We start from the raw sequence: 72,089 nt of genomic DNA, 5'->3' as shown, positions 1-72,089 counted from the left end.
TTGCGGGTTCGCAGTTGGCATTCGGGCACAGGCTTTCAGCACGTTTCTGCATACTGTGCGCTCGTATCTGTTTGTCGTGCGTTCTTAGCAGGTTGTGCTGGATTTGGGGGTGCTTTATGTTGGAGTGTGTACTTGACTGACCAGCCGGCCGGTTTGAAGCCATGATGGAGCAGCAGCGTCGATTCTCGCGAATTGGTGCTGGTTATGGGATTGCTTATGGCCATGTCCAGCGAACCAGTTGTTTGGCCAGGAACAGTGGGAGGAGGCGTTTCTGGGCCAAGAATTGGTTGCGCCAGCGTGACCAGTTTTCTCATATGCCTCTGCTTAGGGAACTCCAGGAGAATAATCCTAATGACTTTAGGAATTTTCTTCGCATGACGGACCCCGTATTCAACCGTCTGCTGGAACTTCTGTCCCCCTATATCACGAGGCAGGACACTGCCATCACGGCCGAGCAGAGGCTTATTGCCACGTTGCGGTACCTGGCGACTGGGAGGAGCCTGCAGGACCTCAAGTTCTCGACAGGCATCTCTCCCCAGTCGCTTGGGGTCATCATACCGGAGACGTGTACTGCCATCATCAGAGTTCTGCAGGAGGAGTATCTTAAGGTAAGTTTCCTCATGTTAACATCACAATGTTTTTTTTTAAAAATGTGTGAGAAAGTCTAATATTTTTTTATTTCCTAATAACCATGAGATTGTAATCTGCTGTGTGTTGGATGTTCCCTTTTCTCCCCATGCATGTTGTTATCCTTTATACATGTTTGTTTTGGGCCTACCTGCATATTTTGTCCTTACCCACCATAAACCTGTCCAGCATGCTATCCTAGGCCCAAACACACCTAGCCAATTTTTGGGTGATTTTTTGGCTAATCCATTGTAGTTCTGCCCCCCCAAAACTTGTTTATTGCTCTATCATCAGAGGGATGTGGAGTCTGATAATTAAGTGGGCCTATATTTTTTAAAATAAATACTCACTTCACAATGCTTGTAGGAAATGTGAATCATGTTGTTGATGTTGCACAATGATGGTTTTTGTATTTTGTTTGCAATGTTTATCTGACAAAGTACTAAATCTCTTTATTTGTTTGTCCCCACAGCTACCCTCCTCACCACAGGAATGGCAGTCTGTGGCTTCCCAATTTGCCCAGCGTTGTGATTTTCCGAACTGCGGTGGAGCAATAGATGGGAAACACGTCCGCATAGTGCCCCCACCCCACTCGGGGTCCTACTATTTTAACTACAAGGGTTATCATAGTATGTGTTGATGGCGGTGGTGTCGGCACAGTATGAGTTTCTATATGTGGACGTGGGAAAGAATGTCCGGCTGTCAGATGGGGGAGTGTTCTCACGGACTGAATTCTACGATCGTCTACAAACTGGTGGTCTGGCATTGCCACCAGATGAAGATAATGTGGAAGGACTTCCGTTTGTGTTCCTAGCGGACAAAGCTTTCGGGCTTGGACCTCACCTAATGCGGCCTTTTCCCCAGAGGACCCTCACCTCAGAGAGGAGGGTGTTCAATTATCGGTTGGCCAGAGCTCGGAGGGTAGTCGAGAATGCCTTTGGGATTCTCTCCAACCGGTTCCGCCTTTTCCTGACAGCGATACACTTGGCGGAATATAAATTGAACACCATTGTATTTGCCTGCTGCATTTTGCACAACTTTTTACGCAGGCACTCCCAGACGTACCTACCCGACAGCGTTTCTGAGGCAAGACTACTCTCAGATCCTCTCCCTGGGCTGGACACTGGTCGCGCTGGCTTTGCCACCCAATCAGCTCGTGAGGTACGCGACAAATATGTTGAGTACTTCATGGGTCGGGGGGCCATTGCTATGCCAGATCATATTTCTTTCTAATTCGACCCCCAAAAGAAAGAAATATTCACAGAACTAATAAATAATTAGACCATTAGACTTTATACAGTTGTTTGTCATTACTGCTTTTTCTCTTTTTATCTGTCTTCCTGGTTCTCACCAAAAATTGTGCACTTCTAGTGCCAAATGTAGGGTTCAGGTTTTAGTAAATAAACACAATTGCACATTATTCACTCATCTCCAAACTGGGTATTCAGCATATAAAAGAATAAAGCCACTCATTTTTAGGATTTTGGAAAAGCTTTTTTTTTTTTCAGCTTTTTCATTTTCCTTGATTTTTCTAAAGATTTTTAGTAACAAACATGCCAACATTTTTAGTTTGCAAGGCTTTTAATTTTTGGTTTTGTGTCTTTTTTCATAATTTTTTTTTTCCAAACAATGTTTTTTTTATTTTTTGGTGTTGACAAACAATGTAGTACAACAATTGTACCATTTTTCACACAAATATTCTATTTCCCAACTGTAAACTTAACCAAATGTTTATTTTGTCTTATTTTGTAATATTTTTCTTTCCCAAAATATGTTTGAGATTTTTTTTCTCTTTATTTTTTCTTAATTTTTGGGGGGGAATTATTAGGAAAAATATTGCTAACATTTTTTGAATATATTTGTTAACCAAATTTTTTTTTTTTTTATATTTTTTTCGTAAAATGTTTGGGAAATTTTTAATAATTATTTTCTAATTTTTTTTTTTTTAATTTAAAAAAAAAAGATTGGTAACATTTTTTGGATAGATTTGTTACCCAATTTTTTTTTTTTTTAAATATTTTTTTCTAATTTTTTTTTTTGGATTTTTCAGGCTTGTTGATTGTAAGCCATTTTTTTTGTTGAAAAAATATAAAATGTAAAAAAAAATTAAAAGACAAATGTGTCACTTTTACATTCACAATAACAGTCATGGTGTGAGTTCACACCTGAACACGCCAACATTTGAAGATGCACACATTCAGTGTAATTCGCCAAATGTCAGTTCTTCAACATAGAAACACAGACAAAGGGCGACATGTGCTATCTGCCATCATGGGTGATCAATGTCTGTGTTTTGTGGGAGCAAACCCTTCCTCGAAAACTACTTGAGAATCGAGGAGGGGGTTGTACCCACAAAGCACAGATATTCGATATTCTGTGATGGCAGATAGCACATGTTGACACACTGTGTGTGCATCTTCAAATTTTGGCGTGTTGCTGAGTCAAAAATTAAAACAGGTTGGTGGATGGGCGGGGGGGGGGGGGGGTGTTCAGTCTTTGACACGGCCCATCATGTCAATGATGTTTTTATAGTTTTGTTCTATAATCAGCATTCTTTGCCGCATAGTGTCCAGCTCGGTGCAGCACTCCACAATTACATTTCGCACATTATGTTCCATGAGAACCATCCGTTGCCGCATATTCTCCATTTCACTGCTGCACTCCATCACTTGCTGGATAATTATTCCCGCACTTGCGCGAGAAAAATGCAGAACAGCATCTTCATCCCCTACAAAATGAATCAAAAAAAAAAAATTAACAATTTTACCGGCCTATCTACATCTAGGGTTGCCACCTCATCCCTTTAAACCAGAACACATATTAATTACACAGGTTCTGTGGCTGATTAAAAGGTGGTAATTTAACTCACCTGGTGCCATATCTGCATTACATTAGCCACAGAACATGTGTAATCCATATGTGTTCGGGATTAAAGGGATGAGGTGGCAACCCTATCTACATCTGTTTTGCCCTATAAAGCTGGGGTGACACTGACCTGATGGTGTGTGAATTTCCTCCTCCTCCACCACTTCTCCATCTTCAATAACTCCTCCTTCTTGAACCACTTCCCCCTCATCCTCCACGACTCCTCCTTCTTCTTCCATCAATCCACCATCTTCTAATTCAACAAAATCATCTTCTTCAAATTCATCTTCATCCTCCACAACTACCAAATTTAAAATGACTCCATCCTCCTCTCTTCCTTCATCCTCTCTTCCTTCCACCTCCTCCTCCACATCCTCATCTCTTCCTTCCTCCTCCTCCTCCACATCCTCCTCTCTTCCTTCCTCCTCCTCCTCCGCATCCTCCGCCTCCTCCACATGGCCAGATGGCAGATTCCGGGCGTGTCTGGCCCTCTCTGCCTCCTCGAAATGTTGGCGTCTTCTTTCCCCTATAAATAACACAAAAACAATATGTTTACTCATCAGCACACAGATATTGTAGAGCAGAAATCGCACACATTGCATAGAAGTTTAGAGGCTTTAATTGATTATTTTTTTGTGTCTTATCACCCCAAACCTACATTTTTGGATGACTTCTAGGCCAAGCTCTGATTCAGTCCCTTTTTAGCGAAGTGACACACATGGATGTCCCCCCCTTAAAATTTGGAGCTGAGACCATACAAATTTTAGTGTAATATTTTGGGGGAGACACAGGTGCTCTGGATTACAGATCTGAAAACACCTGCTTAGTAGCACTGTTTGCATTTCCCATTCTAGGATTCAAATTTTAGAAAAATATATTTTTACACAATGTTTACAAACAATGTTTTTGGCCAGAGAGGCATGTCCAGGTGTGTTGTTCCTGGGCCAACATCGTATTTGTGAGAAGCAATCTGATGTGAATGAGGTTTCCTATTAACACTCGTTGGCCAAGCAAATGATATTTTTAAAAAAAAATCTATTTCAACATGTGTTCAGAAGTACAACCAGGCCAAGGATACAGATGTAGAAATGTACCTGACCAAACATTAAACTAATAAAATTGTCCCCCCCCCCCACAAACAAAAAAAGAACTTACTTTTTTGAGGATTTTTTTATTTTCTTCAATTGATGTGGCTCACGGAGTTTCAAGTCGGACCACCGCTTCCGTAGCTGCTCCTTGGACCTGGTGATGTGATCCCGAACATCCTCTGCATTCTCCTTGCCACCTTCTCCATAATTTTCCCCTTCCTGCGGTTTGGGGTCTTGTATGGCCCATATTGCCCATCATAGTCCTTCCTCCGCATTATTTCGACCAGCTCCACCATTTCGGCAAAAGACATATTAGTGGCCTTATAACGTTTTGGCCGGGATCGCGACGTTCCTGCCTCTGTCACTTCACTTGCGGCCTGAGAGCTCCGTGCACGCTTGTGTGACATCGCCATCTTTCCTTCCCACAGAGATTAGGGGCGTGGAAAAGAGGAAATGTCCCGTCATGGGCGGGGACGAGGGCGGCGGTTCATGCATACGCGGAGTGTAGAGAATGAATAAGACGTGATTACGTAGGTTACACAGAGATTATTCGCTCGTTTCACAGAAGTAACATAGTTCACGCCATATTTTTTGAGTTAACATTGATTAGGGGGCATGGCAAAGGTGACGAAGGCGGTGTGTCACGCACACGCGGAGTGTATTAAAGGGAACCTACGTGATTACGTAGGTTACGCGGAGATTATTAGAACATTTGACAGAAGTTACACAGTTAACGCCATATTTTTTGAGTTAACATTGATTAGGGGGCATGGCAAAGGTGACGAAGGCGGTGTGTCACGCACACGCGGAGTGTATAAAAGGGAACCTACGTGATTACGTAGGTAACGCGGAGATTATTTCATCGTGCTTCACGAGGAGCTAGAGATAATAAGGTAAGAAATTACAACATGGGATCAGGAGAGGCCTAGAAACTTGAGAGCCATGGGATTGGGGTTTTGTCTGTTGTTTGCACCCTTTTAACGCTACTTATGTTTCTTGTGTCCCCAAAACGGTATTTATTTCTCACAATGCTTTCACACATCACTTAAAACTAGATGTGAAGAATGCTTTACCTATTTGTACTTTTTGCCAGGTGTATTGTGATCATGCAAGTATTGTTCTGTGTTGGTTGGCCAGAGGTTATTAGGAAGTGTATTTATATGTCAGGAATGATGAGGGGCATGCTAGGTACACATGAAATAGTGCCTTGAGGAATGGTCAAAATAGTAAAAATTGTGGATGGTTCTAGATTACACGTATTTAGCAAACTTATTTCAAAAAGGGTCTGCATGTGAACTCATTTTTGGTCACAACAATGGGGCAGAGCTGGCCAGCATTTTAGCTGCAGGAGACACTGTGTTTGCATAGTACTTGATAAATCTGGGGCCACATATTATTACAATGTGAATGCTGTGCATTTTTTAATGCTTATTTATTTTTGTTTTAACAGTGTTAAGCTTGAAAATTGCCAAAGCAAATTAGAGTAAACCATGGACCAGATCGTGGGTAAAGAAATTATTAGGCGCCTAATTGAAAGGTTTAGGGAAATGCCCCTACTTTGGGATACAAAACACCCACACTATTCGAAGCGGGACCGACGAACGGCAGCACTTGATGAGATTGCTACATACATGCAGACATGGGTTCCCGGCTGCACAGGCAACATAGTCAAGAAGAAAATGAACAACCTGAGGGCCGCATACCGAACCAAAAGAAGAGAACTACGTGAACAAAGATCAGGAGCAGCAGCAAGCGAGTCCACGGAGCCCAGTCTGTGGTACTACCAAGAGCTGGAGTTTTTGGGGGATCAAATGGAGGGCCGGCAATCAATGTCAAGCCTTCCTTCCAGCCGGCATCGCAGCAGACCTTCCACGGATCACCACAGCCAGGAGGAGTACAGTGAGGGGCTGGCTGGCATGCATCAAAATCTGCGACTCTCCACTTCTTCTGAGGTAGAGTATTTTTCTAAATTTTTTTGGGCTGCTAATTCTTGTTTGTTTATTGAGTTGATATTGTAATCCCAAAACAAAAAATGGCCTAGAAAAGTCATGGGCATAAAAATAGGGGTCATGGATGCCAAGTTCAGGGATCAGAAGGAGAGTCTATTCAAGTTTAAAGTAAGATAAAACAAACCAGTCTAGAGCATGAAAATGTGTGTGATTTGCTTGTGCCAAATTGTAAAACATGTCCCTTTTTTTGCCACAGGAAGAAGTGAGTAGCCAGGATTTTTCGGCTACTGATGCGGAGATGCATGCCAGCCAGGAGGAAGGGGTCAGTGGCAGCCAGGAGGAGGAGGCCGGGCCCAGCACCAGTCAGGAGGGCCCCAGGCCCAGGGTCAGCACCACCAGGCAAGTCCCTCCCCACGGGTCAGGCAAGCAGGCCTAATGAGGCGCAGGGGGCAAGTGGAGGACGCAAGCCTCGATATGATAAGGGAGGCTAGCGCCTTAATGAGGGCCCCCCTCAACCCCACTGAGGCCTACAGTGCCTATGTGGCACACGAAATGTCACAAGCGGGGGAGGCCGATCAGAGGCTTGCCAGGAACCTGGTGAACCAGGTGATTTTATGGATGCACAAGGGCTGGCTGACCAATGAGACCGAGCTCAGTGACCCGGCCCATCCTGCCCAACACCTGTTACCTTCTCCTGCTGCCACATCATCCCCACCTGCAAGGGGCCGTGGACGGGTCCGTGGAAGATCTGCTGCAATGCAGGCTGCAAGGAGGGTTACAAGGAACAGGAGAAGATGATTCCCGGCCTTCCATTTGATCCCCCAAAAACTTTGGTCTTTTTGGACTACCACAGCCTGAGCTCCATTGGCTCACTTGCTGCTGCTCCTGGTTTTTGTTTTTGTGGTTGTTCTTTTTAGTTCTCGGTATGTGGTCCTCAAGGTTTGCCATTTTGTCCTTGACTATGTTGCCTGTGCAGTCTGGAACACAAGTCTGCATGTATGTTGCTATCTCATCAAGTGTTGCCGTTCTAGGTAATTTATTTTTGATTATGGCCAAAATAAATGGTTATTTGATTTACTGAAATACCTTGTCTATTGTGTTTTAATACTGTGGTGATTAGGCATGAAACATTTTAGCAAATAATATGTGTCATTTAGAAAGGACACCAACTCCTTGGGGGGGGGGGGGTACATTTGGCGTACCAACTTGGTAAAACAAAAAAGGAAAAACACACGCCAAAAGAAAATGGTGACATAACTTGACAAAAAAAAAAAAAATGTGCAAGAAAAAACAATGGTGAAATAAATTGCGCAAAAAACAAAAACAAAAAAAAAAAAATGCAAGAAAAAACAATGGTGATATAACTTGACCAAAAAAAAGAGGAAAAAAAAATGTGCAAGAAAAAACAATGGTGACATAAATTGCACAAAAAAAATATATTAAAAAAATGTGCAAGAAAAAACAATGGTGACATAAATTGCACAAAAAAAAAATAATTAAAAAAATGTGCAAGAAAAAACAATGGTGACATAAATTGCACAAAAAAAAAAAACAAACAAACAAAAGAAACAACATTAAATTAAAAAAAATAAACAGAAACATAGACATGTGGAGGACAAAAAGAAAGTTACAACATCTGGATAGATAGCATCAGCAAGAGAGCGGGTTTATTCTAGCAAGAGAACGCCGAAAAACAAGAGGCAATAAACGACACACTAGATATTTAAAAGGACGAATGTGCCATATCACAAACAAACGAGAGTTTTACCTGAACGAGTGCTCCCATCCCCTTATTTTGTCTGAGCATGTGCGGGGTTTTTATCCGCGGATATTGTGTACTAACCAACGGATCTGTCCGTCGGATAGATTCGCAGCGGATAGATTTGTTTAGCATGTCAGCAAATATTTGATCTGCTGAAAAGCGATTCAACGGATAAATATCCACGGAAAAGTATCCGCTGGAACGTACACACCATAGAATCTATCCGCTGAAACCCATTCGCTGGGATTTTTCAGCGGATGGATTCTATCGTGTGTATGGGGCCTTAGACTGGTAGGGAATATTGGCATCGATAAACACAGTACAGAAATGGGAAATCTTCAAAAAGACTGTTTGGGACCTCACTGCAAAGTATTAGCCGGGGGGGCGTGGCCTGGACATGGCTGAGTAAGGCAGCACTCTCTTTGAGCTCCCGGCCCGAATCCCCTAAAAACTGGCAAAACTGATGATAAATCGGTATGCACTCATCTAGACGGTACAGCACCAGGGCAACTAACCGCAGGACGTCTACTGGAGCAAAACCGGGTGAAATACACAAATATTTCTGCAGCTTGCTGGACGAATCCCCGGGCACCAGGGCAGCCACGCCACGTGGGTCCCCGAGGAAGACCTTTTCCCAGGCTGCCAGAGTCGGCTCACCTGCGAGGAGTACTCCAGCTGGGGTCTGCCCCAGGCCGCCCTGCTGCCCCCCCGACCCTGAATCGCGAGAGCTCCAGCTCCCCGACGCCGAGATGCAGGATCAGGAAATTAAGGCCCTGCTCCTCGCCCTCCCGACACGGGCGGACATCGAGGCCCTCCCGACCCGCTCTGATATAGAGACCCTTATCCTCCGGCTGGAGGAAACACACAACCGTGACATCCAGGAGGTCCGTGGAGAGGTCTCCACACTGACGGAGCGGGTGGTGACGGGGGAGGCTTCGTTGTCCTCCCTGGAAGCTAGAGTGGCGTCCCTGGAGCATGCCAGAGACCAGCACCGGGACACAGCAGTGGAGCTTCAGCTCAACCTTGAGGAGATCGAAGACCGCAGCCGCCGTAATAATTTGCGGCTGCGGGGATTACCGGAGGGCGTGGAGGGGGAGAGCCTCGCGGACGTAGTCGTGGGACTATTCCGGGCAGTTTTAGAGGACCCGGAGGCATCAATACCCATAGATCGCGCACACAGGACACTAGGCCCGCGACCAACGGACCCGGAGAGGCCGCGTGATGTGCTATGCCGGCTACACCGGTATACACAGAAGGAGGACATCTTCCGGCGGGCCTGGGACCTCGGCGACGTGGAGGTAGCGGGTGCCAGGGTCAAGATACTGCCAGACCTGTCCAGGGCGACGCTGCGCCGAAGGGCCCTGCTACGACCGCTACTAGACCTGGCCAAGCAGAAGGACCTAACGTACCGCTGGGGATACCCCCTATCGGTGACTTTCCGGGGAAACGCTGGATCCTTTACACTGCTGACGGCAGCGGACCTCCCGGCACTATTTGCCTTCTTCCACGCGGACCCCATACAAGTGCCCGACTGGCTGCAACTCCTCCCGAGGCCGCCTGGACGCTCTGGACCCTCGGCTAGACGTGGCCCCCTGCCACCACGACAACATCGCGGAAGACGAAGAGATCGATCGCCATCGCGGGGGGGGGGGCCACGTGAGTAGGTCTTGGGCCAAATACCTGCATTTCTGTGTCCCCTTTACCCCCCCTGTTGACCGTTTCTGCCTGCTTGCCCCCCCCCCATTGATGTTTCCCGCTGCCACCTTGCCACAGGCACCCACTGGGTCTAACCTTCAGAGGGGCTACACAGGCCGCAACACACTCCGGGGGACCTTCGTTGGTTGGGCGGTCCTCCCCCCCCACCAGATGTGCCGTTCCACCTGACACCAGGGAGCCCCCCCTTTGTTCCTCCTCCATTTTCTCTCTACCCATTGGCACGCATTGATGGGGTCCTCTGATGCCGCCATACACCTGCACTCACCGGCCCAGCAGGCTGCGGTAACACGCCGGATGACCTCCCCCTGTTATTCTGTTTTATTTTTATTCATTTTCTATCCCGGTGCCACTGGGAGATGGGTGTGGGGAGGGGGAGGGTGGACCCGTGCCGCCTCTGGGGTGGGGGGTGGGGGTCCGGATGTGATGAACACACACCGCTGGGTGTAGCGGGAATCCCATCGCAGACAGCCGGACAATACAAGACACGGCCAAGATGTGGTGGGAACCGGGGGGGCTGCTCCCTGGGGACCCTTACTGGACTGACAAGGTCAGAATTACCATTTTTTTTTCCTTCTTTTTTTTTTTTTCCCAGTGGGAACCACAGGGGGGCAGACGTTTGTTGGTTTAGTCTGCGGGGGGGGGGGGGGGAATTGTTGGGGGACCTGCACTTTAAATCTCCCTGCTAGGTTGGGATTGACGATGTTATGATGTCCTGCACTGACTTTACACACAGCTGTTTAATTCTAGCCTGACTGTTTGTTTGATCGCCTGTTTGTACTCTGTTGCTTTTGCTAACTGTTATCTCTGTTATGTTGCCGATGGATCGCTATACAATATTTGCTTTACACGATGGGGGGAGGGCCGGGTGGCTTTCTTCCTTGGCTTTGCACACCCACCACCCCACGTAGGGCGGCGTTCTGTACCCCGGAGTTCCCCTTTTTTATTTTGAGGGTTCTCCGGCGAACGCCACAGCCGCTAGGGCTAGACTAGACCCCTTTGTTGCTGCACGCTCTAGTGTCAGCGTTCTACTTCTTTTTTCCTCTCTTTCTAAGTGTACCACCCCCAGTCCCTGACCCCCTACCTACCAACCCCTGGACCCGCTCAACATCATCTCCCTGAATGCGAAGGGCCTAAATACCCCTGAGAAGCGTAAGATGCTGCTCCACGACATGCGCCGCCTAAGGGCGGACATTGTCATGATACAAGAAACACATTTTAGAGACCTGAGGCTGCCGCTCCTTCAGAGTAGATACTACCCCTTTGCCTATCACTCGGCCTACTCAGAGGCCAAATCCAGAGGAGTTTCCATCCTCGTCTCTGCCAAGATTCCCTGGAAACTTGAGGATACACGGACAGATAGTGAGGGCCGCTTCCTGTTCCTAAAGGGCCTCATTGGGAACTGTAGTGTGACATTGGCGAACTTGTACGCCCCTAATACCCGCCAGGACATTTTCATCAAGAAAACCGTAGACAAACTGATGCGATACGCGGCCGGCCAACTCATCGTGGGAGGAGACTTAAACATCCCTCTCTCCCCCACGGAGGATACCTCCACGGGCACATCCTCCACGTCACGAGACACACGTAAGCGCATAGGGACGGCACTCCACTCGGCCCAGCTGGTTGATACATGGCGACTCTTCCATCCTGGTGAGCGAGACTACTCTTTCTATTCCAAACCCCACCAATCGTATTCGAGAATCGATTACTTCCTGGTCCCCCATAGTCAACTGCATGCGATTAAAGACACCTCGATAGGCTCCATTACGTGGTCGGACCACGCACCCGTAGGGATAAAATACGCGCTGTCTGATGCCCGGGCGGGACAGTCACCGACCTGGAGACTCAACGAGAGCCTCCTACAGGACCCGGAGGTACTAGCAGACGTAGTGGCTGAAATAGACCGCTATTTTGAGACCAACACTACAGCAGACAGCGACACCGGAGTAGTTTGGGAGGCCCATAAGGCAGTGATTAGGGGGGTCCTTATAAAACATGGGGCGAGACTGAAAAGAGCGCGGACGGCGCAGCTGAATGTACTCCTCGCCCGGCTACAGACGCTGGAGACCGCGCATAAGGCTGCTCCGTCGGGTGGTCTGGGTGCGGACTTGAATGTGGTCCGCTCGCAGATTACCGACATGCTGCAGCATAAGGCCAAAACAGCGATGCAAGTGTGCCGGAGAAAGGTCTATGAATCGGGCAACAAATGTTGCAGGCTTCTGGCCCAAACCCTACATACACAAAGACTGGCGTCCTACATCCCCCACGTGATCTCATCGACCGGACTGAAAACGTCTCTCCCACACCAAATCACCCAAGAATTTAAGATATTCTACGAGTCCCTATACAACCTACATACGCCAAGTCCTGCCCAAGACCCCACGACGGATTACCTTGACAGGTCCCACATGACTACACTGTCGACCGACACCCGAAAATACCTGGAGGAGCCCATCACCTTGCCCGAACTTCAAATAGCCCTCGGCAGTACTAAACTAGGCAAAGCCCCCGGACCGGATGGCCTCACCACGCACTACTACAAGACTTTGATGCCAGCTCTGGGCCAACGAATGGTTAAACTATTTAATGACCTCGGGGCCGGGAAACGGTTTCATAACACCACACTGCAAGCCCAGATCTCGGTTATACCGAAAGAGGGCAAAGATCCGTCTCTGTGTGGGAGCTACCGCCCCATCTCGCTTCTCAACGCAGACCTTAAATTGTTTACTAAAATCCTGGCCTCCAGACTGCAGCAACATCTTCCCCACCTGGTCCAATTAGACCAGGTGGGATTCGTCCCGACGAGAGAAGCCAGAGACAACACCATCAAGGTCCTTAACCTACTACACGTAGCGGCCAGCAATAGGACGCCATGCGTCCTTGTGGGGACAGATGCCGAAAAGGCATTCGACCGGGTGAACTGGAGATATATGTTTGCTACTCTGAGACATGTGGGACTGGGGACACGGATGATGCACTGGGTGGGGGCGGCCTACTCGGAGCCTACGGCCAGAGTCAGGGCGAATGGGGTGCTCTCGGAGTCGTTTTGAATATCTAATGGCACTAGACAGGGATGCCCCCTTTCGCCCCTCCTCTTTGCCTTATCACTGGAGCCCTTCCTTTGCCATATTAGACAGAATCCTGACATCTCCGGGGTGAAGGTAGGCGACACACAACATAAGATCTCGGCCTATGCTGATGACCTGATGTTTACACTCACAGAACCCCACACCTCGCTGACACATCTCCTCCGGGAATTCGAGACATACGGCCAGATCTCTAACTTGAAAATTAATTTCACTAAGTCGGAAGCTATGGGGATAGGGATTCAACAACATAAACTTCGAGAACTCCGTGACGGTTTTGAACTGAAGTGGTCGGACAAAGCCCTGAAGTACCTCGGTACCTACATACCGGCGTCACTCTCCCAGCTATTCCAGCTTAACTTCCCGCCTCTCCTTGGGTCGGTGAAAAAATTGCTGGACCAGTGGACTGGCGGCCTGCACTCGTGGTTGGGTCGCTGCAATATCCTTAAGATGTCAATACTGCCTAAATTCTTGTACCTCTTGCAGGCCCTCCCAGTACGAGTGCCGGGGGACTTCTTTAAGCAGGCCCACTCTGCGTTCACCAAATTCCTGTGGGCGGGAAGAAGCCCCCGCCTAAGCAGGAAAATGCTCTCACTCCCGAAGCTACATGGGGGGCTGGCGATGCTGGATCTCCACACCTACTACCAGGCGACCCACCTGGGTAGGCTTGTGGATTGGTGTCGACATGCCGATACCAAATTATGGACGCGAATAGAGCAGGAACAGAGCCCTGTTCCGCTCGACAGAGCCCCGTGGTGCTTTTGCGGCGCTGCCGCCGAGTCTGAAACGCCACCCGCTGATAGGTGCCACGGCCAAGATATGCTCGCAACTATGGACAAAGCCCTCTCTCACGACACATAACTCCCAGCTGAGGCCGATACTTGGACATCCCCGTTTTACACCGGGCCTAAATGATAAAAAATTCCTCGAACTACGGGAGTCGGGACTAAACCAGGCGTCGCACTTTAGCGGGGGGGAGGTGGAAGACCGCCACGGAACTGGCAGACCCCGCAAGCCCATATAGGCTGGACCATATGAGAGCACTCCAGCTGGGACACTTCTTGAACAGCATGCTGCCCCTGGAGGAGCTCTGTGCTGGAGCTGGGGTGGTCCCCCATACCCTATCGCTGATGTATGGGATGCTGAATACACCCCACGTCGATAGCCCACTTCCATACCTCCTTAAATGGGAGGGGGATTTGGGCTGCCCCTTCCCCACTGGTAGGAGGCAGCGCATCCTCGAGCTCACCCACAAGTCCTCCATATGCTCCAGAGCCCAAGAAACTAACTACAAGATCCTTACTCGGTGGTACAGGACCCCAGAGGTGCTGCACAAGCTCTTTCCGGAGGTGTCGGACATTTGCTAGCACTGCCGGGAGGAGAGGGGTACCCTCTTGCATATTTTTTGGTCCTGCACCCGACTACGGGGGTTCTGGAGTGGAGTACGCCGAATAACCCAGAAGTTAACCGATCGGGAGATCCCGGATGATCCGGCATTCTTCTTGCTACATGCGACAGATACCCCGCTGAAGATCTATAAGAAATCAGTGATACGCCACCTACTGGATGCGGCCAAGGCCTGCATTCCGTTGACATGGAAATCGCAAGACCCACCTACTCTGGCTCTATGGCTTAATAAGGTTGATAATATCAACCGATTGGAGGACCTTATCCTGACTTCCCAAAACAGACAGGAGGCATACAAAAGTACCTGGCAACTGTGGAATATGTTTAAGTACTCCTCGGAGGGACAGAGCCTCAGGGAGGAGCAAACAGGAGACGACATTTTGGAGGTGCACCTGACCTCCTGTCCGCACCCTCGGGAACCCCCTCCCCCCACTATACCCTGACCCCACCACCTCTGTCTCTTTATCTACGGTACACCTGTTTCTTTCTATTCTCTCTACTCTTTCTTTATGTTTATTCTCTAGAAAATGAATGGGAGGCTGGCCCTGTACGGGCTCGAGCACCCAAGGGGAGCTCCGTCCGGGGCAACCACGGGACGATGAACTCACACATGAGGGGCACTACGTTGGCTGGAGTGGGCGGGACACCGGGCTCTGTCACAACATACGCACCAACACAACACGCAAGACGGCACTGCAGAGAAGACACTTGTGATTATTGATTGCCTGGTCATATGCTACTGTACCCTGTTGATGTCCACATTGGTCTCTCTGAGCCCCTAACCATGTCCTGTAATATCACCCATGTTGATGAACCGCACTGATGTACCATTGTAACCTGATATGCAATACCACATAAGCTGTTCTGTTGTTTTGTTGTGGCCTGTGCAGGCCGGCCTTCCTGATATAAATAAAAAAAAAAAAAAAAGTATTAGCCGGATTCAGAAAGACTTACGCCGACGTATCTACTGATACGCCGCGTAAGTCCACGGATGCGCCATCGTATCTATGTGCCTTATTCAGCAAATAAGATACGCCTGAATTTTGGCTTCATACGACCGACGTAAGTCTCCTACGCCGTCGTATCTTGGGCGCATATTTACGCTGGCCGCAAGGGGCGCTTCAATTGATTTACGCGTCAAATATGTAAATGACCTGGATACGCCGATTCATCAACATACTTGCGCCCGACGCAGTAATATACGCTGTTTACGTAAGGTGTACGTCTGGCGTAAAGTTAAAACACCATATAGGAGGCGCAACCCATGCAAAGGTATGGACGACGAAACAGCAGTCGTATTTTACGTCGTTTACGTAAGTCGTATGTGAATGGGGCTGGGCGTAGGTTACGTTCACGTCGTAGGCATTGAGCCGTCGTATCTTGGGGAGTATATGCGACGTGATTCTGAGCATGCGCGCGCATGCGCCGTTCATTCGGCCCTTCATTAGCATGGGGTCACGCTTCATTTTAATAGATCACGCCCACCTCCTTCCTACTTTGAATTAGGCGGGCTTACACCGGCCAATTTATGCTACGCCGCAACTTACGGAGCAAGTGCTTTGTGAATACTGGTCTTGCCTCTCTATGTTACGTCGGCGTAGCGCATATGAGATGCGCTACGCCCACACAAAGATACACCGCTCTACGTGAATCTGGGCCTATATTCCCATGGGCAATACGTTTTTTTTTATTACAACTTAAGAAACTTGCAATGCCTATTACTAAATACATTGGACTGTCTGCTTTCCAAAAAGAGGTAATTTGTCGGATATTTGTACTGTTCTGACCTTTTTGGGCCTCAAGAAATCAGATAGGCCGTCAGCACATCAATAATGATCTCTTTTCAGACAAATAAGATAGTTTGTGGACTCTATGGGCCAGATTCACGTAGCGCAGCGGATCTATAGATCCGCTCGTTCTACGTGAATTAAGATCCGCTCCCGCAAGTTTAGGAGGCAAGTGGCTAATTCACAAACAACTTGGGCCAGATTCACAAAGAGATACGACGGTGTATCTACAGATACACCATCGTATCTCTGACGTAAACTGGTCCTATCTATGCGCCTGATTCATAGAATCAGTTACGCATAGATAGGGCTAGATCCGACAGTGTTACAATGTGTTACACTGTCGGATCTTTTTTTCAATTTAAAAATGGCGCCGGGGGCGTTCCCGCTGATTTACGATAAATAATATGTAAATCAGCGAGATACGCAAATTCACGAACGTACGCGGACCCGACGCGGTCTTCTTACGACGTTTCCGTAGCGGCGTACCCGTCGTATATTTACCCCTGCTTTCATCAGGCGCAGCCAATGTTAAGTATAGCCGACGTTCCCGCGTCAAATTTAAATTTTTTAACGTCGTTTGCGTAAGTCGTTCTCGAATACGGACGGACGTCGTTTACGTAAGCGTCGCAACCACTGACGTCCTAGCGACGTCAGTGGGAGCAATGCACGCCGGGAAATTTTGCGGACGGCGCCTGCGCATTTAAATCGGCGCAGGAACGCACCTGATTTAAATAGTACACTCCCCTAGCCGCGGAATTTGAATTCCGCCGGGGGATTTAGGATCCGCCGTCGCAAGTTTGGAGGTAAGTTGTTTGTGAATTAGCCACTTGCCTCCTAAACTTGCGGGAGCGGATCTTAATTCACGTAGAACAAGCGGATCTATAGATCCGCTGCGCTACGTGAATCTGGCCCCTTACCTCCAAACTTGCGACGGCGGATCCTAAATCCCCCGGCGGAATTCAAATTCCGCGGCTAGGAGGGTGTACTATTTAAATCAGGCGCGGTCCCGCGCCGATTTAAATACGCAGGCGCCGTCCGCGAAATTTCCCGGCGTGCATTGCTCCCACGGACGTCGCTAGGACGTCAGTGGTTGTGACGCTTACGTAAACGACGTCCGTCCGTATTCGAGAACGACTTACGCAAACGACGTTAAAAAATTTAAATTCGACGCGGGAACGTCGGCTATACTTAACATTGGCTGCGCCTGATGAAAGCAGGGGTAAGTATACGACGGGTACGCCGCTACGGAAACGTCGTAAGAAGACTGCGTCGGGTCCGCGTACGTTCGTGAATTTGCGTATCTCGCTGATTTACATATTATTTATCGTAAATCAGCGGGAACGCCCCCGGCGCCATTTTTAAATTGAAAAAAAGATCCGACAGTGTAACACATTGTAACACTGTCGGATCTAGCCCTATCTATGCGTAACTGATTCTATGAATCAGGCGCATAGATAGGACCAGTTTACGTCAGAGATACGATGGTGTATCTGTAGATACACCGTCGTATCTCTTTGTAAATCTGGCCCTATAACTTTTTTACAGACTACATAATATGCACTGTTTGGGTTATTTTCACCAAAGAATTGTAGCAGAATACATTTTGACCAAAATTTAGGAAGAAAGATTATTTATTTGCAAAATTGTATACCAGAAACAATTTTTTTTTTTAATTTAGCAGAAAATTATAAAATCCGAGTGGTGATTAAATACCATCAAAAGAAACAAAATGAACAAAATGATAAAAGTTTCATATGGGTACAGTGTTGCATGACTGCGCAATTGCCATTCAAATTGTGACGGCGCTGAAAGCTGAAAATTGACCTGGGCAGGAAGAGGGTGTATTGAAGTTGTTAATGGACATCACCTGATTTTGTTTTATTATCAAAGGTAAACCCAAAATAGTAAAAAAAAATAACAATTTTAAACTTTAGCTGTGTGTTTTATGCCATTACCATGACCCACCATCAAAAAAACCTGCAAAATACTATCTCCTACTACTAATGTTCATGGTGATACATGTGTATGTTATTTGTGCTTTATACTTGTAGTAGGGCAAAGAAACAATAGTACAGATTTCATTTTTTTTGTCCTACCTATACACACTGACACCAACACTTGCACTGACACTAAATATTATTATTTATTATTATAAAGGATTTATAAAACGCTTGTGCAGCACTTTACAATATAAAGGGGACAGTACAGGTACATCACAGTTCAATACAGAATGGATAGGAGGACCCTGCTCATGGAGCTTACAATCTAAAGGGAGGGGAAGGTGGTACAAAAGGTAATAGCTGCAAATAAAACCTTTAATTGACATTAATACTGCCCCTAACTGACAATAACAATGACATTAACTGACACTAAACTGACACTTCCACTAATTGACACTTTCCTGACACTTATGCCCCGTACATACGATCACTTTTTGTCATGAAAGAAAACAACATTTTTCAAAAAGCGAAAAAAAAACTGCATCATAAAAAACGACGTTGCCCACACACCATTGTTTTTGAAAAATGATGAACAAAGCGCGGTGACGTACAACACGTACAACGGCACTCTAAAGGGGAAGTTCTATTCGCCTTGGGGCTGCTTTTATCTGGTTACTTGTTAGTAAAAGACGATTCGCGCTTGTTTGTCTGTTACAGCGTGATGAATGTGCTTACTCCATTATGAATGGTAGTTTTACCTGAACGAGCGCTCCCGTCTCATAACTTGCTTCTGGGCATGCGCAGGTTTAAAACGTCGTTTTAGCCCACACACGATCATTTTTTACAACACAAAAAACGACATTTTCAAAAATGACATAAAAAATTGAAGCATGTTCTAATTTTTTTTTTGTCGTTTTTCAGAAGACGGAAAACGATGTGAAGCCCACACACGATCATTTTAAATGACATTTTTAAAAATGTAATTTTATTTCATGCCAAAAAATGACCATGTGTACGCGGCATTACACTCACTGAATTAGATCAAGTCCTGATCTAGTTAGTCTTTCTTTTTTTTCTTGTTTTTTTTTTACAGATTGTTTTTGTACAGATTTCTGCTCTAGAGAGGAGGAAACAATTTATCTTTTGCTCCTTGCTAGATGAGAAGTCTGTTCTTTCTCCTTTTCACAAACAGCACAAGGACAGGCTATAGAGCAGTGATGGCGAACCTTGGCACCCCAGATGTTTTGGAACTGCATTGCCCATGATGCTCATGCACTCTGCAGTGTAGTTGAGCATCATGGGAAATTATGTTCCAAAACATCTGGGGTGCTAAGTTTCGGCATCACTTCTATAGAATGAATGACAGCTCTGACAGCCAAATCACAGGCTGTCACAGCGATCATGTGTTTGGGATATGGCTTTCCTGGGTTCCAATGGTTAGTACAAGACCCAGGGCTGACAGCTTGATCTCAGTGCTGGGAGAATGCAAATGAGCATGCCTCCAGCACAAACATAGGCACACATATATGCAGGGCCCAGGATTAAAGCCCACTTCTTGAATGGTGCATTTATGTGTTACGTAGTCGTAAAGGGATTAAGTGTCTTCAGGGAGCAGGGACTGGTGTATGGGCTTCTATATACTTTGTAAAGTACTGTGTCAATGCTATATAAATACAAGAAATAAGTAAACTTGTTGAAGCTGACTTGAAGAGCCAATTAAAAAAATATACAATAAAATATCTGCAAATGAACAAAATTACTAACAAGTTTATTTACAAAAAAAACTGTGCCAACTATGCATAGTAACATTTAGTAGAAAAATCCATGGGACAAAGACCCAGTGAGCATAAGCTGGAAGAAACCCCCCCCCCTTTTTTTTTTTTTTGGAGATGTGCGTTAGCACCTGAAGCTCATATTTGGTTGTTGTTCCTTTGAAATGTTTCCACTTTTCTGCCTCTATTATAAGGGAGCCCCAACAAACAGCAAATGCAGAAAAGATTAATTGAATTTTAGCCTCTTAGGAAAAAGCACTTAATGGGCCAGATCCACGTACCTTGGCGCATCTATACGTCCGGCGTTGCGTATCTCAGATACACTACGCCGCCGTAACTTACAGCGTATTTTCCATATCCTCAAAGAATTTGCGCACTAAGTTACGGCGGCGTAGTGCAACTGTGTCGGCGTAAGGGCACACAATTCAAATGGATGAGATGGGGGCGTGTTTTATGGTAATTCCTATTGACCCCACGTAATCGACGTTTTCTTTGAACGGCGCATGCGCCGTCCATGGGGGTATCCCAGTGCGCATGCTCGAAATTAACCCGCAACAAACCAATGCTTTCGACGTGAACGTAATTCTATGCAAAGCCCTATTCGTGAAAGTTTTACGCAAACTACGTACACAACGGAAAATTTGACGCTGGCCCGACGTCCATACTTAACATTGCGTACGCCTCATAGAGCAGGGGTAACGTTACGCCGAAAAAAGCCTTACGTAAACAACGTAAAAAAAAGCGACGGGCGGACGTACGTTTGTGGATTGGCGTATCTAGCTAATTTGCATACTCGACGCGGAAATCAACGGAAGCACCACCTAGCGGCCAGCGTAAATATGCACCTAAGATCCGACGGCGTACCAAGACGAACGCCAGTCGGATCGAGCCCACATTCAGTCGTATCTTGTTTTGTGGATATAAAACAAAGATACGACGGGGCATCTTAGAAATTACGCAGCGTATCAATAGATACGCCGGCGTAATTTCTTTGTGGATCTGGGCCAATATTGTTAACTAAAAGTACCATCATCCAAAAATTTGAATTGAATAGAAATAGGACTTTTGGTCCCCAAAACCAAGAAGGCCAAGAGGCAGGGCAGTTGGACTATTGCAGTACATTACCTGTAGAAGTCCTATTTCTATTTAAATGCAGCAAAGAGACTGATTTTGAAGTACTAAAGAGCAACCATGCCCCCCGTATTGGCAGAATAGCTACTGAGAGTAGATAAAGTAAGTTTGATGGAGGAAATTACTATCTTATAGAAAGTAGATTGCCAAGCCTTTTACAAAACCTGGGCAGCTAGTTGCAATTCTAATAATTCCAACCCATAAAAAATCTTTTGAAAACTGTTTCAGATTCTGTTTTCTGCTCTACAAACCCAAAGAGTTATCCAGCTAATATCTTGTTCTATAATATAAAGTACTATTAGTATGAATAACTTTGCTTAGACAACCTGACCCCGCCCCCTTTATCCCTTGTCTCTCTGTCTGTGTTTAACGAGTCTTCCTGAATTGTGAACTGAGGACTCTTTTTAAAGGGGAGGTTCACCCTAAAAACGACTTTCTAGTATTACATTGGCCCCCCACATTACAATACAATTATGCCTATTATGTATTTTTTTATGCTGTACATACCTTGGTACAGCTAATTCACCTGGGGCTTCCGGGTTGCGAGTCCCGCGGGAGTGGGCGTTCCTAACATGCTGGTGATTGACGTGATGACAAAAAACTAGCTCCCCCCGTCGCGTAAGCTGCGTCACGATTGGCGAAAGGAGCCGAACGGCGAGCCGGCCCTATACTGCGCCTGCGCACCGCCGTTCGGCTCCTTTCGGCAATCGTGACGCAGCTTACGCGACGGGGGGAGCTCGTTTTTGGTCATCACGTCAATCAACAGCATGTTAGGAACGCCCACTCCCGCGGGACTCGCAACCCGGAAGCCACGGGTGAATTAGCTGTACCAAGGTATGAACAGCATAAAAAAAAACATAATAGGCATAATTGTATTGTATTGTGGGGGGCCAATGTAATAATAGAAAGTAGTTTTTAGGGTGAACCTCCCCTTTAAGGAAATACCTAATTATAGCTCTTAATAAGAGTTGAAAATTAGTTGGTATTGCTCTTTCTATATTGAGTTTCCTTTCCTTTCCATCATTCAAAAAACATTTAACTTTGTACAGTTAAAATTACTGAAAGTCATCAGTATCATAAACCTTCTCATGGTGAGGGGTGCACATGTACTCAATGCATAAGGTAACACTACAGCCCTTGGATTATAATATATCGTTGTACATCTCCATTGGCAATTTTAGAAAGTGGTAATTTTTCCATGTCTTTATTGTTGGAAATAGAAATAGAAATGATAGACATTGGAATTCCCACATTTAAATCATGTTTCCATACATAGCTGGGTAGATACATACTGGCAGAAGCAGATCCCATCTTCTATGTGTCCAGGAGAATCTTTGTAGCTGAAGGGGAAATGTTTCCTGGCCAGGCAACAAGCATATTCAGAGGAATAAGTGACAATGGCCTTCTCCCACATGTTTGTGGCCAATGTACTACCATGATCAAATGTAGTGTAAAATGTCTCCATGCACTGAGACAAAGATACATAGACAAAGTGCAACTGCTCTCTGGATGAGCAACCTGCAAGAACAGAATTTTTATATAAGATAAGGTTTGCCTGGCTAGTCTTCATCTCCATTTTTCTGGTCACTAGCGTAGTCTCTGTGACTTTCCAGAGACAAACTTTTAAACACAAAATTGGCATCAGCAACACAACAGCCATTGCAATAGGCACAAATGGTAATAGATCAAAGGGATCAATATTGTCTGACATGATTAGATAAGGGATCACATAACTGCCTATAAGAAAAGATATTGGACAAAGTAATAAAAGAAGCAACACTAATCGGCAGACTTCAGATTGTAAAAAAAAATTTGGAGGAGAAATATCATTAATAATATCAATAGCTTCCTTATAAATTGTGGCGTCATCGAAAACTGCCCTAAGTGAATCAGGGACAGAATCAGAAGCAAAGACCCCAGGTTGCCAACTTTTCCCTTTCTCATTGAGAGCTGGCAAGGTAAGTAGGCTCTTCCCAGTGTACAAGAATGATGGCTGATAATGCATTAAAGTAGAATGAGCCAGCTGGCTGTTATTGCACAGAAGAACTTGGGTAAGTTTATCAAAGAATTGTTCATCATCAGCTTCTAGGTAAGTTAAATGGCTGAGGTAAAGAGGTATTGCACATGGCTTCAGCATAATAGGAACAATGGCTTTTTGCAGCATGCAGTCCTGGAACATAGACAGGTTGGCTTCAAACAAACACCAGCGGCTGCGTACAAACACTGGACTCAGCACCATCACAGTCTTTTGGCTGCTCTGGATGCACTCAATCATATTATCTATAATGGTTTTCCCTGGGACAAAGTCCCTTTCGTGAAAACAGATCTTCAGGTCAGGAAATGAATCCTCCAGTTTATGAATAAGTCCAGACACCCAGATAGAATCCCCAGTGCTGTAGCTGATAAAGACATGGTACTTGTCACCCTTTCTCAGAGCAGGAATGGAAGGCATCGGGTCTAAACTAATATTGTGGTTGCTGTACATTAGTCCTCTTTCAGGTGGCTTTTCACAGGTGATAGTGAGGTTGTCTTGTTTGTATGTGAAAACTGTAAGAAGAAGCAGAAATTAGTATACAGAATGATTAAAAAATTGGTTTACATTTTGATTAATTACTCTCTCTGCCTAGTGCAATACCTAAAACTAGTATATGACTTTACATAGCTTCCAGCAATAATTTAAAAGAAGATGACTGTATGGGATGATCACAATTGTATACACTATATTATTATTATTTTTTTATTTAATGATTTATCAGACTGTGGCTGATGATAAAATTCAAGAATTGCTTAACCACTTCAAGATTTGGCTGCTCAATGACCATGCCATTTTTTTGCGATACAGCACTGCGTCGCTTTAACTGACAATTGCATGGTCATGCAATGCTGTACCCAAACAAAATGGATGTCCTTTTTTCCCCATAAATAGAGATTTATTTTGGTGGTAATTGATCACCTCTACAGTTTTTATTTTTTGCGCTATAAACAAAAGAAGAGCGTCAATTTTGAAAAAAAAATAATATTTTTTTTAACTTTTTGCTATAGTAAATATCCCAATTTTTTAAAAAACATTTTTTTTTTGGACAATACACCAATTATTATTGGGTGTCGGCTGCGGAAAATAGCCAGAGGGGTTTGGAGGCGTTGGAAGACTTCAGCTGTTCAGGGTGAGGCAGTTAAGGCCTCTATAAGTAATCCAGAGGATTACTACTGATTGCTGCATCCTGAGGCTTTCTCAGTGAAGGAGAGCAGTGAGCAGAAATACTTCTGAAGAGGTGAGGTGCTGTTGATTTTTCTGTGTGATAAAAATCAAAAAGAGACTATTGTTTTCTGCTGTAGGACCAGCAGTGTCTGCCCAGCACTAGGCTGTGCCAGACTCCCTAGATAGGTTCCTGTGTGGTGAAGGTAGATGCCCCAAGTGGCCAGGGTTTATTTTATGTTTTATTTTGTTTATGCCGTTTCGAAGCTTGCACTTGTTTCCAGCAAGATGGAAGAATAAAATCTTTGTTTTCAACCGTCTTCGACTGCCTTTCTGTATAGTTCCGTGTGTGGTGAACCCATCCAGAGGGTCACACACCCCCGCTACCGAGCTAACCCCTTACAACACACAATCTCTCGCCTGAGAGATCCGTAATTTGTGTGAATATGCGAGCGCGCCTCCTAATGCATCTTAAAGGGCTGACGTACAGCTACGGCGGGTCACCCAGGGGAGCCATTCTGCCAATGTATAACTGTGGTATAACTGTGGCAGTCGGTCGGAAACTGGTTAAAAAGGCAGAGGAGTATGCCCTAAGAAAATCCACATTGCCCCACACACAAGACAAGATAAAGATCTGCCAGAAGATGATGCGGAACAGGAGAATATTGAAAAATCAAAGGAAAATCCACCACTCTTTCGGTTTCACTCGGAATGCTGCAGAAGACCCAGGCAAATGACCCAGGGAGAAAACCTCCCCAAAAAGCAAGTAGCTCAGGGATCGGCCTCAGGAGGGCAAGAAATTAGAAAGGACGGCACACGCACATATAATTGACTTTCACAGTGACACTGACAGCAGCACAGATGATGCCGAGACCTCACTGACATGACACGTCCCCTCCTGAGTCACAGTGACAGTCTCTCCCTAAGCCTAGTGGTCCCTCCAGTCCACTCCAGCCTAAACAGCACTGACGGTGCCGGTACCAGCCTGCCTTGCTCCCATACCGCAGACCCGTACACGAGGCACTGGCCACTCTGCTTGGCTCCATTGCACCATGACATCACACGACATGCTCAGGCACCACTTCAGCTAGAGCCGCCCCATCACACTGTAGAAAGCACTCGGATGGTCCTAGCTGACTCCGGACCAAGCCAAGCGTCACAGACATATTTTTTACTGGCAACCTTTTACTGGCATTTACTGGCAGGAGAAAATTGCCTGTTTTTTACTGGCTGCCAGTAAAAATACTGCCGATTGGCAACACTGACAGAGATGTGTTGGGGGTTGGAGGTGCATATCAAGTGGGTATAGAGCAGAGATGTGTTTGGCCCCTTTCACACTGATTAGATGGATTAGGTCCACCTGTCAGTTTTCAGACAGACCCAATCGGTTCATCCATAGCTCTATGGAGTGCTGGTTGTAAAGCTGACACCACCGCCACCATTCGATCAAATCCTGTCCACTAAAAACAAATGTCCAGCGGATCGGATTGGTTAACAGTCAGATGTAAATGGACAGGCAGTCTGTTTCCATCCAACCAACCCATAGAGAGCTGCGGGCTGTGTCCGTGTCTGCTCTGCATCAGCGGTTACCCTGCTGAGAAAGCGAAACTCACTGACAGGTCTGCCCCGTGTGAAAGGGGCCTTAGTGGTGTGCAGGGTGACAAGTTCCCTTGCTGCGGTGTACAATGGTGTGCTGAAAGGATATGGAGGATGCTGGGAGGTGCAGAGGTGTAAGTGTGTGTGTGTGTGTGTGGGGGGGGGGGGGGTTGGTGGTGTGTGGGGTACAGAGAGGGGTGGCACAGTACATAGATATGCTGGGGGGGGGGTTTGAGGTGTGCTGGGAAATAGAGAGGTGTGTGTGCACTGGGGGTTACAAAGGCTTGCTGGGTGAATGGAAGCAAACTTGGGGAATAAAGAGGATTCTGGGAGGTATAGAGGTGTGCGGGGGGGGGGGGGGGGTGGAATATGCTAGGAGGCGTGTGTCTGAGGTCTAGCAATGTGCAAAGGGATACAGAAGTGTGCTGGAGGGGGGGGGGGGGGGGGTACGGAGGTGTGCTAAGGTTAAAGGGGTTATTTGGGAGGTACAGAGATGTGCAAGAGGGTATATAGGCATTCTGAGGGGTATAGAGGCATTCTGGGGGGTGTAGAGATGTGCAAAGGGGTATGGCATTAGATGGTTATTTTAGAACCACGCACATTTTTAATGGACCTCCTCTAATTAAGATATGTTCTACAATGGCTGTCTGAACATGTAGCGCTACCCCCTCAGGAGCCGCTGATTGATTTGGGATCGGCGTATTAAGTTGAGTGAAGTGCCTCCGGACAGACCTCTGCCACAGGCCTGGCAGCCAGAGTGCCACTTTAAGGTTGCTGGGAGGAACAGGCCTCTGCCACAGACCTGGCTCTAGTGAGGCCTCTGCCACAGGCCTAGAACTTGGATGAGCTAAATGGTTGAGCGAATCCTCCCAGTAAGTTGTGCTAGGGTCACTGGTTGACAGTGCAAGTGTACCTGTCAATGTTCCGGTCACCAGATCCCCGATGGTTCGTTCAAGCCCTTTTGGACAACCTGCCTCCGGGTTCTCCTCAAGCCGATCCCCCACCGAACGGCATACAGCCTGGGATCTCCTCAGTAGAAGGGGGACCCAGAAAGTCACTGGGGCCCCCGTGGCAGCATCAGTCGCTCCAGACCAGGAGGGCCCAGAGTCTGGAACTCCACGTGGCGCGCGACCCCAGGCCAGGTAGGCCATAGTGGTGGGGCCCTCGATGTGCGCACACCCTAAAAGTGGGTGCCGCACCCGGAACCAGGAACCCGCGAAGAACCCAGAACAACGGCCTCCGCCACAGAAATACTCCTCCCCAGCATGCCCTGCGAGGGAAAACTCCTCCAATTGGCTGCTGGGAAGAAGCGGCTCCGCCTGGACCTCTCTGGCGCCACCTGCCGCCCAGAGATGTAACTGCATCCCTAGAACGCAGGCTGACCCACAGAACAATCCAGATTTGGCGACAGACAAATTTAACATAATTAAGAATGAGAGCAACTTACCTCTCTCATTCTCCCACTAACTTTAGCTTAGTGCCATTACTGAAAGTAAAGGGGGCGCTACATACTCCCCCCACTTGAAATGACACTGTCCCCAGTGTCCTAAGGCATTCAAGCCTGAATGCCAGCCTAATACCTGCTAACAGTACAGAAAAGTAGGAAAAGAGGAGAAAAACATAATTGTAAACATTGGATTACAAATCTTAGTGCTTTTAAGAACATGACATTACAAGACATACACAGCCCTATCTATCTATGCTGCCCATTCTCCGCAGTGTTGATAGTAGGTGGGTCCAGGAACCTGCATAAAAAATATAAAAGAGAACATACAAAAATATACATCCTAATATATTAAGAACATTTCTATATACAATTCTCCAAGGTTGGAATTGAAACTGCACACTCGGGCCCGAGCATGAAATTTTCCTTCCTCCCAGGGAGTTTAAACACAAGTGCTCTAGCAAAGCGCGGTGACGTACAACACGTACAACGCCACTAAAAAGGGGAAGTTTCATTCGAATGGCACCACCCTTTGGGCTGATTATGCAAATTTCCCTTCTCATAACTTGCTTCTGAGCATGCATGTTTTTTTTCCGTCGTTAAAGCCTACACATGACCGCTTTTCATGACGAGAAAAACTACGAGGTAAAAAAACGACGAGAAAAAATAGAGCAGGTTCTAAATTTTTAATGCCCAATTTTCGGGTCGAGAAAAATGCTCTGGAGCCTACACACGATCGTTTTTAACAACCAATTTAAAAAAAGCAGGAGCCTGCTACAGATCCTTTAGTCCAGTTCAGCTTCTTCAGGCTCCTGCCTCCCATTGTGCATCCACAGTCAGTCAAGTCCTGCCAGCCTGTCTGCTGTCTTATCTGCCTGCTATCAGCCAATCCTGGCTTCATTTCTGTGGGTTCCAAGCTACTACCCGCATAAACTACTGGACTGATTCTATTCGCTCTTACCCCGCCGTGTTCCATCGACTGCTGTCTCACCATCAGTGGCTCTCAAGCCGGAGCTCTACGAGAGGCCTTCCTTTGCACATCAGGCTCACCAACCAGGTACCTAACACCTTTTATTGTCAATGCGGAGAGAGAGGTTGATAAAAAGTTTTGATTGTTATAATACACACACTAATGGCATTGTAGACTATGCACTTTTTCTTTGAATGTATCTTATGCCGCGTACAGACGATCGGACATTCCGACAACAAAACCCTGGATACATTTCTGACAGATGTTGGCTCAAACTTGTCTTGCATACACACGGTCACACAAATGTTGGAATTTCCAAACGTCAGGATGACGTACAACACATACGACGGCAAGGGAACTTCAATACCAGTCGTGTTAGTAGAAGTTTGGTGAGAGACGATTCACGCTTTTCAGCCTCATGCTTTTCAGTCCGTTACAGTGTGATGAATGTGCTATCTTCATTACAAACGCTAGTTTTACCAGACCGAGCACTTCCGTCTCGTACTTGATTCAGAGCATGCTAGGAATTTTGTGGGTCGGAATTGTCCACACACGATTGGAATTTTGTTACGGATACGGATTTTGTTGGCAGAAAATTTGAGAACCAGCTCTCAAATTTTTGTTGTCGACATTCCGACAACAAATGTCAGATGGGGCCTACACACGGTCGGAATTTCCGACCAAAAGCTCCCATCGAACATTTGTTCATTCTGAGCATGTGTATGTTTCATAAGGATTAGAACTGTGAACAGTGAACTGATTCTTATGTAATCTTAAGGGCCGAAGGTGATCGCCCACTGTGATTGCCAAGGGTGACAGTACATAACACAGTTCTCACTGAACAACAGACTTTTAACACAATCGTCTGTCCAAGCCACGATTGGGGCAAATGGGCATGTGGTGCACTTGACTCGACAGCAACTCCTGCTGGTTGTTATGGACAATGGCACATAGTCACAAGTAGACACATATAGCCGGATTCAGGTAGAGCGGCGCTTCTTTGTTCCGGCGTATTGCATCTCATATGTGCTACGCCAACGTAACTCTGAGAGGAAGAGCTGTATTCACAAAGCACTTGCTCCCAAAGGTACGTCAGCGTAGCAAAAATGGGCCGGCGTAAGCCTGCCTAATTCAAATTAGGCAGGTAGTGGGCGTGCTGCATGTAAATTAACCGTGACCCAATGTAAATGAAGGGCCGTTGGTCCGAATTACGTCGCAAATACTCCCTAAGATACGTCGGCTCAATGCTTTCGACGTGAACGTAACCTACGCCCAGCCCCATTCACGTACGGCTTACGCAAACGACATAAAATACGACGGCTGTTCTGTCGTCCATACTTTGCATGGGCTGCGCCACCTATAGAGGTGATTTATCTTTACGCCGGCATATGTCTTACGTAACTGGCGTAGCTTACTGCGACGGGCATACGTTCTTTCGTGAATCGACGTATCTTGCTCATTTACATATTCGATGCGTAAATCAAGGTAAGCTCCCCTAGCGGCCAGCGTAAATATGCACCCAAGATACGACGGCGTAGGAGACTTACGTAGGTCGTATCTTGGCAACATACAGGCGTATCTCATTTTAAGAATGAGCGCAAAGATACCATGGCGCACATTCGGACTTACGACGGCGTATCTACTGATACGTCGGCGTAAGGCTTTATGAATCCGGCCCATTTAGCACATAATTTCATCTCCCTGGTTTTAACCCTCACAGTGGTCCTGGAAGCAAAGCATAGTTCTCTGGCTCGATGAATTCCGGTTGCTAGGAGAAAGGGCTGTGCAGGTTGCCATGGACAATTTTCCAGATGAGCCCCCAAATGTAGCACACCCCCTTAAAAGCAGAAGATGGACTGGACTTTTATGTAAAATAACCTGGATGACTATGGAGCTGCCTGATCATTATTTTTTATTTATTTTTATGGTCGAACTAGATGTATGTGTGTCTTTTTTTCAACCTGACCAACTATGTAACCATGATCACTTTTTTGTGCTTATGGGGTGAGCAGTGGCTGCGCAAATAAACTGAAAAAAAAACATCAATTGCAGCCACTGTGCCCATCAAACGCAGCCACTGTACCCATCAAGCGCAGCCACTGTAACCATCAATTGTTAGCACTGTAATCATCAATTGCTGCCAGTGTGCCCATCGATGGCTCTAATCAGGGGCTTCCAAAAACACCCACACCGTTGTAATTCAGATACCTGGCCCACGAGAAGGGGCCGGACACCTGAATAGGGGGCGGCAGCGGCGACGCATGAATCCATCTGTTGGTGGTAGCGCGGTGCAGGAGAGAGGGGGCGGCGCTCCTGCGCCTTCTATGGATGCACCGCCACTGGGGGTAAGCGCAATAATTTTAGGTTCCTCATTTATGGTAACCCTTAAGCTAATGAGCTGTGAAGGCGTGCAAGGTGTCACCTACTGAAAATTTTAAATATTATAGTTTTTCGGCATGCATGTAGTTTTGAGGCCTAACATATTTGATCTCAATTTACTCAACGCTGCCTCACTTTTTTGCACACAGAAATTGTAGATTCAATTATGCTTTTCTATACTAAAATGAATTTGTATTTTTTAGAGAAAATATAGATTTGCTAAACAGCTGTGCAAATACCAAGTATAGCGGTTGGTTGCTACTAGTTACTACATCCACTGATATCACCCTGCTGCCAGACATCCATTAGACACTCTGTAGACAACAAAAAGTATTTTGCTTCCTTTTGTTATTTTATTTGGGGAACTGAACTTGGTTGGGGAAGTGACATGGGATGCCCATAGCAACAATGATTTGTTGGTGTGTGACTTCTATAGATGTGTCACACTTCTGAGATAGAACAAAAATGGCTGACGCTAAACTTGACAGTTGACATGGAAATTTGGCTATAAACTGTGCGCACACCATATCTCCTGTGCTAATAAGCACACATTCCATCTCTTGGTATAATGCATCTTACCTATCACTCTATTTTCCGTATAAACAGACATCACCATAGCTTACGTTCTCAGCAACATGCTCTTCTGGCCTCTACCCCACCATGCCCTTGGTTTTTATTCCAACATCACAAAAGCAATGAAAAACTGGAAGTGATGGCTCCAACAGTCAATCGCTTCCTCCATGGGAAATTGCATCCCAGGAAATCCTTCCAACAGGATGGGTTAATACAAACAACCAATGAATAATGGCTAAGGGAGTCTTATGGGTGTGTCTGAGACAGGGTGTATGCTTTACCTGGAAGCCATGTTGTTGAACTAAGCAAAGGAAGCCATATGGCTAACAAACATGAACTCTGGCCCAGATTCTCAAAGGGCTTACAACGGCGCAACGCCATTTGCGCCGTCGTAAGTCCTAATCTGGGCCGTCGTATCTATGCGACTGATTCTTAGAATCAGTTACGCATAGATATCCATTAGATCTGACAGGCGTAAGGCTCTTACGCTGTCAGATCTTAAATGCAATTTTTTTTCCCGCAGCTAGGTGTCGCCTCGTCGTTTTCCCCGTTGTCTATGCAAATTAGCTATTTACGCGAGATTCCCGAACGTACGTGCGGTCGACGCAGTGAATTTACAACGTTTCCGTAAGCGTAAACTTACCCCTGCTATATGAGGGGTACGTTTACGAAGGTCCGTCGTATGCCATGTTAAGTATGGCGTCGGGTCAGCGTCGTCTTTTTCCGTCGGTTACGTCGTTTTACTTATTCGTCCGCGAATACGACTTTACGTCAATGAGCATGCGCACTGGGCTATTTTTCCGCCCGGCGCATGCGCAGTTCGCTTATGATCGCAAGCTACTGCAGACAGGGGCGTTTAAAAAAAATATATATATATATATATATTTATTTTACCAAATTTTTTTCATTTATTTTTTGATCACTTTTATTCCTATTACAAGGAATGTAAACATCCCTTGTAATAGGAATAGTGTGTGACAGGTCCTCTTTATGGAGAGATGCGGGGTCAATCAGACCACACATCTCTCCTCCAGGCTGGAAAGCATGATATCAGGAAAAAAAATCACAGATCTCATGCTTTCAGCCGCAATTGCGGCTTTGTTTACTTCTGGGTACGTCATAACGTTGTGCCCGGGCCTCCAACGATCATAGAGATTTGGTCACCGGTCATCTCTATGCTCTTCACTCGGCAGAGGCCGATTCGTTCACCGGGCCTCCAATGGCACGGGAGAGCCCGGAGCAGCATGACGGATGACGGCGGAAGGGGGGGATGTCCCCTCCCGCCACCTGTAAGAACAATCAAGCTGTGGAACCGCCACTATGATCATTCTTATGTTGTGCAGAAATGTCACCTGAAAAAAAGGATATCTGAATGATGCCTGTAGCTGCAGACATCATTCAGATATCTCCTACTGAAGTCCAGGACGTCATGTGACGTCCTACGGTACGGAAGTGGTTAAATACATCTTCAAAAAACACAGGCCCAGATTCTCGTACGAGTTATGCCGGCGTATCTCTGAGTTTGAGGCGTCGTATCTATGCGCCTGATTCTTAGAATCAGTTCCGCATAGATTTGTATTAGATACGACCGGTGTAAGTCTCTTACGCCGTCGTATCTAAGTTGCATATTTACGCTGGCCACTAGGTGGCGCTTCCGTCGATTTATGCGTTGAATATGGTAATGAGCTAGATACGCCGATTCTCAAACGTACGTGCGGCCGGCGCATTTTTTTACGTCGTTTGCGTAAGGCTTTTTTCGGCGTATAGTTACCCCTGCTCTATGAGGCGTAGATGAGGCGTACCAATGTTAGGTATGGACGTCGGAACAGCGTCGAATTTTTCACGTTTTACGTCGTTTGCGTAAGTCGTCCGAAAAATCGACATGATACTGAGCATGCGCACGCATGCGCCGTTCGTTAAAAACGTCAATCACGTTGGGTCACGATACATTAACATAAAACACGCCCACACTAGCCTAGTTTGAATTACGTGGGCTTACGCCGTGTCAGATACACTACGCCGCCGTAACTTAGAGCGGAAAATGTTTCTGAATACGGGACCTGCCGCTCTAAGTTACGGCGGCGTAGTGTATCTCAGTATCTAAAGATAGGCGATTCTACGAGAATCTGGGCCACAGTGTTCTGCACCACAGCACTATTCTGTATTACAGCACTTCTCTTCTTCCTGCACACAGCTTGATCACTTTTACCTCCAACCACTCTCCCTGTCACAGTCGAATGCCACGTACACATGATCGGAAAATCCGACAAGAAAATCGTGGAATTTTTTTCGACAGAATCTTGGCTCACACTTGTTTTGCATACACATGGTCACACCAAATTTTGACAGTCAAGAACGCAGTGACGTATGACACTAGAAAAATTAAGTTCAATGCTTCCGACCATGCGTCGACTTGATTCCAAGCATGCATGGTTTTTGGTGCATCGGAAATTGCATACAGACGATCGGAATTTCCTCCAAGAACTTTTCTTGTCTTTTCCGACAGAAACAGCGTGTAAGGGTTGTAAGGGAGAACTCTGGGGACTCTGATGTAAGGGATGCTCAGGTGTAGGGCGAGGACTCTGATGTAAGTGGGAGCACTGTGGTCTCTTGTAAAGGGGAGCTCTGATGTATTGGGTGCTCTGAGAACCCTGATTTACCGTATTTGCCGGTGTATAAGACGACTGGGCGTATAAGACGACCCCGTAATTTTCCAGCTAAAATGTTGGTTTTGGGATATACTCACCGTATAAGACGACCCCCTTCCTACTAGTCATGCCTCGCCTCACCTCACTGTGCCATTACATGCCAGACTGTGCCACCATTACATGCCTCACTGTGCCATTACATGCCTCACTGTGCCACCATTACATGCCTCACTGTGCCACCATTACATGCCTCACTGTCCCGTTGATACATGCCTTACTGTCCGGTTGATACATGCCTCACTGTCCGGTTGATACATGCCTCACTGTCCCGTCGGTACATGCCTCACTGTCCCGTTGATACATGCCTCACTGTCCCGTTGATACATGCCTCACTGTCCTGTCGGTACATGCCTCACTGTCCGGTTGATACATGCCTCACTGTCCCATTGATACATGCCTCACTGTGTCACTGCATGTCTCGATCCCTTACCTTTTCCCCGACATGCTGAATCTCAGACCGCGGCCGTCCATTTTCAAAAGCCGCGCCTCCTTCTTCTGCTGTTCCGTGATATGCGGAACACTCAGCTTCCCAGGAGACACTGTGTTAACCTATCCACCTATCACGGATGCCCTCTCGTCCGAGGACGAGAGGGCATCCGTGATAGGCGGAACACTGAACACAGTGTCACCTGGGAAGCTGTGTGTTCCGCCTATTACGGAACAGCAGAAGAAGGAGGCGCGGCTTTTGAAAATGGACGGCCGCGGTTAGGTTACCGGCGTATAAGACGACCCCCAACTTTTAAGAAAAATTTCAGGGGTTAAAAATTCGTCTTATACGCCGGAAAATACGGTACCTTAGCATACTTACTAAGAGGCAGGAGAGAGAAGGAGAGGGAAGAGACTTAGTTGAGTCTGAATAATGTGTCCGGGTCTCAGACAGTCTGAAACTCGGGGCACATGAGTCCAAACCCGAACTGTCCGGGTGGATCCCAAACAGGTGGCAACCCTACTGACAGAGCATGCAAAAAAAAACTGCACTCAGCACTTACCTAAGGTAGAGGTTGCTACACAAGTATCTAAGAAAATTGAAACTACTACAGTGGTAGGTATCGCATGGGTAGGTACAGAGCATGATGGGACTGTGAGGCCTATATAGGTCCGATGCAAGGCGCGCATCCGTCATTTCAGCGAGAAGAGCCGGCGTGTCAACATCTGGAGAAGTGAAGAAGATGACGTCACAGCCCAGAAGAAGAAGAATACTTCACAGCACGGAAGAAGAAGATAGACGTTCAGCGCTGAAGGAGAAGGCACCGGACAGCTGGAGGAAGAACCGGGGTGCGCCGAGTCAACAGCGGAGAGCGGCGAACATAGAAGGAGACCCCCGGAGAGTTGAGAAGACCCCCCGGATAGCGGAGAAGACCCGTCGGGATAGCGGAAGAAGAAGCCCCCCCGCCGAAGACGCCGGAGGAAACCCGCTGGGGGGTGGGGGCTTTTTTAAAAGCGACCCCCCCCCCGGCGGTGGAAGAGAACCAGACGGCGGCCCCCACCCACCTGAAGACGTCAAAGAAGAAGCCCCCCCTGGTAAACAGAGCTAATAAAGAAGACAGGGGGGGGCCTCCGGAGCAGAAAAATAAATTATTTTAAAAACCCTTGTGTGGTGTGTTTATTAACTTTGACATTTTTCCTACAGGTGAATGGTTAGGGGTACGATGTACCCCATATCCATTCACTTAGGGTGGGGGGCCGGTATCTGGGGGCCCCCTTATTAAAGGGGGCTCCCAGATTCCGATAAGCCTCCCGCCCGCATACCCCGACAACCAACGGCCAGGGTTGTCGGGAAGGGGCCCTGTCCTCATCAACATGGGGACAGGGTGCTCTGAGGTGGGGGGGCCGCAGTGCGCCCCCCTGCCCCAGAGCACCCAACCCCCCCATGTTGAGGGCATGCAGCCTGGTACGGCTCAGGAGGGGGGGGGGGGGCTCGCTCGTCCCCACTCCCTTCCTGGCCGGCCGGGTAGCGTGCTTTGGATACGGGTCTGGTATGGATTGTAGGGGGACCCCCTACGCCCTTTTTTTCGGCGTAGGGGGGCTCTCCTTACAACCCATAACAGACCTAAGGGCTCCTGAGGGGGGAACCCATGCCGTTTTTTTTTTTTTAAATCCGGCGGGGACTTCCCCCTCAGGATTCATAACAAACGCCTCACACGTGTAGAATTGGCGGGAATCCAAGTCGGATCTCCCGTCGCTTCTATGACGGCTCTGTCTCCATCGCGGCAAGCCAGCTCGGCGCTGGCTCCCGCGATGGGGCTCGTAGGTGGTCAATCTCGCCGAGAAAGGGAGCGAGATTGACACAATATCGAGTTCACCTACTGTATCTTTTAATTCTACAGGGCCACTGAATTCAGAAACTATAAAATGTTCTGGTGGTTTTAAGTAAATTTACTGGAAAAAAATCTGATTTTAATTTATGTGTGATAAATGAAAAATATACTCCAGTGTAGAAGGGATTAAGCAAAACGATGCAGGCAAAGAATACATCCCTGCCAATTCCTCCTTACATGCCTATGAAGAATTAAAACATACAAATTGTTAAACCCACAAGTGCTTTGTTTTTTTCAAAACTACATTTCTTTCTTTATACCAGCTTTTCAAAATAACGAATGCAATACTACAAATGCAATACTAATACTTTTGTGCTGGTTGAAACTTCATAATTAACAAACACATAATTATAAGGTCTGCTGAGAATAGTAGAACAGAAAAATTTGGTTCCAAAAGAGGAGCAATTATAAACTGTGGTATGACTGCAGAGACGGCAAAGGCAGATTATCATTTTCTCCCAAAAAAGCCCCATTTCTTTGAACAGCACAGAATTAAACATAAATGCTTACCAATAATTGTTAAGAAGCAGGCACTTTCGTTTCTCCTACCTACAAGAGTAAGAGCTAACACTTTCACTTCCTGGAGCCTGCCAGCGAGAGGAAACATCAAGTGAGACGTTTTCCTGTTTGGACTTGTGTCAATTCTGGCAGTTGGAGGAGGTGCCTTGTCTGTTTACCCTTTATTCTCTTTGCATTAAAAGTAAAATGTCATTAATTTTCCGTGGTGCCCGTGATCAACATTTTTGGGGGGGGGCGCAAACAAACTGAAAAAAAAAAACATCAAATGCTGCCACTGTGCCCATCAAAAGCAGCCACTGTGCCATCAAACGCAGACACTGTGCCATCAAACGCAGACACTGTGCCATCAAACGCAGACACTGTGCCATCAAACGCAACCACTGTGCCCATCAAACGCAGACACTGTGCCTTCAAACGCAGCCACTGTGCCCATCAAACGCAGACACTGTGCCCATCAAACGCAGACACTGTGCCATCAAACGCAGCCATTGTGCCATCAAACGCAGCCACTGTGCCACCAAACGCAGACACTGTGCCATCAAAAACAGCTATTCACACACAAAAAAAAAAATTGTATTTGTTTTTTTTACCAAAAAACATTTATCAGAGTACATATATGAAATTCGATTTTTTTTATTGGATGTTTTAAACCAGAAAAAAAAATTATGTTTTTTTTTTGTGTTCATACTGCAAAAAAAAAAAACACAGAGGCGATCAACTACCACCAAAAGAAAGCTCTACTTGTGAGAAAAAGAGGGCGTCAACGTCGCACGCCCGCGTAATTGTCATTTAAAGCGAAGCAGTACCGTATCGCAAAAAATGCTCTGGTCTGGAAGGGGGGTACATTTTCCGAGGCTGAAGTGGTTAAACAGGGACCTGGACAGTGTGTGAAGGAGAGGGACTGTGTACTGTGACATGCTGTGTATACAGTGGGGGAGGTGTCTCAGTATAGCACACATACAGACAGTAGAGATGTACAAACACACACTGACAGGTTAAGCCCTCTCCACCCCTCCTCTCCCCTCCTAAGGACTCTCATGGTCCCCTCACAGCCTGGTGTGATTGTTCCAGCACAACAGCATTCCAAGCAGGCAGGTTAGGGAGAGGGGGAAGTGGAGAAAGTGAGTGAGAGGAAGTAACAAGCTGAACACACACTGCAGGCTTTATTTCTCACCTCTCTATACAGTGCACTTGTTCCCCGATCCCTCACCTGACATTATCTTATCTGTAGAGCAGACAGTGGCAGCTGGTGCTCAAAATTTTTGGGGGGGCGCAAACAAACAAAAAAAACCCCATCAATTGCAGCCTCACTGTGTCCATCAATTGCCTGCCACTGTGCCCATCAATTGCCGCCACTATGCCCATCAAACGCAGCCACTGTGCCATAAAATTGTTGCCACTGTGCCATAAAATTGTCGCCACTGTGCCATAAAATTATCGCCACTCTGCCATGCCATCAAACACAGCCACTATGCCATGCCATCAAACGCAGCCACTGTGCCCATCAATTGTTGCCACTGTGCCATGCCATCAAACGCAGCCACTGTGCCATCAATTGTTGCCACTGTGCCCATCAATTGTTACCACTGTGCCATGCCATCAATTGTCGCCACTGTGCAATGCCATTGTCGCCACTGTGCCCATCAATTGTCGCCACTGTGCCATGCCAAACGCAGCCACTGTGCCATGCCATTGTCGCTACTGTGCCCGTCAATTGTCGCCACTGTGTCATGCCATTGTCGCCACTGTGCCATGCCAAATGTAGCCACTGTGCCCATCAATTGTCGCCACTGTGCCATGCCATTGTCGCCACTGTGCCCATCAATTTACGCCAGTTTTCCCCTAAAATGCCGCCAGATTGCCCCCCCGCCTGGCACTTACCTTTCTCGGTCAGCCATCCTCGGATCTTCCTCCACACCCACGATCCCTCTAAGTAGTCCCGCCCTTGATGTCGCTTCAGCCAATCAGGTTGCCGGTAACCAAAACCGGTGAACCTGATTGGCTGAAACGCCTGTCAGTGTTAACCAGGGAACGCACACCCCCTGCGTCCCCTGGTTAACTATTTGGAAGCCGATTACAGCCATCAGGCTGTAATTGGAAAGCCTATCCAAAGCCAACCAGCTTACAAGCTAGTGGGGCCCTCTCCAGTTGTCTCCATCCAAGTGGAAGGAATCTATACCAATCTATACCAAGGCCCTCCTTGATACTGGAGCTCAAGTGACTCTCCTCCACCGAGATTTCTACGACAGGCACCTCAAACACCTGACATTACAGACGTTAGAAGAGCTAGAGATATGGGGCATTGGGACTCAGAACTTCCCCTACGATGGCTATCTATCAGTCAAACTGACCTTTAACCCCTCTGTAGCTGGGAGGGCTGAGACCTTTGATACTTTGGCAGTGGTCTGTCCCCACCCACCAGGGGCTAGTAAAAATTCCCTCATCATCGGGACTAATACTGACCTTGTCAGGAGACTGCTAACACCTCTTGCCCAAGAGCAGGACACTTCCACTACAGGTGTGCACCCCATGTTGAGACAAGCCTATTAGCGCCTGGTGCAAGAACAGAAGGCCCCAGCTGAAGGAGTGGGAAAGATCTGGCACTTAGACCGGAGTGAGAAAGTGTTGCAGCCCGGTGAGGTAGCTTGCTTGAGAGCTCAGTCAAGCTTAACTGGAAGCAACCAAGCCCTTTCATCGTCTTGGAAGCTGACAGGCAGAAAGAAGACATGTAAGTGAAGATAATTCCTGAAGTGGTTTCAACTAAGGTGTTGCAAATAAGTCATGGGAAGGTCTCAGTGAGTGTTCGCAACATAAGCACCTCACCTGTGAAGATGCTGGCTCAGATGTTGTTGGGCCAAGTGAACACGGCCACCCCAGTCTCACCATCTGAATTGGTGGGGGAAGAAAAGAATGGGATACCTGTAGAGGAGTTCTGTCTGAAGAACACTCCCCTCTCTCGGAAATGGAAAGAAAGAACCAAAACTCTGCTCTTGAGATGGCAGGCCCCATTCTCAAAGAGTGAATTAGATTTGGGGTGTGCAAAGAGCGCTCAACACCGGATACGTCTGCAAAAAGACAAGCCGTTCAGAGAGAGAGAGTGCAACAGATACCCTTAGGGGACTTGGAAGACCTGCGTGAACAATTGGCAGAATTGAAGAAAACAGGTATCATCCGAGAGTCCCGGAGCATATACACTTCTCCGATAGTGGTCGTACGGAAGAAGAATGTATCACTGAGGCTTTGCTACAGAACGTTGAACAGAAGAACAATTGCCGACCAGTACACCACACCACGGATATAAGACGCTTTGCAGAGCCTGTCAGGGGCCAAGTGGTTCAGTGTACTGGACCTGAAGAGCAGATACTATCAAATCCCCATGCACCCTGATGATAGAGAGAAAACTGGCTTTATTACCCCAGTGGGGTTCTTTGAGTCCGACCGTATGCCTCAGGGCTTGTCTGGTGCCCCAGCCACTTTCCAAAGGCTCATGGAGAAGACCGTCGGCGACATGAATTTGGTAGAGGTGTTGGTGTACTTGGATGACATCATCGTCATCTTTGGTAAAACCCTGGAGGAGCATGAAGAGCGTCTGGAGAAGGTACTGAAAAGACTCTATGATGAGTGGCTGAAGCTGTCTCCGGAGAAGTGCAAGTTTTATCAACCCTCGGTCAACTACCTTGTTCAAATCGTGTCTGCCAATGGTGTGGCCACAGACCCCCAGAAGCTGGAAGCAATCACTTCCTGACCAAAGCCCACTAATGTGACTGAACTCAGGTTATTTCTGGGATTCTGCTCCTATTACAGAAGATTTGATGAGAGATTCGCTAAGATAGCCTGCCCACTCAATGAGCTACTGAAAATTGAGGAGGAAGATAATGACCTGAAGAGGCCTGTCAGGCCAGCAGGATGGCCCAGAAAACCCAGGGAGTCCATTCAGGAACAGTGACTGCCCAATGCCAGCTCAGTAGATTGCTTTAAGAAAGGGCTGGATACTTTCCTAAATGTACATAAAATAACTGAGTACTAAGATTTGTAGGTAAAGTTGATCCAGGGTAAATCCGATTGCCTCTCGGGGGATCAGGAAGGAATTTTTTCCCCTGCTGTAGCAAATTGGATCATGCTCTGCTGGGGTTTTTTGCCTTCCTCCGGATCAACTGTGGGTATGGAGTTGGGTGTATAGGATTGTACTGTGTTTTTTATTTTGTTTTTTTATTTTTTGTGGTTGAACTGGATGGACTTGTGTCTTTTTTCAACCTGACTAACTATGTAACTATGTAATGTTAAGAGGCCTTTAGGCGGCAAAAATGGAGTCTAACAACTGCCCCAGTTCTGTAATATGCAGATACAATCAAGCCATATGAACTACACGTTGATGCCAGCCGAGATGGGTTAGGCGGAGTGCTGTACTAAGAGCTTGTGACCCGCCGAGAAGAATTACCCCACCCATAAACTCGAGTTTCTGGCCTTGAAGTGGGCAGTAGTGGATAAACTAAGGGATTATTTATATGGAGCGGGGTTCGTTATTAAGACTGACAATAATCCCCTCACCTACATCCTCACCACTGCCAAGTTGGATGCCACAGGTCACAGATGGTTGGCTGCCCTGTTGGGTTCACCTTCAGCCTGAAGTATCGACCGGGGTCAGGAACAAGAATGCAGCCGCTCTGTCAAGAAGGCCCCATTGCTCCAGTGACCCACCAGAAGAGTGGATCTGGCTGACACCTGAAGGAGTACGAGACTTGTGTCAGGGAGCAGAACACCAAGCTGGAGGAGGATCCAGGGCCGAAGACATTGGTGTTTCAGCTGCTGGTGTCCCCAAATGTTATTGCAATGTCACTCAAGTCGAGGATGAAGGGCTGCCAAAGCTTTCTAAGAAGGATTTGAGAAGGGACCAGTTGGAAGATCCCCTCTGTAACTTGGCAGTGAAGGCCTTGGAGAACCAACGCCCTGACATGCTCCTCACTGACTCCACGAAGGAGGCCCGCCTACTGCACCGAGAGTGGGATCAGTTGCAACTGCATCAAGGGGTGGTCTACCAAAGGAGCCCCTCTAATGATCACAAAGATAAATGGCAGCTATTTCTACCGGAAAAACACAGGGAGACAATATTGACTTCTCTTCACGACAACCATGGCCACCTAGGGCCCGAGAGTACTTTCCACCTACTAAGGGACCAATTCTACTGGCCCTGCATACGGGCTGAAGTCGAGGGCTACTGCCACTCCTGTAACAGATGCATCCAAAGAAAAACTTTGTCTCACCGAGCCGCTCCAATAGGCCATCTTCAGAGTCAGGGACCCATGGAGCTGGTGTGCATTGACTTTCTGTGCTTGGAGCCTGATATGAGTGGACAGGGAAATATCCTGTTAGTGACTGACCACTTCACTAGGTATGCCCAGGCCTTTCCCACAAAGGATCAACAAGCATCCACGGTGGCCAAGGTCTTGGTGGAGAAGTTCTTTGTACACCATGGCTTGCCCCAACGCATCCATTCTGATCAAGGGTGAGATTTCGAAAGCAGCCTCATCAAGAGACTTTTAGACTTGTTAGGCATTAAGAAGTCCAGAACCACCCCATACCATCCTCAAGGAGATCCTCGATCAGAGAGGTTCAACTGAACCCTTCTGGATATGCTTGGGACTTTGAATTCGGAGAAAAAGCAGCATTGGAGCAAACATGTAGCCGCTATTGTGCACGCTTATAACAACAACGCAAACAATGCCACAGGATACTCCCCTTATCATCTAATGTTTGGACGGGAGGACCAGTTGTCAGTAGACTTGGCTTTCGGCACATCCTTAGATCATACTTCAGCAACCTCAAAAAGAGGGTATGTAGACCGCCTGTGGAAAAGTCTGAAGACCGCCTATGATAAGGCCCAAGCTACCACGAGGACTAAGAAATAAAAGGAACTTTGATCTCAGGGTCCGAGTGCAGGATTTGCAACCAGGTGACAGCGTGCTAATAAGAAATCTGGGTGTCCCTGGAAAGCACAAGTTGGCTGACCGCTGGAAGTCACAGCCTTATGTCATTTGCAAGCAGCTGCCAGGACTCCCAGTGTACCAGATCCGACCAGAGGGGAGCACAGGCCTGCTGAAAACTTGGCATTGCAACTATCTACTGCACCTAACAGATGCAGTTCGTTTGCCACCACAGCTAGACTCACAGTCCACTCCCACGGTTTCTCAGAGATCCCGAACGGTCACTAGGTCTCAGTCTGTACCCCTTGCTGTAGAAGATGAGGACAGCAAAGATGAAGAGATGGGGATAGACTGGTTGTGGCCACCTCAACTGCCAGAGTTTGCCACCCCCCCTTCGTCTCCGCCTAAAGTGACAGACGCTGGGACTCTCAGACCAGAGGCTCCTGAGTTTGTGCCCCAAAGTCCGGCTTCTGAGGAGTTGAAAGACACTCAAGTTAAGTTTCCCTGCCGACAGCAGACCCTGAAGACTTCCAATCATTCACAGAAGAGGGAATTGAGGCTGATATACAGGGAGAAGAAGAATCAAAGTCCAACGTTCCTGTAACACCAGAGCCAAAAGAACAGAGAGAGCGAAGGGCTATTGCCTGATCCTTCCACCACACATTTAGTGGAGGTCAATCTCAACTCACCCCCTGGCACATCTAGCTGGGCCATTCCAGTTAAGGTGGCCTGTAGGCAGGACAACCTCCCTTCCCATTCTTATTGGTGGGAGGTTCCTCTGCCAGGGTTTTATGCACTTTTATGCAAGTGTGAACTGTCTGATTTATTGTGCACACTAACTTGTTTTCTCAGTGTGTATATAAAAAGCATGTAAAAGGTTACAGACTTTTTATTTCCTTTGGGGACCAAAGGTTCTTTGGTGGGGGAGTGTGTAGCAGGTACTTCTCCAGACTGATCTAATCTAAGGGACAGCTGTCTGCTGCAGCAGCATGGGCTTTTTCACCCCCCCTTTCTCTCTTCACACTCAGAACTGCTTGTTTGTAAACTCCCTATTGGAAGTTGTCTGTAAACTCCATATTACAAGAGCCTGAGCCAATCATCAGGCAGCAGCAAAGGACTGTGGGGGAGGAGATAAAAAGCCAGAGGAACTAGGCCAGAGTCTCTTTGTGCCTGCACCCCATCAGGAGAGCATCTCCTGCACTCTATGTGTGTGTGGAATCGCGGCCTACCAAGGGGCACACAGCCTTCAACTCCAGCCCAGAGGAACAGATTGTTCATGCAGCTCCAGCCCAGAGGAAACGACTGTCAATGCTAAAGAAGGACACACTGCAACAGCTCAAGACTGAATGCCACTGCGATACACCTGCATCTAAGATCGCTCAGGGGAGGACCGCTGACTGTGTACAGGATTTGGTGGTGGGGCTTTTCCCAGGAACCTCTAATGCTTTTCATAGAATACCACTTCCAAATATTGTCCACGGAGCTCCTACATTGCCAGTAAAGATAATGAAAAAAAACAAATCTTTGCTTCCAGGGCATTGCCGCGGTTGATCTTAAAGGGGACACACCAAGGGTATTGAGATTATTTCACTGGGTGTGTACTAGAGGTATCGTAGGCCAGCCTGGGGTTCCCTTTTAGCCACAGCATTCCACACACACCACAAGTTGTTGGGGAGTCTGTTTAATCTGTGCATATTGTTACTTATTGCTTTCATTGGTTGCATAGTGTTCCTGATTGTTTCTTTAAACTGTTTCAGCCAAGTTCTGTGTACTTATACAGGTCTTGGCTGACAAATGTTAACCTGAACTTTGCTTTTCTTTAAGTAAACTACAAACTGAACTGTGTTGTGTATTGCTGTGGAGTTATTCCATTAATAACATTGCTAGGTGTGAGTAACGGACTGAACAAACAAAAACAGCTCCTTCGGGGGTTTGCTACACAAAGCCATGAGTCTCTGGTTCAAGATCTGACTCTGAAGACCCAGAGTCTTAGTCCTCATTAGAATTGAAGCGGACCGATGTTCTCGACTCTGAATCTTCTGACACTGATGAATGTGCAGGAAGAGCTGAATTTTTGGACACGGTTTTCATTCCTTCTTTGACTGCTGCTGTATTGTAAGATTTTACTTGACGAGCATCCGCCGCATTGTCCCATCTGGCCACCTTCAAGCAAGAACCCTATACCAACTTCCCTGGTAATGCATCGGCCTCACATGCCCCACATGCCCAAAAGGATTTGTCTCCTTCTCTTGCTGGCAAGGAGGCTCTAGAAGAGGATGAGGACCTTTGCCTGTGCTTACGTCCCGATTTGCTCTTCTTGGACACTTTTCTGTGCAGCCACACCTCGTGGCTTGGATACGTGTGACTACAGTGATATACAGGTAAAGGTGACCGGGAGTTTATCCTGCTGCAGGTCACTCAACTGATCCGACCTGTCATGTCATGAGCACTTCTTCCTTTTCTGAGAATGGTGTGATGATTTAACCCCTTTTTGCAGGCGTTTATCCCACACTGGGCTCTTCTCTCTGTGAAGAGATAGAAGAATGCTCTCTTTTAGTGCAGAATAATAAATAAAAAATTTGAATTAAAAAATAAAAAGCCTTTCCATGCATTTCTTCAGTGCTAGAGGCAGGCAGTAGAATTAGGAAGACCTGCAACAAAACAGTTACAAATGAGATGCCAGCAAGTCAATATGGCTTACATAGAGCTATCCACCAGAACTCACCTAGAGAAGAGCAAGAGAGGCTGGAGCAACTGATCTCTTGGCAGCAGAGGGGAACCAGGGAGGGGAGCATTCAAAGGAGCAGCCCTTATGACCCACAGTGACCGCCAATTATGCTGCAGTGTCCTCCACTACGCAACCAAGCCCGGCGGCCCATGGTAGCTCCACCCCCTTCAAAAACAAAGATTTAGGTAACACGCGGAAATGCCCGACCCCAGCCACATTCTGTACACTGCAACGGCCGGGCGTGGCACAACAGGTACCAGCATGCCTCTGAAACCCCTGAAAACCATGAGTACAGAGCTATAGCCACAGTTACCTTCCAGGCAGTCCTTTATATTGCCAAATAGGGGTAAAAGATATATAGCAGTATTTAAACTGCCAACTTCTCATCCCAGCACCACGGGAAACTCACTACTTAGGCCCCGTACACACGACCGGATCTATCCGCTGGGATTGATCCGCGGATCAGTTCCAGCGGAAAAATCCGGTCGTCTGTACGGCCTAGCGGATATTTATCGGGCCGATCGATTTCAAGCGGATATAAATTTATTAGCATGCTAAGAAATGTATCCGCTTGAATCGGGTCCAGCGGATTGATCCGGTGGTCTGTACAGACTCACCGGATCAATCTGTCCGCTCCCCTCCCTTGCATGCGTCGTAATGATTTGACGCATGCGTGGAAGTACTTACATTCCAGCGTCGCTGTCACGTACCTGATGGGAGACTGAGATGACGAGGTCGGCCTCTCTTGTATCTCCCGCCCTGGCACCGCTGGAGATGAAACAGAGGACACCGAGGGACAGGAGGAACACGAGTGCCTGCAGATGAAGACTCCGACAGCAGTAGCGGGAGGTGCGAGCCGGGATGAGTAGGAGGCACTCCGCGGGAGCAGCGACACTGGATATCAGAAGAGGTGTAGTTCCTGGAAGACTTGTAGCAGGAAGTTGCAGGAAGTCGCAGGAGCAAGTCGCAGACACTGGGGGGTTGCCAGGGCTCAGCACAGGAAGCAGATGCAGGGTCATACAGAAAGCCGGGTCAAGTGGAAGGCGGGCAGCGAGGTACCAAGCAGCAGGCGGTAGCAGCGTCAGGTGAATAGCCAGGATCAGAAACCAGTAGTCAGGGGATAACAGAGTTCAGGAACGGGGTCAGGGCAAGCCAGGTTCAGCAACAGGAGATCAGCAAGGTAACAGCAAGATTCAGGGTATCAGGGTACAAGCTGAAGACCAGTCAGCACTGCCTGATGGTCAGAGCTCTCTTTAAATAGGCATCAGGAAGGATCTTCCTGTCACATGATGAGCCTATGGCTCCCATTTCATCTACTGGCAAGATTGCCAGTACTTCTCTTATGGCCATTTCTTCTACTGGCAAGATTGCCAGTACTTCTTCTCTGGCCATTTCTTCTACTGGCAAGATTGCCAGTACTTCTACTACGGACATTTCCCTGACACTCCGTCCTTTCCTTACATTGCCCCCCCCTTACGGGCAGCCTCTGGATGCCCCTCAGGGCTCTCTTTTCTGGGTGGCGTTGAAAAAAGGCTTGCACCAGTCTTGGTGCATGTATGTTAGAAGCCGGTTCCCAAGAATTTTCTTCCGGACCGTAGCCCTTCCATTTGATTAGAAACTGGGTTTGACCCCTTCTCTTCCTGCAATCCAGAATGGTTTCGACCACAAATTCCTCGTTTCCTTCGACAAGCACAGGGGCTGGGGCTTCGGGTTCACGATCAGGGAAGGGGTTAGCAATGGATCGTTTCAAGAGGGAGACGTGAAACACTGGGTGAATCCTCAAACTTCCCGGCAGGCTAAGCTCAAAGGCAACAGCATTAATCCTCTTCTTAACAGGAAATGGGCCAATGTACCTGGGTCCTAATTTCTTAGAGGGGCAAGCCAACTTTAAATTTGCAGTGGAAAGCAACACTTTATCCCCTGGTTGAAGGTCAAGGTTACCTCTCCTCCTCCTATCGAAGAACCTTTTGTTGCTTTCTTGGGCTTTAGTGATGGTTTCCTGCAAGAGTTGGTTGTTGGACCTCCAGAAGTCCAGACGATCCTGTACTGCTGGGACTGAGGATTCCTGGGGAACATCAGACAAAAAGGATGGGTGGAACCCATAGTTAGCAAAAAAGGGGGTTTGTTTGATTGCAGAATGAATAGAGTTATTGTATGCAAACTCTGCTAACGGCAAGAGAGAGGCCCAGTCATCTTGTGCGAATGATGAAAAACAACGCAGATACTGCTCCAGAGTCTGGTTTGTCCTCTCTGTTTGCCCATTAGTCTGAGGATGATAGGCAGAGGACAAACAGTGTTTAATGCCCAGAGCTTCACATAGGGACCTCCAAAATCGGGATGTAAATTGCACCCCACGGTCAGAGGTGATGTTAGCAGGAATGCCGTGTAGGCGTACAACTTCTCTGATAAAGGAAGAAGCAGTTTCCGCTGCAGAAGGGGTACCTTTCAGGGGCACAAAGTGGGCCATCTTAGATAGCCGATCCACAATTACAAAAATGGTGGTAAACCCTTCGGAAGGGGGTAACTCGACAATGAAGTCCATAGAGATCATAGACCACAATTTGTCAGGAACAGGAAGGGGTTCCAATAGGCCCCAATTCTTAGCCCTATCAGACTTATTCCGAAGGCACGTTGTGCAAGATTTAACATAGTCCCTGCAGTTTTGCAACAAGTGGGGCCACCAGAAGGAACGCAGGACCAAATTTGAGGTCTTATAGGCTCCAAAGTGCCCTGCCAAGGGATGGTCATGGCACATGTAAAGAACTGCCGTTCGTAGGTGCTCAGGAACAAAAATTTGCTCACCGTGGTAGTAGAGCCCTTCCTTACATTGAAGATGGAGTTCCGGAGGTGGAGGATGGTTCTGGACTGCTGACTTGATTTGCGAGATCAGATCACTCTGTAACAAAAGAAAATTTTTAGCAGGCAAAATGGTATCAGGTTCAGGAGGAACCTCAGTGTCTTGGAACATACGGGAAAGGGCGTCTGGCTTCCCGTTCTTAGACCCTGGCCGATAAGTAATATGGAAGCAGAATCTTGCAAAAAAGAGAGCCCATCTAGCCTGGCGAGGTCTTAGTCTCTTGGCTGTTCTTAAATACTCAAGATTTTTGTGATCGGTGAACACAAGAATAGGATGGGCCGCTCCTTCGAGAAGATAGCGCCATTCTTCCAGGGCAGACTTAATAGCGAGTAATTCCCGATCACCAACGTCATAGTTCCTTTCCGAGGTACTTAGTTTCCTAGAAAAGAAGGCAACAGGGTGAAGTAGGGACTTTGTCCCCAGTCGTTGAGACAATATGGCTCCCACAGCAATTTCGGAGGCATCAACCTCAAGAACATAGGGCAAAGCAGGATCAGGATGTCTCAAGATGGGTGCAGAAGTAAAAAGGCCCTTCAATTTTTCAAAAGCAGCTTGAGCCTCTAAAGTCCATGAGAAGGTTGTGTGTGATCTGGTTAATTGTGTGATGGGAGATATGATACCTGAAAAGTTCTTGATGAATTTCCTGTAAAAGTTGGAGAATCCCACAAACCGTTGTACAGATTTTTTATCAGTCGGGGCTGGCCATTCGAGAACTGCAGAGACCTTTTGGGGGTCCATAGCAATCCCATCCGCGGAGATAACAAGACCCAGGAACTGAATGGTGGACTTCTCGAACTCACATTTTTCTGCTTTGGCATAAAGATGGTGTTTCCTTAGTCTGTCTAGTACCTTCTTAACATGGACTCGATGACGCTCAAGGGAAGTGGAGAACACCAATATGTCATCTAAGTAAACGATGGTAAACACATCAAGAAAGTCCCGAAACACATCGTTCACAAAGTGCTGGAAGGTCGCTGGCGCGTTACAAAGCCCAAAGGGCATCACCAGGTACTCAAAGTGCCCAAAACGAGACCTAAAGGCCGTCTTCCACTCATCCCCTTCTCTGATTCTGATCAGGTTATATGCCCCTCTTAGATCCAACTTGGAGAAAACACGTGCTTCACGCAGTCTCTGAAACAACTCAGGGATGAGGGGTAGAGGGTATCGATTTTTAATGGTAACCTTATTTAAGTCCCGATAATCGATACAAGGCCGAAGCGTGTGATCTTTCTTTTCAACAAAGAATATCCCCGCTCCGGCAGGGGAAGAAGAAGGCCGGATAAAACCCTTGTCAAGGTTTTCGTTGATATACTTCTGTAATTCCTCAAGTTCAAGTTCAGAAAGGGGATAAATTCTGCCAAAGGGGATCTCAGCGCCAGGTAGCAGTTCAATAGGACAGTCGTATGGTCTGTGAGGAGGGAGAGTGTCGGCATTCTTTTTATTGAAAACATCTAGGTATTCATGATAGACGGAAGGCACAAGTTTAGCAGTCTCAGGATCCACAGTGATGCAGAGGAATGGTTCACCCGGGCTGGGCGTGTGAGGAAAACAGTGTTTCTTGCAATAATCAGAAGAGAAAGACACCTCCCCAGAGGACCAGTTGATGAGAGGATTGTGTGCCTTCAGCCAGGGTTGCCCTAGGATAACTGGGAACAGAGGGGATGTGATGACATCCAGACGTAGGAGTTCATGATGCCCAGAAGCAGTGGAACAGGGAATAAGTGCAGTCTCAAGAGTGACGGGTCCCGATTTAATACCTGAACCATCCGCTAGATGAACTAAAAAGCTGTTTTTCTTGGCGCACAATGGCAGTTCATGCATGGTAGCGAAGGAAGAGTCTACAAAACAGCTACAAGCCCCAGAATCCACAATAGCGGGGACAGTAAGGATCTTTCCTGAAAACTGGAGAGAAATTGGTAGTGAGGTGTGGTTCTGGCCCAGGCTTGGAGAAGCAACCATCTGGGATGGAGGAGAGGGTCTCCTACGGTGTCTTCGAGGACAAGACTGAAGGAAATGGCCTTCATCGCCACAGTAGAGGCAGAGTCTATTATGATAACGCCGAGATCGTTCTTGCTGAGTCAGAGGAGATCTCGGAAAACTGGCAGGCGGAACCTTCTGGGTGTCTTTCGGCATAGCTGCGGAGGAGGCGGGTAAAGGAAGTTTGGAATGAACAGGCAACAAGTGGGAATTCAACGCTTTTTCAGACTGTCTTTCCCGCAGACGACGGTCAATCTGTATAGCAAGAAGAATCAGGTCATTCAAGGAAGAAGGTGTGTCCACCCTGGCTAGCTCATCCTTGATAGCTTCCGACAAGCCGAGACGAAAATGGAAACATAAGGCAGAATTGTCCCATTTGGTATCAGCGCTCCATAAGCGAAAGTCCGATACATAGTCCTCAACGGGCCTGGAGCCCTGTTGCAGGTGACTCAGAGTAGCCTCCGCTGTGTGATGACGGAACGGGTCAGCATATAGTTGAGCCATGGCCGCAAAAAAGGAGTTCACGGAAGCCAAGACAGGATCATGTTGCTCTCGAAGCCGGTGGGCCCAAGCCTGGGGTTCATCCAGCAATAAGGAGATAAGGAATCCCACTTTAACTTCTTCCGTAGAGAAGGTGCGGGGTAGCAGAGAGAAGTAAAGTTCACAGGCACTTTGGAAAGTTCTGAATCTTTTACGATCTCCAGAGAAACGTTCAGGTAGGGGCACTCTTGGCTCAGGGGAACAGGAAAGTTCAACATGGTTGCAAGTAACGGTTTGAGCAGCAGAATGCCTGATTCCCAAGTCCTCAGAGGTAGAAGCCAGGCTGGGTGCAAGCTGCAATTGGTCGTGAAGCTGAACAAAGTCCTTATGTAACCCTTGCACCGTTTGAGAGAGTGCGGTAACAGTCCGACAGAGGGTTTGTAGAAGAGAGACCTCCCTTTCAGACTCCATCACTGGCTGACTGGTACTGTCACGTACCTGATGGGAGACTGAGATGACGAGGTCGGCCTCTCTTGTATCTCCCGCCCTGGCACCGCTGGAGATGAAACAGAGGACACCGAGGGACAGGAGGAACACGAGTGCCTGCAGATGAAGACTCCGACAGCAGTAGCGGGAGGTGCGAGCCGGGATGAGTAGGAGGCACTCCGCGGGAGCAGCGACACTGGATATCAGAAGAGGTGTAGTTCCTGGAAGACTTGTAGCAGGAAGTTGCAGGAAGTCGCAGGAGCAAGTCGCAGACACTGGGGGGTTGCCAGGGCTCAGCACAGGAAGCAGATGCAGGGTCATACAGAAAGCCGGGTCAAGTGGAAGGCGGGCAGCGAGGTACCAAGCAGCAGGCGGTAGCAGCGTCAGGTGAATAGCCAGGATCAGAAACCAGTAGTCAGGAGATAACAGAGTTCAGGAACGGGGTCAGGGCAAGCCAGGTTCAGCAACAGGAGATCAGCAAGGTAACAGCAAGATTCAGGGTATCAGGGTACAAGCTGAAGACCAGTCAGCACTGCCTGATGGTCAGAGCTCTCTTTAAATAGGCATCAGGAAGGATCTTCCTGTCACATGATGAGCCTATGGCTCCCATTTCATCTACTGGCAAGATTGCCAGTACTTCTCTTATGGCCATTTCTTCTACTGGCAAGATTGCCAGTACTTCTTCTCTGGCCATTTCTTCTACTGGCAAGATTGCCAGTACTTCTACTACGGACATTTCCCTGACACTCCGTCCTTTCCTTACAGTCGCGCACGTCGCCGCATCATCATCGCGGCGACGGCGCGACACGTCACCGCGGATGAATTCCGCGCGGACCGTTTCCAGCGGAGATCCCCTCGTGTGTACGGGGCCTAAGGGATATTTACAGCCCAGCACAGGGGTCTTCTGACTCAGGAGAGGCTGAACCTGAGCACGCTACACACAGCAAAAAATTTTTTTTAAAGTCAGTTCCATACCTTCCTTCTTCTTTCGTTTTTTTTTTTTTAAAGAGTCGTCCGGAGCGAGGACCAAAAAAGAACACTGACTGAGGCAGACCCCTGTCCTTTATGGGTTAGGAAAAAGGTTGTCCTGGAGGGGTCAGAGGGGGCGGAACTGACCCATGGTAGGCTGACATGAGGAGGTCCAAGAAAAATGTTTTTACTGTCTTTGCCTGCTGGCAATAAAAAAAATTACGCCGAAGAAGTTGATGTAGGACTGAAGTCTAGCTCTTTACAGACAGTGGGCCAGATTCACATACATTTCCGCTACGCAGCGGCGGCGTAACGTAATCCATTTACGTTACACCGCCGCAAGTGCCTGATTCACAAAGCACTTACCTGTAAACTTGCGGCGGTGTAACGTAAATGCGCTCGGCGCAAGCCCGCCCAATTCAAATGGGGCGGGCACCATTTAAATTAGGCGCGTTCCCGTGCTGAACGTTCTGCGTATTTTTTTAAATGCGACGTGCGTTACGGCGTTTCGTATTCCCGGACGTCTTACGCAAAAAAAAAAATCTAAATTCGACGCGGGAACGACGGCCATACTTTAACATGGCTGTTCTAAAAATAAGCCATGTTAAAGCAGGCCTAACTTTGCGACGGGAAAAAACGACTAGCGGCGACATAAGAGATTGCGACGAATGCGCGGATCTTCGTGGATCGCCGTAAGTAGTCATTTGCATATTCTACGCCGACCGCAATGGAATCGCCACCTAGCGGCCGGCATAGAATTGCATCGTAAGATCCGACGGTGTAAGTCAATTACACCTGTCGGATCTTAGAGCTAGCTATGCGGAACTGATTCTATGAATCAGCCGCATAGTTAGGACGGGCGGATCACAGAGATACGACGGCGTATCAGGAGATACGCAGTCGTATCTCTTCTGTGAATCTGGCCCAAAGACTGTTGACCAATTTGCCTTCTTTGCTGTTGACAAAAATCATGCCAGGTTGGATGGCCTTAAAGATTTAATTTGGCATTATAAGGTATTAGCCAATTCTATCCACAAAATGGTGTACCTGCTGAGGGGTCCACATACCTTTTATCCAATTATATAAAAAAAGATACATATCCAGACTTTCTAGGATCACCCACAATATCTGTGTATTTGTTTCCCCCTCATCCTTCGCAGTGCCACTGTATCACCCTCTCTAACAGCCTGCATGGAAGCGTCGCACTGCCACAGAAACCATACAAGAGTTTCTGGGAAACAGGGTTTGGCTCAAGGTGAGTCTGACTGAAAAGTGCATCATCCGGAGACTGCAGAGAGAAAAATTATTGTTTATGCTTCTATGCTATTTTATGCTTTTAAGGTACATTGGGGGTACTATTCACAATGAATGTAACAGATTTAATTAGACATTATGATGCATGAGTTTTAATGGGCCCCTAATTGGAGGACACATTTGTTTCTCCTTCATTCAAAAGTCACTTTACTACTTGTCTGTTTATAATATTTTTGTCCCTATAATACAAAGAAGAAAATGCTATCTTTGCTGCCACCATGTGTGCAGATTGAATACAGCACCATGCAAACAGAGCTGGGAATTACACCTGTGATTGTAGCTCAGTTGTATCAGTCACAGTCCTCACACTAAAGTTATTGGCCCGGATTCAGATATAATTGTCTATCTATCGGCGGGCGTAACGTATCGCAGATACGTTACGCCGCCGTAAATTAGGGCGCAAGTTCCGTATTCAGAAAGGACTTGCGCCCTATGTTACGGCGGCGTAACGTATGTGTGTCGGCGTAAGCCCGCCTAATTCAAATGTGGATGATGTGGGCGTGTTTTATTTAAATTACATGTGACCCCGCGTATTTGACGTTTTTTACGAACGGTGCATGAGCCGTTCGTGAAAAAATCCCAGTGCGCATGCTCGAAATTACGCCGCAAATCGTCAATGCTTTAGACATGAACGTAACTTACGTACAGCCCTATTCGCGAACGACTTACGCAAACGATGTAAAATTTTCAAAATTCGACGTGGGAATGACGTCCATACTTAACATTGCGTACTCCTCATATAGCAGGGGTAACTTTTTACGCCGCAAAAAGCCGAACGCAAACAACGTAAAAAAATGCGCCGGGCGGACGTACGTTTCCGAATCGGCGTATGTACCTAATTAGCATATTCCTCGCGTAAATATACGGAAGCGCCACCTAGCGGACAGCGTAAATATGCAGCCTAAGATACGACCGTGTAAGACACTTACGCCGGTCGGATCTTAGGGAAATCTATGCGTAACTGATTCTCTGAATCAGGCGCATAGATACGACGGCCCGCACTCAGAGATACGACGGCGTATCAGGAGATACGCCGTCGTATCTCCTATCTGAATCCGGGCCATTGACTATAAAAATAAGTAGCATGTTACTCACTTTGGAGAATTTTAGTAGCACCTTATGCAAATGTGAAGGTTCACATCAAATGCAGCCTTTTTAATCTGCATAAAAAATGTATTCAGTGTTTTTCATGTATTCCAATGGCCCTGGTTCACACCAGTACAGTGTGTTCCAGTGTAGTCAACAAAAGTAGAACATGCTGCTTTTTTTAGCTATGGAACGCATCTGGAATCTGACAAAACTCACACCGTGTCCTGAACTTAAATGAAGAAAAAAAGAGGGAAAAAAGACACATCAAAAACATGCATGCGGAAATCTATTTGAAATGTAGGAATTGTAATGCTAATTAGTACACTTTTCTATCTCTATATATGCAAAAAATATATACATATATATATACACAATAATATACTGTATAATACACTGCTGCTACAATTACCCAACCTAAATACCAACAGTGGCCCAGATTCAGGTAGAATCGCGCAATATTTGCGTGGGCAAAGAGCAAATTTTTTTCTCTGCGCCCACGCAAATATTGCGATTTGCCAGCGATTCACGGAGCAGTTGCTCCGTAAATTGCGCGGGCAATATGCTAAACAGCCGGGCGCAAGGCTGCCTAATGTAAATGATCCCGCCGGGGGCGGGAATCATTTAAATTAGGCGCGCTCCCGCGCCGAGCGAACAGCGCATGCTCTGTCGGGAAACTTTCCCGACGTGCATTGCGGCAAATGACGTCGCAAGGACGTCATTTGCTTCTAAGTGAACGTGAATGGCATCCAGCGCCATTCACGGTTCACTTACGTAAACGACGTGAAATTTAAATTTCACGGGCGGGAGGCGCAGCTATACTTTAGCATTGGCTGCGCCTGCTATTAGCAGGAGCAGCCTTATGCTAAAGGCGCCGTACGGAAACTCCGTACCTTGCGTACGCAGGGCCCGCGCAACTTTTGTGAATCGGTGGTAGTATGCAATTTGCATACTACACGCCGATCACAAAGGCCGCGCCCCCTAGCGGCCAACGCAAGAATGCAGCCTGGGATGTGAAGGCAGAAGGAGGCTTATGTTTGTCACATCCTAGGCTGCATTCGGTGTAACGAGGTTCCTGAATCAGGAGCACTCGTTACACCGGAGCAAGTAAGCCCTTGCGCCGCGCAACCTATGGTTGCGCGGGCGCAAGTGCTTCTTGAATCTGGGCCAATAGATTCAAACACAATTTGAAGCAGCTATGTGTATCAATAATAATCTAAAAATGAACTCTGATAAATCCACACAACAAAGTGACATGTAAAAGTTCTTAATCCCTTAAAAAAAAAAAAAAATTATACAGTTGCCACAAAAAGTATGTGAACCCTTTTGGAATGATATGGATTTCTGCACGATCATAAAATGTGATCTAAACTTCATCTAAGTCACAACAATAGACAATCAGTCTGCTTAAACTAATAACACACAAATAATTAAATGTTACCATGTTTTTATTGAACACACCATGTAAACATTCACAGTCCAGGTATAAAAAGTATGTGAACCCTTGGATTTAATAACTGATTGAACCTCCTTTGGCAGCAATAACTTCAACCAAACGTTTCCTGTAGTTGCAGATCAGACATGCTCAACGGTCAGGAGTAATTCTTGACCATTCCTCTTTACAGAACTGTTTCAGTTCAGCAATATTCTTGGGATGTCTGGTGTGAATCGCTTTCTTGAGGTCATGCCACAGCATCTCAATCGGATGGAGGTCAGGACTGACTGGGCCACTCCAGAAGGCGTATTTTCTTCTGTTTAAGCCATTCTGTTGATTTACTTCTATGCTTTGGGTCGTTGTCCTGTTGCAACACCCATCTTCTGTTGAGCTTCAGCTGGCGGACAGATGGCCTTAAGTTCTCCTGCAAAATGTCTTGATAAACTTGAGAATTCATTTTTCCTTCGATGATAGCAATCCGTCCAGACCCTGATGCAGCAAAGCAGCCCCAAACCATGATGTCCCCACCGCCATACTTCACAGTTGGGATGAGGTTTTGATGTTGATGTGCTGTGCCTCTTTTTCTCAACACATAGTGTTGTGTGTTTCTTCCAAACAACTCAACTTTGGTTTCATCTGTCCACAGAATATTTTGCCAGTACTGCTGTGGAACATCCAGGTGCTCTTGTGCAAACTGTAAACGTGCAGCAATGTTTTTTTTTGGACAGCAGTGGCTTCCTCTGTGGTATTCTCCCATTAAATCCATTCTTGTTTAGTGTTTTACGTATCGTAGATTCGCTAACAGGGATGTTGGCATATGCCAGAGACTTTTGTAAGACTTTAGCTGACACTCTAGGATTCTTCTTCATCTCATTGAGCAGTCTGCGCTGTGCTCTTGCAGTCATCTTTACAGGACAGCCACTCCTAGGGAGAGTAGCGGCAGTGCTGAACTTTCTCCATTTATAGACAATTTGTCTTACAGTGGACTGTTGAACAGCAAGGCTTTTGGAGATACTTTTATAACCCTTTCCAGCTTTATGCACGTCAACAATTCTTAATCGTAGGTCTTCTGAGAGCTCTTTTGTGCGAGGCATCATTGAAGTCAGGCAATGCTTCTTGTGAAAAGCAAATTGTGACGATCCTGTCTTGTTATTTTTTATATTTGATTAATTGGATCTCAACTGCGGAGGTTTCTCAGTGTAAACCAAAAGTCACTCTATAGTATGGTTAAGAGTTAATGGTTTATATCATCACAACCTCAGATAGAGCACCAGCATAATCAAGAAAGCTTATTAACTCATAAGCCTTTATAATGCAGTTTAAAGTCACAGTCTATGAATAAGTAGGTATAAGGTTTTTGGTAGCTGTATTACTTAATGTTTCTTACTGAAAGCAGTGCAGATAGAGCCAACACATATATGTATATATATATATCACAAGCTGAGACCATGCATAAGTATATTCAGGCAGGACTTGGATATTGAGATATGCAATTGATAGACAAGCACAGTTCAGTATAGGCTGGAGATCTTTAACAATTTGTGTAGAGATACTTGCGGTACTGCTGGTAGAAACAGAGATGGCTATATTCAGGTCTGCAGAGTGCTGGTACAGATGGGAAGCCTGAGAAGCTGATGGCTGAAGGGTGAGCTGATCCCAATCCTGGATGGACAGACTGTGGGCAGAGGACTGCAGGGAGCGCTGATCCTGGTGCTGGAGGGACGAAGAGAGTGTCTCCTGATAGCAGGTCCACAGGGCTTGAGGAGCGGGTCCTGGGTGACGGCAGGGGTCCAACAAAATAGCGGAACACCCTGCCGTCATTGCTGCGTGTTTAAATAGCCCGCACAGCGCGGGAAACGAGGAGTCTCGCTGGGGGCGCGCTTCCGCGTTCCAGCGTGGAACGCAAGCCGCGGCGCACAGGAAGTGACACGCCAGAGTCAGGGAGACGAGCGCAGCTAACAGGATTAGGTAAGGCTGCGCTCGTCCTGTTCAATACAATGCCAGTAACGTTACATACTCCCCTCCTCAATGGGGCACCACCAGCGCCAATAATAGGTGAAGGACGAGTGGGGTACCTCTGATGGAATTGTCTAATTAAACGAGGAGCATGAATGTGGGAAGAATTTTCCCAAGAATCTTCAAGTTGGGAGTACCCTTTCCAACGTATTAAATATTGAATGCCAGAACCTCTTTGTCTAGAATCCAGAATCTTTTCTACTTCGTATTCTGTCTCGCCCAGAACTTCAACTGGTGGAGGAGGTTGGGCAGCCCTGTTGGAAAATGGATTGGGTACATACGGTTTTATAAGAGAGACATGAAAAACTGGATGTATCTTCCAATCAAGGGGTAAACGTAGTTTTACTGCATTAGAGTTAATTACTTGAGAAATAGGATATGGACCTATGAATTGACGACCCAACTTTTTCGATGGTAAATTTAGACGTAGATTTCTGGTAGACAGCCAAACTAGGTCACCAACGTCGTAAGAAGGAGGTACTGACCTATGAAGATCATAATTTCGTTTTTGTCGTGTTTGCGCACTTTCTAGGTTTGACCGTATGATTGGAATGGTGTTTTTTAGGGTGGTGAGATAATCGTCTACTGCAGGTACTTCGTTAGAAAGAAATGAAGTCGGTAAACTGTTTGGGTGAAACCCATAGTTGGCAAAAAATGGTGAGAGTAGTGACGAAGAGCTGGTTGAATTATTGTATGCAAATTCTGCATGGGGAAGTAGTTGAAACCAGTCATCTTGGAGATGAGTGCAGTAACAGCGTAAATACTGTTCCAAGATTTGGTTAATACGTTCTGTCTGTCCGTTCGTTTGAGGATGGTAGGCCGTGGACATTCTATGATCAATTTTCAGTGCCTTACACAAGGCTTTCCAAAACTTGGAGATGAACTGAGATCCTCGATCGGAGATAATTTGAGTGGGTAACCCATGCAACTTAAGAACATTGTTTATGAAAGCTGTTGCTGTCTCTAGTGAAGTTGGAAGATTCTTTAAGGGAATAAAATGTGCCATTTTAGTGAATAGGTCTACAGTGACCATAATGGTATTAGCCCCATTCGATCTAGGAAGCTCGACTATAAAGTCCATTGATACAACCTCCCATGGTCTGTTGGGTATTGGGAGGGAGGTAAGTAGACCAAATGGCGGTCTCCTAGAAGATTTGTTGCTGGCACAAATCTCGCAGGAAGAAACATATTCTTGCACCATTTTAGCTAATTGAGGCCACCAATAGTGTCTTTTAACAAGATGTATTGTCTTGGTGATTCCGGGATGACCAGCTAATGGAGAATCATGTAATTGTCTAAGTAATAACAACCGTAATTTTGAAGGGACATACAATTTATTTTTATAAGTGTATAATCCGTCTGTTTGTTTTGTAACACCATTAGGAAGCTCAGAAGTATCTGTGGATATGGTTTGAGAGAGTAACTGTTTAAAGGAAGTAGTTATTCCTATGAATCGGTTATCAGGAATGATAGAATGAGGTGGTGACTCGGTAGAACGGTCTTCATTCATGCGGGATAAGGAATCCGCTTTTAAGTTTTGTGTACCCGGTCTATAGGAGATTTGAAAATCAAATCGATCAAAGAACAAGCTCCATCTCACCTGACGGGCAGACAAGGTTTTGCAGGCCTTCAGATGTTGCAAATTTCGGTGATCTGTCAAAATAGTGATCGGATGTGTAGAACCCTCAAGAAGGTGTCTCCAATTGGCTAGAGCATCTCTGATTGCTAGGAGTTCTTTTTCTCCAATTGGGTAATTCCTTTCTGCACTGGTTAAAGTTCTGGAATAGAATGCCACTGGATGTAAAGGTTCAGACTCATTTTGTTGTTGTGAAAGTACTGCGCCTAATGCGAAATGTGATGCATCAACTTCTACGGTGAAGAAGAATGAAGGATCAGGTAGTTGGAGAATAGGGGCAGTAGTATAAGATTGTTTGAGTGTCTCAAAAGCTGCTTGTGCCTCATTAGTCCATTTGAAAGGTGTGTTTTTACTTGTTAGGGCATTCAGGGGCTTCACAATCTGCGAAAAGTTTTTAATGAATTTTCGGTAATAATTAGAAAAACCAAGGAAGCGCTGTAAAGCCTTCCTAGAATGGGGAACTGGCCAGGAGAGAATACAATCAACTTTTGAATTGTCCATCTGTATACCTTCTGGGGTGATTTGGTACCCAAGGAAAGAAACACTGGTCTGGTTAAAAACACATTTTTCGAGTTTGACGTAGAGGCAATGTGTTCTGAGTCTGCCTAAAACCCATCTGACATGCTTGGTATGTTCTTCAAAGGTGTCGGAATAGATCAAGATATCGTCCAGATAGATCACGACACAGACGTCTAGTAAATCACGAAAAATGTCATTAATAAAACGTTGGAAGGTTGCAGGTGCATTTGATAAACCAAATGGCATCACTAAGCACTCAAATAAACCGTAACGAGTTTTAAAGGCAGTTTTCCACTCGTCGCCTGGACGAATTCTGATCAAATTGTAAGCACCCCTGAGATCTAGCTTTGTGAAAATTTTAGAAGTTTGCAGCCTTTCTATTAGTTCTGGAATTAGTGGCAATGGGTAACGATTTTTTATTGTGATGTTATTCAATGAACGATAATCGATTACAGGTCTGAGAGATCCGTCTTTTTTTTTTACAAAGAACATGGCAGCACTAGCTGGAGAGGTAGAGGGTCTAATGAAACCCTTTCTAAGGTTGTCATCCAGGTATTCCTTGAGATAACCCAGTTCAGGCTGTGATAATGGGTAAATTCTCGCAGTGGGAATGGTAGCCTCTGGGATTAGATCAATAGGACAATCATAAATTCTATGAGGTGGAAGGGTCTCAGCTTTGGTTTTGCTGAAAACGTCCAAGAAGTCCATTAAATAAGATGGAACACCATTGAAGTTTACATTATTTACAAGAGAGTTATGTGAGGGATAGCAAGTATGTTTGCAGTAAGGAGAATCTAAACAAAGTGAAGTTTTGGACCAATGAAAGGTTGGTTGATGGATGTGCAACCATGGTAACCCTAGAACGACCGGGAATAAGGGGGATGGGATGATGTCAAATACAAGATTCTCCATATGTACATTATCACATGTAACTAATAATGGGGCGGTTTGAGACAGTACTGGACCAAAGGAGGATTCGGATCCGTCAATGAAAGTGACAGACGAGGGGTTTTGCTTTAACTCAGAAGGAATTTTATTTAAATTAACAAAACTCAAATCAATAAAATTGCCACAAGCACCAGTGTCGACCATCGCGTCAATGGTGGTCCTATCTTGGTCCCACTGTAAAGTAAGGGTGAGAAAGATGTATTGGTTAATATTTTGACGAGTTTTGGGTTTTGTCAAGTTTAAACTACTAATATTTAAGTTGTTACCTTCAGTTTTACTCCTTAGAATGGGGCAGGTAGAAACCATGTGGTCAGGGGCGGAACAGTAGAGACATAGATTGTTGCTTCTGCGTCTCTGTCTCTCAGCTGGGGTCAGTGGGCCCCTAACTGTACTAACTTCCATAGGAATCTCTTTGGGAGGTGATCTAGACCTCCTGATTGGTGCCGGTTGGTAGTAGTTCGCTCGTTCAGCCTTTCTTTCTCTGATGCGTCTATCAATTGAGAGGGAGAGATGCATGAGATCTTCCAGGGATGCTGGAATCTCCACACGTGCGAGCTCATCCTTGACGGATTCGGATAACCCAATGCGAAACTGATTCCTGAGAGCTATATCTGTCCATAAGGTTTCACGACACCAGCATTTGAACTCTGAAATATAGTCCTCCACTTGTCTCTTTCCCTGTCTCAAATTTCTGATGGTATTTTCAGCTGTAAGCTGTTTGTTAGGGTCCTCATAGAGTAAAGACATCTCATCTATGAAAGTATTGAGGGCGCCTAGTAGATCGCCGTGCTCTTCAACATAGGCATCTGCCCAGACTCTGGGTTCCCCTTTAAGGTATGAAATTAAAGTCAAAATTCTGACTCTGTCAGAATAATAAGTCCGTGGACGTAAATCAAACATTAACCGACATGAACTGATAAATTGCCGAAAATTTTTCCTGTCACCAGAAAAGCATTCTGGGGGGCAGACCTTAGGTTCTGGTCGCTCCCTGGCTTGAGCAAAATTCTGATCCCTGAGGGCCTCATTTTCTAAACGGAGATCAGTCAAATTAGCAGTAAGTGTATCCACACGTTGTGACAAGCCCACTAAATGGTTTGTTAACTCCGCTGGATCCATAATGTTAAAGGTTCCGCTATTATGTGACGATCCTGTCTTGTTATTTTTTATATTTGATTAATTGGATCTCAACTGCGGAGGTTTCTCAGTGTAAACCAAAAGTCACTCTATAGTATGGTTAAGAGTTAATGGTTTATATCATCACAACCTCAGATAGAGCACCAGCATAATCAAGAAAGCTTATTAACTCATAAGCCTTTATAATGCAGTTTAAAGTCACAGTCTATGAATAAGTAGGTATAAGGTTTTTGGTAGCTGTATTACTTAATGTTTCTTACTGAAAGCAGTGCAGATAGAGCCAACACATATATGTATATATATATATCACAAGCTGAGACCATGCATAAGTATATTCAGGCAGGACTTGGATATTGAGATATGCAATTGATAGACAAGCACAGTTCAGTATAGGCTGGAGATCTTTAACAATTTGTGTAGAGATACTTGCGGTACTGCTGGTAGAAACAGAGATGGCTATATTCAGGTCTGCAGAGTGCTGGTACAGATGGGAAGCCTGAGAAGCTGATGGCTGAAGGGTGAGCTGATCCCAATCCTGGATGGACAGACTGTGGGCAGAGGACTGCAGGGAGCGCTGATCCTGGTGCTGGAGGGACGAAGAGAGTGTCTCCTGATAGCAGGTCCACAGGGCTTGAGGAGCGGGTCCTGGGTGACGGCAGGGGTCCAACAAAATAGCGGAACACCCTGCCGTCATTGCTGCGTGTTTAAATAGCCCGCACAGCGCGGGAAACGAGGAGTCTCGCTGGGGGCGCGCTTCCGCGTTCCAGCGTGGAACGCAAGCCGCGGCGCACAGGAAGTGACACGCCAGAGTCAGGGAGACGAGCGCAGCTAACAGGATTAGGTAAGGCTGCGCTCGTCCTGTTCAATACAATGCCAGTAACGTTACACAAATCCAGAACTGGTGTGTGTTTTTTATAGGGCAGGGCAGCTGTAACCAACAACTCCAATCTCATTTTATTGATTGGACTCCAGTTGGCTGACACCTCACTCCAATTAGCTCTTGGAGATGTCATTAGTCCAGGGGTTCACATAATTTTTCCACCTGCACTGTGAATGTTTACATGGTGTGTTTAATAAAAACATGATAACATTTAATTATTTGTGTGTTATTAGTTTAAGCAGACTGAGATTGTCTATTGTTGTGACTTAGATGAAGATCAGATCACATTTTATGACCAATTTGTGCAGAAATCCATATAATTTCAAAAGGGTTCACATACTTTTTGTGACAACTGTGTACACAGTTACAAGTCCTCCTCTTGTGTCTATATCTTTCAAAAGTGCTGAATTAGTGCTCCCTGCCTCTACCTCTCATCAGACTGACACTCACCCGAAAGCTATGCTTTTCTTGTAAATGATCAGCATAGCAAGCTTTAGACCAATAATGATGATTTTCTCCAGCAGGCTCCTTTTCCGCAGAGGTCATCTCTCTCCTCTTCTCTACTCTGCACATAGTCCGGGATTAAGCAAAAGACTCAATAATGTAATACTGTAAAAAAGTACATTATTATTAAAACAAATATACTAACAAGGATACCATAAAATACAAGCAATACAGCTGACTGCCTTCACATAACCCAGTGGGCTAGCTTCACTCAACTACATACACACAGCACAAAGCCAGCCACTCTGCAAGAGCATCTCCCATCCAGTTAGGCCAGATTCATAGCTTACTTGCACACATCACTAAGCCCCAAAGCGTTTCGTCATCCAGGACTTTAAAAAGGGAATAGTCAAATTGCTGGCTGATGAAATGTGTTTGTGGCAATGGGACAGTGTCAGTGAAGTGCTTGGATGTGCTATAGAAACCTGATAAATTCTGATAGTACTCCGAAAGCATCTCCATTAGGTTAGCAGATCAAAGCACCCGTACTTTATTGCAAATTCCTGGAGTCCTCTATGGCATCACACACACTTATATGTTCTCATGGTGCAAGCAGGCTGACCTGTCCTCACTGTGGCAACACATGATGCTGATCCAGGGGTGGGCAGCATTCAGCACTGCCCCCAGCATTCAAAAGAGAACATAAGTCTGCCTCCGTCTGCTCTGCCTACCGTCCTCTGAAATGTTATGCTGCTGTACTAATTATAGGGTAGGACACTAATGTGAGGAGCTCCAAGGACTCTGATGTATGGAGCTCTTGAGACACTGATGTGTGTGGGGGATTCAGAGGACAATAATATGAGGGGGGATCTGGGGACACTGATGTGAGGGTGCTCTGGGGACACTGGTGTGAGGGGGGGGGGTTCCCTGATGTGAAGGGTTGACTCTGATGTAAAGGGGGGCTTTGGATGTAAAGGGGAGGCTTTTGATGTAAAGGGGGTAGTCTAATGTAAATGGTCTCTTGATGGTAAAAGGGAAACGCTAATGTGAATGTTTGCTGATTCACGGAGACTGCAAAGATAGAAAGTGACCCTATGATGCTCACAATAATGTATCATAAGCTTTGTTAATGGACTTGGGAGAGTCAGAAGCAACTGCACTGTCAAACATACTGCATATACTGTATATTGTTGTTAATTACTGACTATTATTAATGTTATTTTAAGGATTAATGGGTTTGACATTTTTGAGTTGACATTTTGGTAGGTTATCTAAAATATAAGTGTCAAAGGTTTGGACAGGAGTGCAAATTCAATGCTTGCCTTGAGTGCTTTTTTCCATACATATGGAAATGTTAAGAGATTGCATATTCACTTAAGCGCTGATAGGGAGGCTGCATAATCTTTTTCATTTGATACATCACAGTTGATTGTTTAACCCATGAAAAAATTGCTTTGCCAGATGATCACTGCCAAAAAACAGTGACCCCAAGCTGGGAGTGGACAGGCAAGCAGAAATCTGGCAACCACTTTTAATTAACCGAGTTACTATATGGAGCTGGATCGGAGGAGCTGTCGAACCGGATGTTAAAAAGGGATGATGACTGGTCTGCTGTAAAATACTGAGCACTAGTGGGGGAGCTGTTAGGAATGTATGATAGACAGATCCATATTCTGTTCTAACCGGGATTTCCTATCATTTATCCAGATTGTCCTGAAAGGTCACCACCAGCCACTGGGAGAGGAAGGGAAGGGCTGTATGTAAACAAAGCCAGTGTTTACACTTGTGATCTTTTTGATTGGTTCACAGTGATCACAAGGTACACAGCCATTTGTATTGGATTTTGAATTTTACCAGCGCTGCACAAACACGCAGTAAAGATAAGGAGATTTCACATTCACTTATAGTAATGTTTATCAACTCCAGTCCTCAAGTACCCCCAACAGGTCACATTTTCAGGATTTCCCTCAGATGAAACAGCTGTGGTAATTACAAAGGCAGTAAAACTGATCAAATCACCTGTGCAAAATAATGAAAAGCCTGAAAACAAGACCTGTTGGGGGTACTTGAGGACTGCAGTTGAGAAACATTGACTTATGCTGCGTACACACGATCGGAAATTCTGACAAGGAAAACTTAGATTTTTTTCTGACTAAATGTTGGCTCAAACTTGTGTTGCAAACACACGGTCACACAAATCTTGTCGGAAGTTCTGACCGTCAAGAACGCATACAAGACATATGACGAGCCGAGATCAATGAAGTTCAATAGACAGTTCGGCTCTTCTGCTTGATTCTGAGCATGCATGGAATTGCATACAGAAGAGCGGATTTTCCGATAGGAACTTTTTCTATCGGAAAAATAGAGAACCAGCTCTCATTATTTTGTTGGCAGAAATTCCGTCAGCAAAAGTCCGATGGAGCATACACACGGTCGGAATTTCCGACCAAAAGCTCACATCGGACTTTCCTTGTTGGAATTTCCGATCGTGTGTACACAATTAGAGTAATTTCTGCCCAAACAGGCTAACTACAGTGGCTGATCACAAGGTGGATAACTATCCTTACTGTAAGTTAGCAGTATTGTATAAAACATGAACCAGTACAATATTATTCTGTAAATTGTCTTTCACCATCAAAATACCTGGAAAATCATTAAGACTCCTGATGTGTATGCTGTACATTTGTCTGATACTTATAGTAAATGTATTTAGTGAATTAAGCTTATAACAAAAAATAAGTATGTGAAAAAAAAACAAGGAATAAACATACTATGGGGTTTCTTTTACTAAAACTAGAAAGTGCTAAATCTGGTATAGAAACCAATCAGCTTCCATGTTTTTTGTCAAAGCCTATTGGAACAAGCAGAAGTTAGAAGCTGATTGGCTACCATGCACAGCTGCACCAGATATTGCACTTACTTTGATCAAATCAAGTCCTGTGTCTGCTTTTCTTTTGTCTGGTGAGGTGTATAGTGGTGGTGTGTACTAAAAACACTTGAAACAGAAATGGGGAGGTTGCTAATGTGACCCAATTAGTGATGTAACATTTCTGGAAAATTTGAAGCCATGAGAAAAAATAAATATTCCCCCAAAAAATTGAAATTTTCAGAGAAATTGAAAGGAATACAGTGTGGAATAGTTTTATGGATTGAAAGTTGTTTAGTTAAACTGGAAATGTGAAATGCAGTGTATATAAAAGTATTATGCTTGAAAAAAAACTGCACCATAGTAAATAAACTAAACATACTTTTTAAAAGTTGTGATGATCCAAGAGCAGCAGAGGGTGTTTCCGAGGTGAGGACTCTGGAGGGAAAAGCTACTTGCACTCTCATTATGGTCCCATGGTCATTATTAGTGTTTCTCACGAATATTCGTATTGCGAATATACGGCTCGAATATGGCATATTCGAGTATTCGCGATATATTTCGAATTTCGCGGTGAATATTCGCAATTCCGAATATTCGCATTTTTTCAATTTGATTTTTAAAACAGATCACATCCTATCGACGTCTAAAAGCATTGCTGGTATGATTAGAGACCCTGGGCCGAGTAGCTAAGCTGAGGCGATCCTTTTATGTTGCCGAATTGAAAAAAAAAAATTGCGAATTTTCGCTAATGCGAATGCGAAAATGATTGCGAATTTTCGATAACTGTGGTAGGAGAACTCTGATTGTCTCTGATGCAAAAGGGGGGTGCTTTGTGTATGTTTCTGTTATGAATATTTGTATGTTTGATATTATTATTTTTTGTAAGAAGGAAAAAATTGCGCATACCTTAAAAAAAGGGGAGAATACAGCAGCAACTCAAAAATGTTATACAACATAAATTAATACAAGACAGAAAATGGAGTCGCTCTACAAGAATAAAAAATATGTCTAGTGACAAGACATGTGGGCAAATTATAAAATAAGCAAGCGCAAATAACTTGTGAAATACACAGTGAAACAAATATATAAAGAAATATAGTCCCAATAATAGAAAAATAATCTTTCATAAAAATGTCTTTGATATGTGAAGTGAAAAAAAGTCCAAAGCATGCAGCATGAACGTGTTCAATCTTCAAGGTGTTTGATTGACAAACGGCTGTGACAGATGGATAGAGTTCTTTACCACCACCATCACCAATCCAAAACACTTTTTATTTTCTATTGTAAAATATCAAGAATATTCTGAGCCAATCAGAGTGCTCCTTCCGCATTTGCCGAATATTCGCAATTATTTTGTATTGTAAAATATCAAGAATATTCTGAGCCAATCAGAGTGCTCCTTCCGCATTTGCCGAATATTCGCAATTATTTTGTATTGTAAAATATCAAGAATATTCTGAGCCAATCAGAGTGCTCCTTCCGCATTTGCCGAATATTCGCAATTATTTTGTATTGTAAAATATCACGAATATTCTGAGCCAATCAGAGTGCTCCTACAGCATTTGTCGAAATTGCGCAGTAAATATCGCATTCGCATTTTGCTAAATTTCGAAAAAATATCAAGAATATTCTGAGCCAATCAGAGTGCTCCTACCGCAGTTATCGAAAATTCGCAATTATTTTCGCATTCGCAATAGCGAAAATTCGCAATCAATTCATTTCGATAAAATATCACGAATATTCGAATTTAGCGAATATATCTCGAATATTCGACTATATATTCGAGATATATTGCGAAATCGAATATGGCGTATTCTGCTCAACACTAGTCATTATCATCATTATATAATTCCATAAAGTATTTTTTAATGCACCTCTGGTATGCCCTGGATGTGTTTTTTTCATCCTTGTAGCACTAAAGCGGGGGTTCACCCGTACATAACACTTTTTCCCCTTAGATGGATGCTCGTTTTGTCTAGGGGAATCGGCTAGTTGTTTTAAAATATGAGCTGCACTTACCGTTTACGAGATGCATCTTCTCCGCCGCTTCCGGGTATGGGCTGCGGGACTGGGCATTCCTATTTTGATTGACAGTCTTCCGAGAGGCTTCCGACGGTCGCATCCATCGCGTCACGATTTTCCGAAAGAAGCCGAACGTCGGTGCGCAGGCGCAGTATAGAGCCGCACCGACGTTCGGCTTCTTTCGGCTACTAGTGACGCGATGGATGCGACCGTCGGAAGCCTCTCGGAAGACTGTCAATCAAGAAGGAACACCCGCTCCCGAAGACCCATACCCGGAAGCGACGGAGAAGATGCATCTCAAAAACGGTAAGTACAGCTCATATTTTAGAACAACTAGCCGATTCCCCTAGACAAAACGAGCATCCATCTAAGGGTAAAAATTGTTTTATGGGTGAACTCCCGCTTTAAGAAAATAGTATTTCTTCTCATAATCTTTACAAATTGTAGCTTTGCTCTCAGCATAAATTACACTGTGGAAATGTTTCCAAACTCTAGGTGTTGGTGTCACCATTTTAGGCCTGGTTCACATTGGGGCGGATTTAAAGTCGCCCGACTCTGAGGCCACCCAAAAACATTGTGACTTCATCCCGGCTTGCAAATGACTTCTTTAATGGAAGTCAATGCAAGCCACTCCGAAGTCGACCCCAAGTAGTACAGGAACACTTTTTTAAGACTCAAGTTGCTCCAATTAGAACGGTTCCATTGCACTAACTAGAGTGTGAATTGTCAGGCGGCCGAATGTGAGTCGACACTTACTGAAAGGAGGAAAAGAAAAAACAATGTACTGACCAGACTATACTGTAGGTAAACCTCATGCTGTGATGGTGGAGAACATTCATAAGAATCTTTTAAAGCAGTCTTAAACCCACAAGCAAATATTTATTATATTGCAGATGACAAATTATTAGATTCTGTGATGTCTGCATTATTTGTCTTTTTTTATGCTTTCTTTCTTCTATTTTATCTGATGATCCAGGCAGCAAGTCCATTGCTTTTCAGAAGCACAAGCTCTCCAGCAAAATGTATTAGTTAACATGGATGAGACAATCCATTTATCACTGCCAGGGGTGAATAACCTCCCTGGCGGTATGATTCTTTCAGGAAAAAAAGATGCTGAAAGCGGTACCATTATTTGCAAGGAAATTTGGCGTTTTATATTGTAGGTCTGTAATTTTTAGGAATAACTCACTTAAATCTGACCAAACAAGAGACTAGTAGGCATCTCGGGTATGACATTTTTTTAAAAACAAAATTATAAATTATAATATAATAAATAATTATAAATAATTATAACAAATAATAATATAATTATAATAAAAATTATTCAATAATGTAATCAACTCAAAATCACTAAAATTTGCTCAGTTGCAGAATTGTTGCTGTCATTATTTATAAAAAATTTTATGACGAATTTCCCCACAAATCGGTATCGCACAATTCTGCAAGTGATTATAATTTATTGTCGCTGTTTTCTAGCTGATCTAAAACCATTTTTGACATAAAGGGACACTTTTGGTTGCTATGGACAATCTACAGTTTGCAGGGAGAAAGAAAGGTTTTTATTATATAAAAGTACATGCAGGACACTGGGCAGACCACTAGGGACAAGGGGGGTGTGTATTTTTTTACATACAGTACTGTAATCTATAAGATTACAGTATACTGTATGTATTGTGTTTGTTTACGTTTTTGAATTTGGCGCCGTTCTCCGCTCCCGTGCGTCGTAACGTCGCAGGGAACAGAGATCGGTGGCACAGGAGGACGCTGTGTGAATCGAGTGAGGTCCCGCTTGCTCACACAGCGCGGTGGCATCGCTGGATCCAGGGACAAGGTAAGTAAACACAGTCTGTGGATCCAGCGAGGCGAGCCCGAGTCTGACTCGGGGTTACCGCTTTTGGTATGAAAATCTCACCCCGAGTCAGACTCGGGAATACCGCCAGGGGGGTTAAAGCGGTAGTTAACTCTTCTTTAAAAAAAAAAAAGTTGTCTCCTGCAAAGTAAATATCATAAGTGGCACTGAGCCACTTGGTGAAACTAGGGTTGGGGTAATATGCCTATTTAGCAGCCAGATTTAGGTTGAGACTAATTACTGCGATCACATAGCTACTGGTAGACATCTGCTGGTGGACACCAGAACTACACTCTTAGCTCTGGGAACCACAGTGCCACCAGCAGATGATCCAGATTCTAACAGGTGGTTATAGTGTAACTTTAGTTATGTTTTTTTTTTTTTACAGCTCCATATAGCAGCTGATGCCGACTACCATCTGATGCTACATCCCCCAACTACTTTACAATATCTGTACTATTGTCTCTCAAATAATACACTCTGTTTAGTTCAAGATAAAACCTGCCTTACATCTTTTGTTTTTGCTGCCTATTTAAGTACTAGAGTATTGTTCTGACTCTAGCCATTTTCTACTAAACACATGCCAATAGTCTGTATTTTATAAAGTGACAAGTGCTTTTGCGCTAATATAGATCCTCAATGTGTACTAACCTAAACAAAAATAAATACAGTGCAGCAAAACCTAGTGGTGTTTACAATACACAAAACAAAAATCAAAAGTGAATGTGATTCTGCGCAACGTATCTCACAAAATAGTGACACACAAAAATAATAACCCCCAATGGAGTAGTGTGATAAATAATAAATGTAAATATTATAATAAGAGAGTTATCACACTCAAAAATTACATAAATCAGACAAAAAAGTGCAATCAAGTCCAATGAATGAAGCAATCCAGCCAAAATTGCTGGGTAAGTGATGTGCCAAAGAAAATCCAAAAATCAGTAATAGAGTAAATATTGCCAGATATGGATGCTAAATATTGCTGAATTCGATGAAGTAATAATAATATTGGCAAGCAGATGATACACAAATCCTTCCCTGGGCTCACTAGCCTCTTACCTCCAGGCAAATGTAAATAGGCATCCAGTATATCCCACACTCGTGGTCCTCTATGGATAACTTCAATCCGTCCGCCCCTTCAGCTGGCACTACGTCTCCTATACAGATCCACACAGCACTCAGCCTCAGATGGAAAACAAAGAGAACAGAAGGAGGGACTCCAATGGTGAAGTACAGTAAACCAGGCGGATTTTAATAGAAGAAAAACCTGTGCTTACATCTAAATAAATAAAACATGTGCAGCAGAAATAAAAACGAGCGGCGTTCCACAGCGCCGGCTTACGTCACTCCAGGTGTACGTCCCGTCCAATCCCTACGCGTTACGACACGGGATCACGTGTCTTCGTCTGGGGAAACGTCTTTCACGTGATCCCGTGTCGTAACGCGTAGGAATTGGACGGGACGTACACCTGGAGTGACGTAAGCCGGCGCTGTGGAACGCCGCTCGTTTTTATTTCTGCTGTACCTGTTTTATTTATTTAGATGTAAGCACAGGTTTTTCTTCTATTAAAATCCGCCTGGTTTACTGTACTTCACCATTGGAGTCCCTCCTTCTGTTCTCTTTGTTTTCCATCTGCGGCTGAGTGCTGTGTGGATCTGTATAGGAGACGTAGTGCCAGC

At 45.8% G+C, this 72,089-nt stretch overlaps 1 protein-coding gene across 1 annotated transcript; it reads right to left on the bottom strand.

Moving 5' to 3' along the window:
• Positions 1 to 22,301: 22,301 nt before the first annotated feature.
• LOC120909103 lies at positions 22,302 to 36,944 on the bottom strand. The gene is made up of 2 exons (XM_040320758.1): positions 36,828 to 36,944; positions 22,302 to 23,680 (listed from the first exon to the last, which is right to left on the bottom strand). Exons 1-2 carry the CDS (start codon positions 36,922 to 36,924, stop codon positions 22,392 to 22,394), a joined length of 1,386 nt encoding a protein of 461 aa, XP_040176692.1. The 5' UTR covers positions 36,925 to 36,944; the 3' UTR covers positions 22,302 to 22,391.
• Positions 36,945 to 72,089: the final 35,145 nt, after the last annotated feature.

The sequence above is a fragment of the Rana temporaria genome, chromosome 8 (assembly GCF_905171775.1).
Source record: "Rana temporaria chromosome 8, aRanTem1.1, whole genome shotgun sequence".
NCBI lineage: Eukaryota > Metazoa > Chordata > Amphibia > Anura > Ranidae > Rana > Rana temporaria.
The sequence above is the reverse complement of the archived record's forward strand: the minus strand, read 5'-3'. Positions and strand labels throughout refer to the sequence as shown.

Excerpts from the sequence above, each read along its gene's own strand:
- LOC120909103 (XM_040320758.1), bottom strand. The coding sequence starts at position 36,924 with ATGTTTCCTCTCGCTGGCAGGCTCCAGGAAGTGAAAGTGTTAGCTCTT. Across the intron at positions 23,681-36,827 it reads CTGCTTCTTAACAATTATTG|TTTTCACATACAAACAAGAC; the intron begins GTAAGCATTTAT and ends TTCTTCTTACAG.